This window comes from Nicotiana tabacum, chromosome 8 (genome assembly GCF_000715075.1).
Source record: "Nicotiana tabacum cultivar K326 chromosome 8, ASM71507v2, whole genome shotgun sequence".
NCBI classification, from domain to species: domain Eukaryota; kingdom Viridiplantae; phylum Streptophyta; class Magnoliopsida; order Solanales; family Solanaceae; genus Nicotiana; species Nicotiana tabacum.
Genome location: NC_134087.1, coordinates 199982655 through 200054743, shown reverse-complemented (window position 1 = coordinate 200054743; position 72089 = coordinate 199982655). Strand labels below are relative to the sequence as shown.

Below are 72089 nucleotides of genomic sequence, written 5' to 3'. Positions count from 1 at the left end.
CATTAATTTAGTCTTATGTGCATAAAGATGAGAAAGGTAAAATTTTATACTGCAATAGCAGAGTTAACCTCTCGCTCTATTAACTGTGTTGTAAGCTTTCCGGTCTTTGAAGTAAGGTTCAATGCTAGAAAAAATGTTTTTACTTTGTGGGTCTATTATTCCCACTTTTATTATCATTTCCAATACTGGCAGGGGCAATTACCATGTTATTAACCGATTGAAATTTTAATACAACCTTTTCTGATCCCGCTGGAGGGGAAGACCCCATATTATATCAGCATCTCTTTTGGTTCTTCGGTCATCCAGAGGTGTATATTCCCATTCTGCCTGGATCCGGTATATTGATCTCAAGCCAGTCTCATTTAATGATAATATTTGCTTGACCTTAGTTTGACGTATCATCTTACTCAATATGATGATGAGTGTTATATCTTGTTGCTTCAAATTCATGAAAATTAAGATTAATATTAACCCCAAAAGGATTGTATTTTGAACCGTGCAACAATGACACTTTTGCATAGACATGTGATAAATTATAAATCTAATTAGATTATTTTTAAGCATGATCATTTTTACTTAGAAACAATCCCATTCTCATTTTTAGAAATGGTGCCAGTAAACCTTAAAAGCCAACCATGCATATGTGTGATACAAAGGAGTTGCTTCTTTATGTAACACGTGGAAAAAAACATTTTTCAGTAACATATGTAAATCAGTGCCTAATTTTTAGTCAATATTACTAGTCATATACATGTGTCATTTGGTTCTCATGGCTTTTTATTTGCACGAAACACTATGTCTTGATTATAATAGCCTTTACTGTTTTTCATATATATGAACCAATAATTTGAAAATTATTTATTTGAAAAAGATTTATATCTAGCTAGTCTATTGGGACATCTTTTGTGTAAATACAGAATATGCTAGTAACAATGATTAAACTTGCTTGTTTTCTGGAATAGAATATATCTCATTACACTTTAGATTAATTTATGGTTAATGAAATGGTAGTGCATGATATATAGTACTATATCTAAATAATATATTTTTTGATAAGTTTACATATTGTATATTAGTACATGAGTATTTACTGGACCAAAATTATCATTGATAATATTTCTTATCATTTTAAATTTACTTATTTTTATGATAGTGTTTACTATGTTGAACTTACTAAAGTTTGAATTTATGGGTATGTAAAATTCCATTCCATTCCTGAAGTGTATCAGACAATTCATGATAAAACGTCATATAAGGATAAGACGGTGGGTTCAAGTCCAACGCACTACGAAAGTAAGATTTGGTTCGAGTTCTCGTGCACCATGATGATAGTAAAAATTGTACGGGGCGCCCTATTTGGTCGCCCCCATTTAACCTATACTCATTTTTTTTTTAAAAGTTTTAATTTGTACCCACTGTTTAAACAACTTCAACCCCTTTGTCCTCCTCCTTCTCCTCATTCGTCTTCTTCTTCTTCTTCTTCTTCTTCTTCTTCTTCTTCTTCTTCTTCTTCTTCTTTCTTCTGCTGCTGTTGGTGCTGCTAAAGCAACTGTACAATTGTAATTGTGAACTTTTTGGCGGATGGAAGCTTAAATTTTGATAACTTCGTGTAGCATCATTGAAAATTTATTTTTCTGCTTTAGCAATGTGTGTAGTTGTCTTTATCACAGTTCCCTTTTGGATATGACTTGGTTGAGTTTCTTAATATCTCATTGCTGGAGTGAGACAGAACAAGAACTCAGGGAATGTAAAATATGATGAAGCCTTTGTTAGAGAAAGCATTCCAATGTGGTTTGGAGGTGTAGGGTATTCAGCCTTGGAAACTATTGCCGTGATTATGATTCCATTAATTTTCCATGAGATCAAATGGTATTGGGTTATCATAGCCTATCTTTTTGCTCCATCTTTAGCTTTCTGCAACGCGTATGGTTCTGGTTTGACTGATATAAATGCAATTTATGCTTTTAAGATGGATATTGGTTCTTCAAAAAAAGCTGAAGTTTTTAGAAATGAACTAAATAAATTCAGCATCTTCTGTTGAAGTTTTTGAAAAAGCTTATCCATGTCAAAAAAAATCAGCTTATTTAGTGCTGAAGTTTTTATAAATGAACTAAATAACTCCAGCATTTTCTGCTGAAGTTTTTGAAAAAGCTTAATGACAAAACTAATGAATCCAGGCCAAAAATATTTCAGCTTATTTAGTGCAATTACAAGCAAAAACTTCAGCAAATAGAGAACAAAACTTCAGCTACTATGCTTAAGTTCAGCAATTACAAACAAAAACTTCAGCAAATAGAGAATAAAACTTCAGCTACTATGCTTAAGTTAAGCAATTACAAGCAAAAACTTCAGCACACTTGGTCCAGCTACTTCAGGCCCGTCTACTAGAATGTTGAAGTTTTGCGTGATTGTCTTTGCTACTTCAGCCCTGTATGCTGAAGTTACGCGAAAAAGTGGATATGCTTGCAATTTTTTTTGCAAAGCGGGCACAAATTAAAACGTGATCCAAAAAGCGGGTATAGATGCAAATGCCCCATGATGATAAGAGTTGAGTTCGAGTCCTACTCATTATGGCCTAACGTGCCTTTATATGGTAAAGGCGTTGGGTTTGAGTCCCAATGCACTATATTGATGATATAATGATGACTAAAGAAAAATAAAGTATTTTTCATCGAAAAGTATGAAGCTTGTCCCACTTGATTTGCTCCATTCTTGAAGTCACTGTATAGCTAGCGGTGTATAATAAGTCTAAATGAAGACAAGTGGTTGACCAATGAACGTGGGCGTTTCAAAAACCAAAATAATAATAGTCATCATTATGGTAATTATAAAAAGGAGAACAATAAGGGTTCTCAAAATAATCCTTCAAAGGTGAAGGAATTGTGTATCAATATGGTCTGTAAGTATGAGGCACGCCAAGACGATTATAGTCTATTTTTTGAAAAAATACGATTTGTGATAAGCATTGTAAATGCAGACTCATTCCTGAAAGTGAATGTGGAAATATACATGTGATAAAAATTATGCATAAGAATGTGTTTATGCATGATTGGATAAATACTACAACTCACCTCTACTGGGAGGTTTGAGAGAAATAAAGATAATGAATATTACAATGTGGTTACATGAATATGTCATTGGTCGCGTATATGTTTTACGCCAAAAAATATTTTATCGCGCCTTATAAAAAGTTATTAAAGGCAAAAGTAAAGCAAGAAATGATTTTGCTTATGATTTTGACCGTGACAATTATTATGTTTCTCTGTAAAGGGGATGTTCACTATATGGATGTTGTGACAAAAAAAATCTTGTAGTACAAAATCAATTAAGAGTTCCGAAAGAGCTAATTTGTTACTACCCGGATGAATGAAATTGTTCATGACATTGATATTGTAGTAAGTCTCAAAAGAAACTTTTTGAGTTTTAAATATATTAGCCAAAGTGGTTGGCATATTGAGATTATAAATGAAAGAATAATGAATATTTTCATATTACTATAATCATACCAGGTAAATATAAAAAGTTATCCGGCTTTTCTTCTATTTGTACTACAGATGTATAAGCATGATGATGAAATCACATGCCATAGTAAATTAAATGTTTACTGAAACAAATATTAGTTGGCATGACCGGTTGGCCATCTCGGTTCAATTATGATGCGAAAATTAATTGAGAATTACATTGGCATATATTGAAGGAATAGAAGATTCTTCAAGAATTCTCTTGTGCTGCTTTTCTCATGATATACCGGTTAAGATTGGGATTAAATCCCTTGATATCTGGAACAAATAAAAGGTGATATATATGTATGGACCCAATCACCTGCCATGTGGACCGTTTACTATTTTATGATTTTAAAAGATGCATCTATTGTATGGTCACATGTGCGTTTGTTGTCAACTTGCAATGTGGATTTTGCAAGGTTAATTGCTCAAATTATTAGAGCACAGTTCCTGAATATAAACTATGATAATGTATCTTGATAATGCTGGTTTAAATCCAACTTGGTTTAGCAGAAATTGTATGCCTCCAATTATAGCTAAACCATTGGTTATGAGATGTATTATTTAACATACAGCAGCACTTGCACACATCTAGCCAAGTTATAATAAATTCTCTCTATCACAATTGGTTCAGGGTCAGGAACCAAATAATCTCTATATGGATGTGTTATACGATTTAATTTTTCTACCACAATGCACAAAGATGGGTCCCTAAAGAAGGTTGGGGATATGTGTTGGTGATCCCAACATTAGGGGGAGAAAATGGGCAGCTGAAAAAGTAATACATGGAATGAATTATTATGAGTACACCTAGATCCTCGTACAAGAAAATGTGAACTTGAAGTTCAAGTGATAATTCATTTGCAAAATAATGCAAGCGCATTTGCTGACCCAAAGCTAAATGTCATATTTCAGCTTCTAATGTTCCAAATGGAATAAAGTTCATGATAGATAGAGTCTATGGCACGCATCAAGCGTAATAGACTAATTGGTTCCAAAGATACATCTCCTTAAATAAGGAGAATAACAAATGTTCAAGATGGTCATAATAAGGAGGCAAGTGCTTTATAAGAGCACCATGACATAACACTTTATAAGACCTCATGGGAGAGGCTTAGGTACCTGAAAATAATTGAGATCTCGATAAGTATGTCTTTATTGAGTGATGATGGAATCGATGCAAAATAATCGTCGACGATGTTGTTAATATAATGTAGCGCTCAATTTTTTTAATATTGAAGAGGATCTTGAGCTCAAATATATCATAGAATATGGACGGATAAATGATTGGTCAATGAAAAATATGCAATCAAGATTGACTTCACTTGAAAAACGTGAAGTTTTGGACTGGTAGTCCTAACACCTGAAAAACGTCAAGTTTTTGACTTCACTGGGGTGACACAAGATTTTTCGTAAATGTTATAGCATTAATTATATGGAGACAGGTTCTCCCGTGGTGGATGAAATTATTTTCAGGTTTTAATATGACAATACATGAAAAACTTGATATGCGTATAATGAAAATCCTTGAAGGATTTAAACTGTTCTGAAGCATATAGAGGTTCCCGAAAATTTTGTTAAATAAAGCTTCAGCAATCCATGTATGACATATATGATTTATTTTTGTGTCTCAGTGCACTGGGTGCACTTATGTTTCTTGCTAGAACCTTGAGTATAACATTATACTAGCAAGATTTAACTTTAATTCGATTTGGAGATACTAGAATGCAATTAGTAATATATTATAATAGAATCACTGATAGATTTTTTTATTCTAACAAATATTGTCAAAGTTCTATTGGTTATGTAAATGCAGGGCATTACATAAAGTTCGTTATTCATACCAAGATACTAACAACTTATAAATTAAGTGACTAAACACGAATGAGACGTGTGATTTTTTTCCGAAGAGAAGATTCTAATAATATTGAAGACGGTGCTGCTTGCATAGCTCAATTGAAAGAACGATATATTGAAGAAGACAAAATAAAGTACATTTAGCCAAAGTTTCTTTGCAGAGACGATCTTCAACAGAATGATGAAATAGATGTTCAAGAAATTTGTTCAAGTGATAATTTGGAAGAATAATTCACCAAGACATTGTCGATCTCAAGTTTAGAGAAGTTGTTATACAAGCTTGGAATTTATCGTCTCCGTAATGTTTTCATCAGGGGGAGGCACATACGCGACTGTACTCTTTTTCCCTTAGCTAAGGTTTTATCCCACTGGGTTTTCCTGGTAAGGTTTTTAATGAGGCAGCAAGTAATGCGTATTACAATATATGTGTACTCCTTTTCCTTTACTAGGATTTTTTTTCACTGGGTTTTTTTCCTAGTAAGGTTTTAACGAGGCACATTATCTATGGACATCCAAGGGGGAGTGTTATGAAATACATATTTATATGGATGTCCACTAATCAAATATAACTTCCACTATTTTTCTCCATTATATAGATAACCTCTACTACTTCTCACCATTATTGTTGTAACTCCCACACCTCCATAACCTACCCATGATCTTCCTCCATGATCTCAAATGCTTAATGGCATATTTATGGAATTCTTTTGGTATGCCCCTATGTTGTACTATAAATAGAGTATGAGAACTCATTTTGTAAGATACTTGAATACATGAAAGAAATAAGAATCTCTTCTCTCTTGCCTCTATGTTATAATATAAATAGAGTATGAGAACTCATTTTGTAAGTTTCTTGAATACATGAAAGAAATAAGAATCTCTTCTCTCTTGCTCCCTACATTATTGTCTATTTCCTTGTTTTATATTATTTACTTTGAGCTAAGTTTCTTAACACTTCTCAAAATAAGCTGATTTTTCCAACTTGACTAAACATGCTATTAGTTTCTACCGACCGGACAATTTTTTTTTGCCCTTTTTAAAACAATGGAGGTCCAGCTAACTTATGCGTAAATTTATTATTTATCGAACACTTTCATTCTTCAACTAATATAAATATCGATTAATTTATACTATGATCTTTATTCTAACTTTATGATCCACTAGTCTACACCCTTAAATACAGTCATTCATTCTCCCTTGATTTTTCTCCTAATTTTCTATACTAAAAATTGCTATAAAGTTGAAGTCAAAACTTGAAAAAATAATAAAGAAATAGAAAGGTATTATAAATAGAATTTTATTTATGGTGAATGTCCATATTTAGAGAGATTCTAGGGTTTATTACTTGGTGGCTAAGTCACCCTCTCCCTATAAATAAAGGATTCTATTCCATTGTAAATTATCCCAAAATCAATAAGAATTCTCTCTCCCTACCTTTCTCTGCAATACTCTTCTTCTACTTTTATTGTTTCATAACACGTTATCAGCACGAGACTCTAACCAATTGAGTAGAATCTTTGGGATTGAGCATAATGATTAAATTCTGGATTTAAGGTAAACATTTTACTTTTCTCTTTCAAATTATTGACATTCTACAATTTGATTTTAAATACAAACAAAGACGATAATTTTTTATTGTAACTCTAATGGAGTTTGAAAGAAATTATAACCATCCAAAGTGGTAAAATTTCTATGCCCTGCCATGATCAAATTCATGTATGATTGTGGGCAAAGAATTGAAAATCTGTCCCATTGAATTTGCTTCATTCTCATTCCCTTAAGAGAATGTGATAGCAGTATGTGATAAGTCTGAAAGAAGACAAAATTATTACCGTGAAGGTATCAATGGATGTGGATGTGGCAATAGACGAAATTATAATCGTCATCATTGTGATAATGAGAATAATAAGGATTCTCAAAATAATCTTTCACTTTGTGAAAGTAATATTTATCATTGATTTGACATGAGATTTTATAAAGCACATATAGATTATTATGGTCCATTCATGATGTGAATATGATAGCATCTGATTTATGAATACATATTCATTCTTCAAAGAATATGAACACGCTAGTGGAAGCGAATATACCACACTCACCTCTAGAAGGAGGTTTGAGATGACATAAGAAAATAATATCATTATTATGGCATAAATGGTCATTGGTCACGTACCTATTGTACGCCAAAATATTTTGGTAATGTGATTATTAAAGGATAACAATAATGCAAGAAACATATCTTGCATATAATTTTGACCATGACCATAATGGTATAACTTTCTCCTTGAAAGAGATATATGATCATATAAAAGTTGATGAATATGTGGTAGTACAAAATTGATTGAGAGCTCTGGAAGAGCCAATTACCACTATTTTGGAGAAATAAAATTGATTATCAATAAGATATTTTGTTGTAGTAAGTCTCAAAGAAACTTATTTAGTTTCTAAAGTATTCGCAAAAGCGGTTGGTCATACTGAGACTATAAATAAAGGAAAGATTTAATATCTTCTATTACTACAACTTGTAGCGGGGTAATATGTATGTGAAAAGTTACCCGCTTTAATCTCCAGTTTGTACTACATAAACAAAAGAATGTCATAATAAAGTAGAAGTTTATTGATATAAAAACTCATATCACAATAAATTTGGAGTTTATTGATAATTACACACGTCATGGTGTAAATTTGAAGTTTATCAATATTGATAATTTATTCAGTTGGCATTTGGGTTAGCCATATCAATTTAAGTATGATGTGCAAAAATAATAGAGAATTCACGTGGGTAAATATTAAAGAACTAGAAAGTTCTTTACGAATTCTCTTACATTGCTTGTTCTTGTTAATTAATAGACCAACTAAAATTGGGATTGAATCCCATGAATGCCGGAAATATCAAAGGTGAATATGGGCCCATTCACCTGCCATGTATACCACATAAGATGCATCTATCAGATGGTTACATGTGCAATTATTATTAACTCGCAACATGTATTAACTTGCGTGGTAACTTGCTCAATAGTTTAATTTCGATCATAATTTCCAGATTTTCTATTCAAGAAGTTCATCTTGATAAGTTGGTTTACATCACAGCTGGTTTAGCAAAATAATTTGTTGAGTGCCTCCACTTAATAGCTAAACTATTGCTTATGAGAACAAAGTTATCTATATTAGTTTGATATAGGTTATATACGAAAGTATATTACATTCTCCCCTCACAAATGGTTCAGGGTCAGGAACCAAATAATTCCATCTTATTATTATTATTGATGTGCGGTGTATATTGATTAATACCATAACGCAAAAAGATGGGTTCTCAAAATTGAGGAAACAAGTTAGTTTTTCTAACATGAGGGGGAAACATGATAAACAGTTGAGGAAAAGTTACGTGGAACGGATTATCATTTGTATATATAGATCCTCGAATACCATAATATGAACTTGAAGTTCATAAAAAGATAATTCGTTTGCAATATATTTCAAAACATGTCATACGCATTTGTTGACCCAAAGAAAGTAACTATATTCTCATTGCAAATGCTCATATTAAGTCCTAGAAAGACAAAGTCTATGTTAAGCTTAAAGCGTATAGACAAATCGGTTTCAAATAGAACTTCTTGATAAAGAAGATGAGCAAATGATCAAAGTGATCATAATAAGGAGGCAAGTGATCTAGAAGATCACATGACATAACACTTCATAAAATTTCATGAGAGATTCATGTACCTGAATATATGAATGAAGAGATTTCTATGTTATGTCTTTATGAAAAAATATTGGAATCGATATAAAATGTTCGTCGACGACATATATGATAGCGCTAAATATAGATGAGGATCTTAAGTCTGTCGCCTACAGGCACAAAAATATTGGCCAAATGGAAGAGACACAATTCGAATAGAATTGGTTTCATATAAAAGACATATAATTTTGTCTATGTTGTTCAAATACTTGAAAGTATAAAGTTAATGGTATGTGCAATCAGTTTTCGATATCTTATATGTCTAGCATGACATGAAAACTTGATATGCATCTAAAGTCTATTATATGGCTTATATGACAATCCATGAAGGATTTAAGTTGCTTGAAGCATCTACAATTCTTGATCTAGAGGTACCACTTCCTCAGTGCAATTTGTGCATAAATGTATCTTGTTATAACTATAAGCATGATAATATGATAGCAAGAGTTTTCACCTCTATGTGAAGATATTGAACTGACGATTCCAACAAGATCATATGAAGACAATACATCTATTAGGATGATAATTTCAAAGTGAAACAAATTCGTTCAAGTTAATATGGTTGATTTGTTTATCAAATCTCTACCAAAGATCTTTTGAAGATGGTGCATAAGATTGGAATACAAATTCTTAAAGATGTGAATTGGTGCTCTCATCAGGGAGAGTTAATGCGCGTTGCGCTCTTTTTCCCTTACAAGGTTTTGTCCCACTAGGTTTTCCTTGCAATGATTTTAATGAGGCAATCAAAAGGCGTATTGTTAGATATGTGTACTCTTTTTCCTTCTGTAGAATTATTTTCCACTGGATTTTATTTTAGTTAAGGTTTTAACAAGGCACATTATCTGTTGAATAGACATTCAAGGTGGAGTATTATAAATAGAATTTTATTTATGGTGAATATCCATATTTAGAGAGATTTTAGGATTTATTACTTGGTGGATAAGTCACCTTTTCCCTATAAATAAATGATTCTATTCCATTGTAAATCATCCCAATATCAATAAGAATTTTCTCTCCCTACCTTTCTCTACAATACTCTTCTTCTTCTATTATTGTTTCACAACAAAAGGAAACTACTAAACATTTTTTTTCCATTTTTTCCTGTTGCGTACGCTGAATCTGGACCAAGTGGGCCCAGAATCATATATCTAAGGGAGAAATTCAAAAATAGCCAGATTTACAACTGGTCGTTCAAAAATAGCTCAGTTTTAAAAGTAATCGAAATTTAGCCACTTTTCATGTAAAGATAAATCTGAGCGAAACCACTGTTCAAAACCCGGAAAATACGCCAGTATATTATACTGGAGTTCCAGCATAAGTATGCTTGAACTCCAGCATATTATACTGGAGTTCCAGGATAAGTATGTTGGAACTCCAGCATAATATAATGGAGTTCTAGCATAAGTACATTAGAACTCCAGCATAATATACTGGAGTTCCAGCAAGTATAATTGTCCAGTATAATATACTGGAGTTTGGAGCACCGGTGCTCCAGTGTCCAGTATATTATACTGGAGTCAGCAAAGTATATCGGTCCAGCATAATATGCTGAAGTTCAAACACAGGTGCACCGAACTCCAGTATATTATGCTGGACTGGTCTCTGTTGCAGCAAAATAGTGGCTATTTTTCATTGATTTCGTAAATGCTGGCTATTTTTGAATGACCAGTCCGAAAACTGGCTATACCGTGCTATTTTTACTATATCTAACCGACTTGCAACGTTTGGGCCGTCAAAATGACCCGGTCCTCTTATGGCCCAATTGTCAACTTTTAAAAAACTGCAAATTGACCCCCAAATTACATGTCAATTGTACAGTATTAATCCATAATATTTTCTTTCTCACTCTTTTGGTTGATCACGTAGTAGCATATTCCTTCTCTGTCCGAAAATGAAAGTGAATGTTGATGGAGGTACTGGTGGTTCTCCGCCGTCGACGACGGCGACGGTTACTGTGGCGGTAGCAGTTAAGAGTGCGGAAGGGAAAGGTACTCAACGCGCGGTAAAATGGGCAGTGGAGAAATTGTTGGCTAAAGCTCATCGATTTGTATTCATTCATGTTATGCCTACAATCACCACAATTCCAACTCCATGTAAGTTGTCTTCTTTATCAGTAGGATTTAGTTTATATACATTGATGCCGTATAGTTTTTTACACCATCAGTTTGCAGTTAAATTTAACCTGTTATAGCATATCACTTACGGAGTACGATTAAATGGAGATTGTTTACGACATCAGTGTATAAAACTTAAACTCTTATCAGTATTAGGGGAAGTGCACGGTTAGCTACTAATAACACATGTATTTACTTTTAAGCCACTGTTTAAAATGTCTTTAGTTTTTAGGCACTGCTTTATTAACTTTAACTGCCCGGACGAAATACCCTTATGCTCATGTCCTTAACTTTTGAACTTAACTTCAAGACTTCAGGACTACATGTCCTTAACTTTTGAACTTGTAACTCTAAGTTCAGGACTTCATGACTACATGTCCTTAGCTTTATAACTTTTGAACTTGTAACTCTAAGTTCAGGACTTCAGGACTACATGTCCTTAGCTTTTGAACTTAACTTCAGGACTACATGTCCTTAACTTTTGAACTTGTAACTGTAAGTTCAGGATCAAGTGTCCTTAACTTTTGAGCTTGTTGTCTAAGTTCAGGACCTATTGTCCTTAATTTTTGGGCTTCTTAGCCTAAGTTTAGGACTTATTGTCCTTAACTTTTGAGTTTGTTAGTCTAAGTTCAGGACTTCAGGACCTATTGTTCTTAACTTTTAAACTTGTAACTGTAAGTTCATGACCTATTGTCCTTAACTTTTGGGCTTCTTAGCCTAAGTTTAGGACCTATAATCCTTAACTTTTGAGTTTGTTAGTCTAAGTTCATGACTTCAGGACCTATTGTCCTTAACTTTTGAACTTGTAACTGTAAGTTCAGGACCTATTGTCCTTAACTTTTGAGCTTGTTAGTCTAACTTCAGAACCAAGTGTACTTAACTTTTGAACTTGTAATTCTAAGTTCAGGACTAAGTGTCCTTAACGTTTGAACTTGGAACTCGAAGTTCATGACCAAGTGTCCTTAACTTTTGAACTTGTAACTGTAAGTTCAGGATCCATAACGTTGCAGAAAACCAAATGTTATTTGTATCTTTTCACAAAAAAATAAAAATAATAATAATTTACATATAAGATTGATGTCAAATTACACAACAGAAAGCTAATAACAAAAAGAAAGGGGAGGGGGGTTACGTTCTTGAAAATAAAACTATAACAGCAGCTTCCGAAATTAAAGAAGATGTGGGATGACTAGCTTTGGGAGGATTTTCAGCTTTTCTGGTACGATAAGAGGTGAGAATTATTACACATATGAATAGAGGAGAAGAGAGAGAGAGAGAGAAACAAGTTAGTGTAGTTTGAAGCCTGTTAGTAGAGGTGCAATCTAAGTCTCGCGAAACACTAAAGAAGAAAATCCTTACGGCACAGTTCTTCTTCCTAACATGAAAGAGATAGAAGAAAGAGTAACACAGTCTTTTCATGTTAATTTTAATAGACTAGTAGCTACTATTGCTAAGCATTAAAAATGCTGGATAAAAAGTAAATACCACTTTAAAAAGTGGCTACCCCACACAATTTTTACTGAGTATTAAGTATAGGGCATTGGCTCGAAAAGAGCATAATAAATATACTCTCTTTCCGAATTTATGTGTCATATTTTCCTTTTTAGTTTTTCACAAAAAGAATGATACCTTTCCATATTTAGAAATAATTTAACTTTAAAATTTTGATATTTTCCTTAATGAGATAGTTTATAGTCCCACAAATGTCTACAGCTTGCTTTAGAACATAAGTTTCAAAAATAGTCTTTTTTTCTTAAACTTTGTGTCCAATCAAACACCACCACATAAATTTAGACGGAAGGAGTATATGTTATGCTTATAATTTGTTGTGAGAAGTGTATAAAATTGCAAGTTTGAAACTTAGAGCATTTTTACTATATAAGATTCCCTAATTTGCCTTAAAAAGACAAATTATTTGTCAATATTTGTATGGGGCGTTGGCCCGAAAAGAGCAGAATAAATATAGGGACTCTCCGTGACCTAATTTATGGGACACACTTTTCTTTTAGTTTGTTTTAAAAAGAATGACATTTTTATATTTAGAAATAAATTAACTCTAAAATTTCTATTTTCATTAATGAGATGATTTATAGTTACACAAATGTCTATTACTTAATTTAGACCACAAGTATCAAACATCATTTTTTTCTTCATATAGCCTACCATAACTAGTTGTGGGTTGAGGCTTAGTTGATTGATTGGCTAATTGATTAATAGTATGTCGGAAATGCTTCATTGTTCAAGGAGAAAGATGTTACATATGTCATGGAAGTGAGCTGGCTGATTGAATTTGAATGTAGTTGAGGCTGAATTCTTCTTCCCCATACTAGTTTAAGTTTGAAAGTACAATTTTAAATTTATTTAAAGGTGGTATCATAACTGTTAGCTATTATTAGCAAGCTTCTATCTTTTTCAGTTTTGAGTTTTGTCTGTTCGGTAATGTCTATGGATGATCAATATTATAGCAGGAGAGAGTACTCTTGTTGATGAGCTTGAGGACAATGTGGTGAAACTATATATGGAGGATAAGAGGGCTCAATGTGAAGAAATTTTTATCCCATTTAAGATTTTGTGCAAAAGAAAAAATGTAAGCTTCTCTTATTTTTTATGTATGAGCTTCCTGTAGGTTGAGACTTTGGTGCTGGAAGGGAATAATCCTGCGACGGTGCTACTAAAATATGTAAATGACTCTGGGATTAAAAGCTTAGTCTTGGGCTCTTACTCTCCCAATTACTTTTCCAGGTACGGCATAGGGTCAAGATGTCTTTGGTTTTGGTTTATCGCTCATTATATTTGCTGGTGGAGTTTAGCACTGGTAATAATATTAATGGGTTGTTCTTCTAATATAAAATTTCCTTCATGAATTACCCAAATTATAGTCCAGTTTACAAAAACAGCCTCTCTACCTTCGCAAGGTAGGGGTAAGGCTGCGTACACACTATCCTCCTCGGACCCTACTTGTGGGATTACACTGAGTTGTTTGTTGTTGTTGTTGTTGTATAGTCCATTTTTATCTAAATGTAGCTTAATGGTGGTTTAGCAATCTTGTTTTCTTTTGACAATACTAGCTTCTCTAATGCTGCATCATGACCGTTTCCAAGATGATTTTTAGTGGAGATGTTTGATTCCCAATTGCTGCTTGTGCTAAACCTGATCAATTTTTTCTAGGAAGCTGAAGGGATCAAGTGTGCCTTCAATTATCCTCAAGCATGCTCGAGAATGTTGTGATGTTTATGTGGTGTCCTCAAATAAGCTAATGACAAATTCATTAAATCCCTTATTGGCTACCGGTATGTGGAAATCTTTTGGCTCTCAATCTTTGTCTTGCTCTCTGAAGTTCTCTCTTTTGTGCCGTTCAAGAATAGCAGTTTCTGACTTCTAATAAAAGTGCTTGTATACTGTGAAACAGAAGCTGATCTTCCTACAATCAATAAACAAAAATCCAGTGCATCTTCTGCCTCTATAGATGGTGTTTCTCACATCAGATCATCATCCCTTGCATCTAGCCATCTGAATTTTCCAGCATTTGTCCATGGGAACTCTTCTAATTATGTCAGTCCTCAACACAGACCTAATCGAAATCTGGAAAATGTGACCACAGGTCTGGAGGCAGTGAAGGGATGTCATTCTTCCACTTACTCAGAGCAGGTAACTTTGACAGCTTTTCTCCAAGAATTCCTCTTAAAACGTGCATGCTTTTTATATTCCAAATGTCATTTTATAGTATTAATGTTATTTAGTACAATAACATCTATATAGATTGATGTGGTACTTTTATTATGACATTTCTATCTATTTACGGTTAGACATTCAAGATGAAGTGGAGAGGGTGCGCCTAGAGTTACAGACTACTTTAGCTATGTACAATCAAACATGCGAAGACCTGATCCATACCCGAAACAAAGTAAGCTCTTTATCTGTTTACTTTACCTAATCTCATTGTAAGCTTGAAGTGCTCGTCTTTCATACCAGAAACAACAATTTTTTTTTGCTGCTGATCAGAATCATGCCCTCCATAGTCTAGTTGAGTTCCATTTTAGTTCATGGCTTTACACCATTCGTGAGGTATTGGATAAGTTGGTAATCACTAAGCAAGATACTGAGCCCCCTATCATTAACTTGTCCACTTCTACAGTTCTACCAGCAAGCTGACATTAAGTTGCACACTGCCTTTCAGGTCCAGTTATTTTCTTCGGAATGCCTTGAAGAGTCTAGAAAAGTGAATGCTGCCAAGAAAAGAGAAGAAAATCTAAGGAAAATTGCTGCTGAAGAGAAGGAGAGGCATATTGAAGCTGAGAAGGAGGTTGAGACAGCAAGAAAATTGCTTTCCGAAGAGACTTATGAGAGGCAGATTGTGGAGTTGAAGGCACTGCAACATTCCTCAGAGAAAAAGAAAACTATCGATGCACTATTATCATCTGATGGCAGGTATAGAAGGTTGACTAGAGAAGAAATTGAGGTTGCAACTGATTACTTTTCCAAGTCCAAGATGATTGGTGAAGGGGCATATGGGAAAGTTTACAAAGGCGATCTTGATCATACCCCTGTTGCCATCAAAGTTATTTGTTCCGACGCAAAAGAAAGAGGAATTTCTAAGAGAGGTGTTTCTTCAAGCTTTTCTGTTTTCTCTTTCATTTCGAGTTACGCAATCTTAAACATGCCTCCTTCCACTGTAAAGTTATGCGTAACGTAGTGGAAATAACCCTCCACCTTCAAGCAAGAGGTTGGAGGCAAAGTGAAAAAAGAGCCACTATTGACTCTTGGTGGGGCTGGGGTTACCATATCAATCCCTGCTTGCATTCTTATGTGCCTTAGTTTATAGTCTTAAACACCTTTTATAGTATTATTATCAGCACAGAACAAGAGTTCCAACTTCACATCTTACATTCCTTGCCCTTTTCGTGGGAAATCACCAATCCAAGACCCTTGTTCACAATGCATGTCAACACCATCCCTCTATTTTCTTCTCTTTTTCGGGACAAAATAAAAATCAGATAAGCTCAAAATTCCATTAATATTAGACATGGTTTTCTATCTTACGTTTTGACGCCGTACCATCACAGCGCATGTTATACTATTTGTCCTGCAAATTCTCTTCACGTTCAATAATATATTTATTGACATTCATTATTAGAAACATTTCACAGCAATGCGTCATGTATTTTATCTTGTGCACAATTATTTGCGTCATGAATATATGGACAGTTTACCGGATATAGTTGGTCCCAAGTCTAATTGTAGTAATTTATAGCAGATTCTTTCAACTTCTGTTGATATAATAGTAGATCATTTGTAGGTGGAGGTTCTTAGCCAGTTACATCACCCGCACATTGTTTTACTGCTTGGAGCCTGTCCTGAAAATGGTTGCCTTGTTTATGAGTATATGGAGAACTGAAACCTGGAAGATTGCATTTTGGAACGGAACAGCAAACCATTTCCCTGGTTTTCTCGATTCAGGATACTTTTCGAAGTGGCATGCGCTCTTGCATTCCTGCACAACTCAAAGCCTGAGCCTATTGTTCATCGAGATCTGAAACCAGGAAATATATTGCTGGACAAAAATTTTGTGGGAAAAATAGGTGATGTAGGTCTAGCAAAGATTATATCAAATGTTGTCTCAGAAAGTACTACAGAATATAGAAACTCTGTTCTTGCGGGCACCCTTGGTTACATGGATCCAGAGTATCAAAGAACTGGCACTCTCAGACCGAAGTCTGATCTTTATGCTTTTGGAAAAATAACACTTCAATTACTGGCTGCTTGTCGTCCTAATTGCCTTATAATGATGTTTGAAAATACTATAAATAGTAATTCATTGGCTGATATACTCGATAAGTCAGTTCCTGATTGGCCATTAATTGAAGCAGAGGAGCTTGCTCGGATGGCGTTAAAATGCTGTAACCTTAAATGTCGAGATAGACCAGACCTCGAGACTGAAGTTCTTCCACTTTTGAAGAGACTTTCTGAATTTGCTGACATGCATACCAAAGTGGAGAAGAACCTTATACAGGCACCTAGTCCGTACTTATGCCCAATCATTCAGGTGAGAACTGGAAATTCCAGAGGATGACATAGTCATTTCTAGTGCGATTTTTGTGCATGTATCTCATTCTGCTTTTTGCTCTTGTATCGTGCAATATTTATGCAGGAAGTAATGGAAGATCCACAGATTGCAGCTGATGGTTTTACATATGAGCATAGAGCAATAAACTTATGGCTCACCAGACATAGTGTATCCCCAGTGACAAAACAGTTACTGCAGCACACGATGGTCACACCAAATCGCACATTGCGACAAGCTATACAAGAGTGGCGATCACAAGTAACTTCATTCAGACCCAGATCTTGAAATAGGGTCGCAAAGTGCATGATATCAAGCCAAAAGGAGAATTGGGAAAAAAAGAGATTATTAATAGGTCTCTCTTATTCACAAGTGACTTTAGAACAAAGTCAAGTGTGTTATGTTCATATACATCATTCTAGTGTACATTAGCAACTGTAGTCTTTTTAAGTATTGTATAGCTCCTTATGGTAGGGAAAACCTATAGAAAATGTAACATAATTCTTTGAATGAGATGATACATTCTGATTGTTTTTCTTCCAGTGGAAGAGTCTGAACTATATCCTTGCTTTCAACAAGGAGTAGCTGAAAGTTGTATGTAGCTAAACTGGTTTTTCTCAACATACTGTATTGCTCATTTGGAAGCAAGGGAAAAAATTGGTCTTGGGGACATATTGGTAATTTGACATTACCATACTTATTGATCTTGAAGCACTAGATTGTTGAAGGAAGTGAATATGAATTTGACATTAATGCAAGGAGGTTATTACTCCCTCGATTCCCTTTTACTTGTCCAGTATTGACTTTGCACAACCCTTAAGAAATAATAAATAAAGTACATAATTTACCATGATACCCATATTAATTGGTGTATAGTCTTAATAGATTTGGAAGATTTGGAATGAGTAATTAATGCTAAGAGCGGAACAGGAAAAATAAATTATTTTTCTCTTGATATGCAAAAAGTGATAAGTAAAAATAAAAATTTTGTTATAAAATAAAGACTATAAAGTAAAGACAAGTATAGAGAGAAACTGATATATTATTCGACTTCAAACTGATGTACATAATGAACTAAAATCTCTTCTATTTATAGAAGAAAGGAAGCTGTTGTGTAAGCTGCTACGCAAGCTGTTGTGTAAGCTGCTACGCAAGTTGTTGTGTAAGCTGCTACTATACCAGATATGGATAATCTTCTACTGAGAGCAATGTTTATCCATAACGGAGTACTGAATGGATAAGCTTATTATACCCGGTATGGATAATCTTCTACCTAGGGTAATGTTTATCCATAACGGGTACCGAAGTGATAAGCTTCTTCAGGAAGCTTATTTCCAATAGAGTACTAAATAGATAAACATATTTACGGTGGAGTCCCATATGGATAAGCTTCTTCAGGAAGATTATTTACAACGGAGTACTAAATGAACATCCATAATATAATATATTTATAACACTCCCTCTTGGATGTTCATTAAAAGATAATGTGTCTCATTAAAACCTTACTAGGAAAAACCACATGGGAAAAAATCCTAGAAGGAAAAAGAGTACACATATTTAGTAATACGCATTGCTAGGTACCTCATTAAAAACCTTATAAGGAAAACCCCATGGGAAAAAACCTTAGTAAGGGAAAAAGAGTGCATCGCGTATTTTACTCCCCCTGATGAAAAACCTTGTTTCAAATATTTGAGTCTCCGCATTCCATTCTTGTATACCATCTTCTCAAAAGTTGAAGTTGGCAAAGATTTAGTGAATAAATCTGCTGGATTATCACTTGAACGGATTTGTTGCACATCAATGTCACCACTTTTCTGAAGATCGTGTGTGTAGAATAATTCTGGTGAAATATTCTTCGTTCTATCTCCTTTTATAAATCCTCCCTTTAATAGTGCTATGCATGAAACATTGTCTCCGTATAATATTGTGGGTCTTTTATCACATTCCAACTCACATGTTTCTCGAATGAATCACTGAACTCAATCATATGCACTCCCTGCTTGCCAGTTTGAAATTGAGCTTTATGGGTATCGGATAAATAACCTGCATCTGCATTACCAATACGATCTGCACCACTTTTGTTAGCATTAGCAAGATAAATAAGTGCATCATCTACACCGAGATAGAGTATTTCAGGACCAAGGAGCTCCTCATCCTCTTCTAGAGGTTGGAACGGATCCTTATTCACTTCAAGTGATTGAATATTCATTGGTGTACTTAATGGGTACACTTTGTCCATGTAAAAGTATTTTTAAGACCCTCTTGGAGCTCTTCTGGAGTTCCAATAAGATTTATGTCACCAACATAAAACAGCAAGTGTAACAAATTTTGATGACATTTTCTTTATAAAAATACATGGAAAAAATAACATAATTTATGTAACTTTCTTTCAGCAAATATTTACTGAGGCTATTATACCACACGCGCACAGATTGCTTTAAACCGTACAAAGATCTTTATAATTTGATCGAGTACATTTCTCTGACTTTGAATTATATGCTTCGGGCATTTTCAATCCTTCAAGGATCTTCATATAGATTTAGCCAAATAAGTCATATAGGTTAAGACTTGTATCTAAATGGTATGACATCTTCAAGTGTCTGGACTGCTAGTCCGACCCTCACAATCTTTTACAATATTATGCACTATATTGTATTAAATATATTCACGACGATCATTTTGTGTCAGTTCCGAAGCGACATAACTTGTGGAGATCTCATCACTTTCTTTATTTTCAGGTACCTGAACTTTTTTGGGAGTTTCATGAAATGTTATGTCGTGGGCTCTTCTAGAGCTTATTTCCTCCTCATTTTGATCATTAGCTCCTACTATTTTTCAAGGATTGTTACCTTTGGAACCGATTGGCCTACCACGCTTCATGCGTATAGTAAACTCTATCCTTCAGGGACTTTAATTTTAATAGGAGCATTTGCAGCTGAAATATGATATTTAATTTTGGATCAGCAAATTCTTCTGGCATTCGACTTGAATTATCTTCTAAGTGAGGATCATGATAATTCGATTCATATAACATATTTTTCAACTGTTTATTCCATCCCCCAAATGTTAGAAAAACTAACATATATCCCCAATCATCTTTGGGAAACATATCTTTGTATATTATGGTAGAGAAATTAATCATATACCACACAACAAAAGATAGTAAAAATATTTGATTTCTGATCCTAAACCAATTGTGAAGGGAGGACTTATCATATATTGTTGATCTGATGCATACAAGTGCTGCTATATGCAATTTAGAAAATCTTAGACCAACACATAAAGCTTTGTTCTCATAAACAATGGTTTAGCCATTAATAAGAGGTATTCAATGCTAAACCAGCTTGGATATAAACCAGCATTATCAAGATGAACTGTCTTGATTTCATAATCTGAAAATTATGCTCTTAATCGAGAAAAACAATTCCAAATGCCAAACTGCAGGTTGACAATAATTACACATGTAACCATCTCATATATGCACCTATAAGTGGTTCACATGATAGGTGAACGGGCCCATATTCACCTTTTATATATTTCAGAATCAGGGGTCTTAGTCCCAACTTTAGCTGGTATAATCAATTCATTATGAGAACAAGCAACACATGAGAATTCCTGAAGAATCTTCTAGTTCTTTAGTATATGCTTATCTGAATTCTCAAATAGCTCATTTAAAAATGGCAAATGAAAACTTCAAGTTTATCATGTCATGTGCTATCTCTTAGTAAACTTCTGATTTACTATGGCATAAACTTTTGCTTTAGTAAACTTCTGGTTTACTGTGATACATGATATAGTACAAATTAAAGAATAAGGCGGGTAACTTCTCACATACATATTATTTTACCCCCTATGATTGTGGAAATATGAAGATTATCAATCTTCCAATCATTTGTAGTCTCAATATGATAGCCATTTGTATTAGTAAACTTCAGGTTTACTACAACATATGTTTTGACCATAATCATATAATATGAATGACATATTTGCATATAAGCTCTTCGAGAGCCTTCATTTATTATCCACAATCTAATATTTATCTGGCACTACTGGTGTCATGTATTCTTTAGGCAAACATTTAGCTCTTCAGGAGTTGTTGATACATTTTGTACTATCAAATATTGCTCAGACACTGCTGGTGTCATGAGAGAAAATCACAATCAAATAAACAATGTAAAACAATTGTTTAAGCACACGAAAACTCCTCTTCATAATATTTTTCCACTTCATGAGGCAATTTCAATTGTGTTACTTCTTCAGGAGCAAATTTAAAATACGAAATATTGAGTATATATTCTCTCAATTATATTAACTCTTCTGGAGGTGAATTGTAATGTATTCACATTAAGAGCGCGTTCATATTTACCCGACTTATTAGTATTGTCACATTCACTTCAGGGAATGGATTAATATTATCAAAAGTTCTCATCCTTTAGGAAATCGAACATAATTATTTGAATGCGCATTAATCACATCAAATTGTGATGCCTCAACCTTTTTTAAAATATTTACTATTTCAGGAGCAAATCGAGGCGTGCATTAAGAGAATATTTATGTAGCTTATCTTCAATTGTAACCATAGAAAGCCTAAATTATCACTTCTGGTGATCATAGGCTTATACCACTTCTGGTAGTTAACAAAATATAATTACAATGAGATATACGAAATATAACCACTTCTTGTGGTTGTATATTTCTTGCAAACTCTGCTAGAGTTTAAGTTGATCTAATAATGTTATCCATATTCTTCAAAATGACATAAACAAGATATATTATAGTAAACATCATTATCAAATCATAATTTTTCTTTATGTACAACAATTACATAACCATACTATCTATTACAAATGACAAAAATTAAAATATTTACATTTCTACAGATTCACCACCGATTACATGACTTGTTTCTCCTTCTGGGAGTGCAAGGTAATCAGTTACATCCAAATGCATGAAGTCTAAATTTTCTTCAGAAATAAAATTTGCTTCAGCATTTTTCTCTGTCTTCTTTAGGGAGGCTTGATAAATCTCAACCAGGTGTTTTGGCGTACGACAGGTACGTGACCAGTGCCCTTTTTCTCCACATCTATAGCATGCATTTTCTGCATTTGGTGCTTGCACCGCTTCATGCTTTTGTTCCTTCCTTTTCCACTGTTGGTGGTGAGAAGTGTTCTTTGGTGCATTATTATTACCATGATTAGAGTTTCTTTCCCGACCATGACCATGACCACGACAGGGGCCACGACCTTTTCCACGTTTAGCCTGGTGGAAGTTCGTCTCATTCACTTCAGGGAATGGACAAGAACCAGTAGGTCAGCTTTCATGATTTTTCATTAATAGCTTATTATGTTGCTCGGCTATAAGAAGATGTGAGATAAGTTCAGAATACTTTTTAAATCCCATCTCTCGATATTGCTACTACAGGAGCATATTCGAGGCATAAAAAGTGGTGAAAGTTTTCTCCAACATATCATGATCAGTAATATTATCACCACATAACTTCAATTGGGAAATAATTCTGAACATAGAAGAATTATACTCACTGATAGATTTAAAATCTTGTAGCCTTATATGAGTCCAATCATATCGTGCCTGTGGAAGAACGACCATCTTCAGGTGGTCATGTCTATCTTTCAAATTATTCCACAGTATGACTAGATCTTTAACAGTAATATATTCCATTTTCAGGCCCTCATCAAGGTGATGGCGTAAGAATATCATTGCTTTGGCACGGTCTTGGTTTGATGCCTGATTTTTGTCTTTGATGGTGTCTGCCAGACCCATCGCATCAAGATGAATTTCAGCATCAAACACCCAAGACATGTAGCTTTTGCCCAATATATCTAGGGCAACAAATTCAAGTTTAGAAAAATTTGACATTATTTAGGAAAAGAAAGTTCTTACCTCAGATACTTTCAAAATATTTGCTCGAGATGGCAGAGTCTCGTGCTAATAACGTGTTATAAAATAAAGACTATAAAGTAAAGACAAGTATAGAGAGAAACTGATATATTATTCGAATTCAAACTAATGTACATAATGAACTGAAATCTCTTCTATTTATAGCAGAAAGGAAGCTGCTGTGTAAGCTGCTACGCAAGCTGCTGTGTAAGCTGCTACTACAAGCTGCTGTGTAAGCTGCTACTACAAGCTGTTATGTAAGCTGCTGTGTAAGCTGCTACTGCAAGCTGCTGTGTAAGCTGCTACTATACCAGATATGGATAATCTTCTACTGAGAGCAATGTTTATCCATAACGGAGTACTGAATGGATAAGCTTATTATACCTGGTATGGATAATCTTCTACCTAGGGTAATGTTTATCCATAACCGGGTACCGAAGTGATAAGCTTTTTCAGGAAGCTTATTTCCAATAGAGTACTAAATAGATAAACATATTTACGGTGGAGTCCCATATGGATAAGCTTCTTCAGGAAGATTATTTACAACGGAGTACTAAATGAACATCCATAATATAATATATTTATAACAAATTTATGTTGGAACTCCAGCATAATATGATGGAGTTCCAACATAAGTACACTAGAACTCCAGCATAATATATTGGAGTTCCACCAAGTATAATTGTCCAGTATAGTATACTGGAGTTTGGAGCACCGGTGCTCCAGTCTCCAATATATTATACTGGAGTCAGCAAAGTATACCGGTCCAGCATAATGTGCTGGAGTTCATACACAGGTGCACCGAACTCCAGTATATTATGCTAGATCGGTCTCTGTTGCAGCAAAATAGTAGCTATTTTTCATTGACTTCGTAAACACTGACTATTTTTGAATGACCAGTCCGAAAACTGGCTATACCGTGCTATTTTTACCTCACAAAGGGTTGGGAATATTGTAGTCGTGGCTTCTTATAAATGGTGAATCACTTGGAGCAGGTGCGGAGCTAGAGTGTCGGCTAAGGATTCGGCCGAAATTGTTGTTCCGGCACTTGTAATAGGTTCTTTATGTCATTTGGGGATTGTGTGCAAAGTTTAGTTGCATTCCGGGCTGGTCTGATAGCAATCAGACAATTGATTGGAAGTTTAGAAGCTTATGAACTTAAGAGAAGTTCAATTGGAGGTTTGATCATCAATTCGTAGATGCGATGATCTAACTGTCCCCCCCCCCCCCCTCCCCCCTCAAAAGAAAAAAAAGCAGCGTTGTATTTCTCATGGTCACATTTGAAAAAGGGAAAATTTTACCACCAGAATAAACTTGAAATTTAATGTATGGTTAACACTTAACAATCCAATAACTAGATTCAACTATAACTGCAAATTAATGCATGCAGTATTTCTAAAGTGGCAACATTTGTTCGTAGGATTTTAATGTTTTGGATTCTAATATTCTTCTAAATTTGTCTAAAGATATGACTAAGTGTTGATGTCTAGCTCCTAATTTTAGCTACAACACTCACTGCTTTCATAATCCAAATTCTAAATAAAACATTTTTCTTCAACTAATTAGCTCCAGTTATTTATTAGCTAGATTATCTTGACTTTTTTGCTTGACTTTAGCAAGTTATTTGATGGATTAGTTGAAGTGTTCATATAAGCTATACGGCAATCATCTTGAAATAGGTTTGTCCTCTAGTATTGGATCAGTTAACTAAAGATAAAATAAAATATATATAAAAAAAGAAGAAATATATAACTAAAGATAAAATAAAATATATATAAAAAAAGAAGAAATATATAACTCCAACTTATCCATTATCAATTCATCTCTTCTTCTAATGTTTGACAAGGTATTACTTCAATTGTCATCATAATCCAATTAAAATGTTTATCTACAGGCAACATTAGCAAAGCTGGTGCATCCCCTGCTCTGACAAGCGAGAGCTATGTTGCTCGGATTTTTTAAAAATACTATCGGATATATCTTAAATTTTTCAAAAATAATATCCCCTCCGGTCTAAAATAAGTAATTTTTTGACCTTTTTTGTAGTCCAAAATAAGTGATTTTTTCAGATTTCAAGAACGAATTAATTATTTTTTTCCTATATTGCCCTTGGAGTAAATAGTGTTTGAGTATGTGTTAAGAGTATTTATGTAGAGATAGTAAAGATTAATATGGTCAATTTTATTGTTAATTAGTGTTAAATGGTGAATTTCTTAATCTGTATGAAAACAGCTAAAAAATTACTTATTTTTTATCAAAAAAATATATTTTTAAAGGATTCGATACCAACATAGCATTTGAAAAGTCCGAGCAATATAGGGCGGGTGGCAATATTTCAAACGGCATTGACACGGCACAAGTCAAACACTGTGCTCCATTTGAGACATTAGAAAAAGGAGAGAGATAATATCATACATTTTCCCCAAAACCCAAAGCCCCAAAGAGCTGGCCAGCATGCTTCCTACCAACCATTGTCCCCACACCTTCCCATGCCCAATTATTCTCACCCAATAGACTCTTACATTACCAATAGAAATTAGCGTAGAGTGTAGAGTGATAAGTATTTTTTTATTTTTTATTAAATATTTTGAGTTCGTGCTTAAGTATGAAGTCATTATAGTTAGAAAGCATTTTATCTCAACATAAGATTTTAAAAGAGCAGTCTGATACATAAAGCATTTTCATGTAGAGTTTGGGGAAGGGTCACACCCCAAGGAGTATGATATATGCAGTCTACCTTAATACAAGTATTAGTGGTTGATTTCACTGTAAGTAAGATCAAACTGTTGTATTTATGAATTTCTACCTTTTTTATAGTAGGTTGAACGATTGATATTTCTTCGGCATCGGTATTTTATTTCCATATTAACAAAGTAAGCATGAAAATAATTCCATGTTTGGCTTAAAGGTTTTACTATATCACTGTCTTATGAACGACAAATTATTTTTCCTTGCTGCTTTGCTATCTTGAAGTAGGTTTATAGCAAAGGACTTGTGATATTAATTTTTGCACTTTCATATATTGCTTAACACTAACAATTTATTGAGTTGAGTAAGCAAAAGTCTATAGATATAAATCAGATTCAATCGCCATAATTAAGAGTTCTACTCAAAAGGTTAGTACTTCCTTCGTATCAAACATTCTTGTTTTTTGCTACTAACAATATGATTTTTGTTCATTGGTCCTAAGGAGCCTAATTGGTTCACTTAGCAGTTCATGCCGTAAATTGTTCCTGAAGAAAAATATTATGAGAAGGGACCATGATTTATTATTTTCATCTCTATTGATGGCTAAGTATGGGAATTTTCAAGAAATATATAGTCACCAGGCATATTTCCTAAGACTTGTTATGACTTAATTTTATGGTTCACTTGAATTCTAACAGAGTATGACCACCAGAAGTGGCAATACTTTGTATATCTCATTGTAACTAAATTTTATTAACCATCAGAAGTGGTATATGCCTATGACCACCAGAAGTGACAACTTAGGCTTGTTATGGTTACAATTGAAGATAAGTTAGAGAAAATTCTCTATATTATACGCATACCTCGATTTGCTCCTGATGTAGCAAATATCTTAAAAGAGGTTCAAAGCATCATAATTTGATGTGATTATGCACGTTCAGGTAATTATGTTCCATTCCCTGAAGGATGAAAACTTTAATAAATATTGATTAATTCCCAAAAGTGAATGTGACAATGTTAATAAAGCTTGTAAATATGAACGCGCTCTTAGTTGTGAAGATATCACAACTCACCTCCAGAAGAGGTAATACGATTGAGAGAACATATCCTTAATCTTTCGTACTTTAAATTTGCCCCTGAAGTAGTAAACAATTGAAATTTCCTCCTAAATCAGGAAAATATTATAAAGCGATGTAAATACCACAACTCGCCTCATGAAGAGGCATAATAACAACAACAACAACAACAACAACCTAGTATAATCCTACTTAGTGGGGTCTGGGGAGGGTAGTGTGTACGCAGACCTTACCCTTACCTGGGGTAGAGAGGCTATTTCCAAATAGACCCCCGTCATCCTTCCATCCAAGAGCTTCCCACCTTGCTCTTGGGGAGACTCGAACTCACAACATCCTGGTTGGAAGTGGAGGCAGAATAACAAAGGATATAAAATATTCAGATATTAATGTCGTTTCTCCCTGAATAAGACATTTATCACAAAGTTGGTGGTAGAAATACTGAAATTCTTAACTTTTTACGTTTATAAATTTAGTATTGTCTTTCTATTATTTATTTGTTTTTGATTTTCTTTCATGATACCAGAAGTGTCTGAGCAATATTTGGTAGTACAAAATTTATCAAAAGCTCCTGAAGAGCTAACTGTTTGTCTAGAAGACACATGGCACAGTATTGTCTGATGAATATAAGATTGTGGATAATAAATAAAGGCTCTCGAAGAGCTTATATATAAATATGTCATTCATATTATATGATTATGGTCAAAACATATGTTGTAGTAAACCTGAAGTTTACTAATACAAGTGGTTATCATATTGATACTACAAATGATCAGAAGATTGAAAATCTTCATGTTTCCACAATCATGGGGGTAAAATAATATATATGTAAGAAGTTACCCACCTCATTCTTCAATTTGTACTACATCACGTGTAACGTAAACTAGAAGTTTACTAATGCGAAAGCAGACACAGTAAACCAGAAGTTTTACTAAGGCAAAAGTAGCCACAGTAAACCAGAAGTTTATTAATGCAAAAGTTTATGCTATAGTAAACTAGAAGTTTGCTAAAGAGATTGCACATGCCATGATAAACTTGAAGTTGTCATTTGCCATTTCTAAATGAGCTATTGAGAATTCAGATAAGCATATACTAAAGAACTAGAAGATTCTTCAAGAATTCTCTTGTGTTGCTTGTTCTCATAATAAATTGATTATACCAGCTAAAGTTGGGACTAAGACCCCTGAGTTCTGAAATATATAAAAGGTGAATATAGGCTCATTCACCTATCATGTGAACCACTTATAGATGTATATATAAGATGGTTACATGAGTGATTATTGTCAGCTTGCAGTTTGGCATTTGGAATTGTTTTTCTCAATTAAAAGCATAATTTTCACATTATGAAATCAAAATAGTTCATCTTGATAATACTGGTTTATATCCAAGCTGGTTTAGCATTGAATACCTCCTATTAATGGCTAAACCATTGCTTATGAGAACAAAGCTTCATGTGTTGGTTTAAGATTTTCGAAATTGCATATAGTTGCACTTGTATGCATCAGACCAACAATATATGATAAAGTCATCCCCTCACAATTGGTTTAGGATCAGAAATCAATTATTTTTACTATCTTTTGATGTGTGGTATATGATTAAATTCTCTACCACAATGCACAAAGATATGTTTTCCAAAGAAGGTTGAGAATATATGTTAGTTTTTGTAACATTTGGGGAAGGGAATACACAGCTGAAAAATATGTTATATGAATCGAATTATCATTAAGATGATCCTCACTTAAAAGATAATTCAAGTCAAATGCCAGAAGCATTTGCTGATCCAAAATTAAATATCATATTTCAGCTGCAAATGCTCCTATTAAAATTAAAGTCACTAAAGGATAGAGTTTACTATACGCATGAAGCGTGGTAGACCAATCGGTTCCAAAGGTAACAATCCTTGAAAAATGATAAGGATCTAATGATCAAAATGAGGAGGAAATGAGCTCTAGAAGAGCCCACGACATAACATTTCATGAAATTCCAGAAGAAGTTCAAGTACCTGAAAATAAAGAAAGTGATGGGATCTCAACAAGTTATGTCGCTTGCTAACCTATACAAAATGATAGTCGACGATATATTTGATAAATTATAGTGCATAATATTGTAAAAGATTGTGAGGATCAGACCTATAGTCCAGACACCTGAAGATGTCATGCTTTTTAAATGCAAGTCAGAACCTATATGACTCATTTGATTAAATCTCTATAAAGATCCCTGAAGGATTTAAAATGCCTGAAGCATATAGTTCAAAGTCTCGAGAAATATACTCGATCAGATTACAAAGGTCTTTGTACGGTTTAAAGGAATCTGGGCGCATGAATCGCCTCAGCGAATATTTGCTGAAAGAAGGTTACGTAAGTGATGTTATTTGTCCATGTATTTTTTATAAAGAAAATGTCATTAGAATTTGTTACACTTGCTGTTTATGTTGATGACATTAATTTTGTTGGAACTCCAGAAAAGCTTCAAAAGGCAATTGATATCTTAAGAAAGAATTTTTGATGAAAGATCTTGGAAAGACAAAACTTCGTCTTGGTCTGCAAATTGAATATTTGGCAGACAAAATCTTTATCCATCAATCTGCCTATATATAAAGGGTCTTAAAATGCTTTTACATGGACAAAGCACACCCATTAAGTACACCAATTATTTTTTTGATCACTTAAAGTGAATAAGGATCCGTTCTTACCTCCAGAAGAGGATGATGAACTCCTTGGTCTTGAAATACCCTATCTTAGTGCAATTAGTACACTTATATATCTTGCTAATGCTACAAGGCCTGGCGTAGCATTTTCTGTTAATTTACTAGCAAGATATAGCTCTTCTCCTACACAGAGACTTGGGTATTTGAAACAACGTCTTTATCAGGGGGAGTAAAGTATGCAATGTACTCTTTTTCCCTTGCTCGGATTTTCTCCCACTGAATTTTTCCTGGTAAGGTTTTTAATGAGGCAGCTTGCAATGTATATTATTAGTGTACTTTTTTCCCTTGACTAGGATTTCTTCCCACGGGGTTTTTCCTAGTAAGGTTTTAACGAGGCACGTAATAATGAACATCCAAGAGTGAGTGTTATGAAAATATTATTGTGGATGTCCATTTATTACTCTGCTGTAGATAATCTTTCTGAAGAAAATTATCCATTTAGTACTCCATTGAAGTTTATCTACAAGCAGCTGATGTAGGCAGGTTGCAAGCAACTCAATGAAATGACTTGCAGCAGGTTTGATGAGATTAATTTAAATCGATCTGAAATAGTGGTGGATAATATTCTCTATAAATTCAACTTTTGAGAAGATGGTATACAAGATTGGAATGCGGAGACTCAAATATTTGAAACAATATTTTCATCAAGGGGAGTAAAATATGTGATGCACTCTTTTTTCCTTACTAAGGTTTTTTCCCACGGGGTTTTTCTTATAAGGTTTTTAATGAGGCACCTAGCAATGCATATTACTAAATATGTGTACTCTTTTTCCTTCACTAAGATTTTTTCCCACGGGGTTTTTCCTTTTAAGGTTTTAATGAGGCACATTAACTTTTAATGATCATCCAAGGAGGAGTGTTATAAATATATATTATATTATGGATGTTCATTTAATACTTCATTGTAAATAAGCTTCCTGAAGAAGCTTATTTATATGGGACTCCGCTGTAAATATATTTATCTATTTGATACTCTATTGGAAATAAGCCTCCTAAAGAAGCTTATCATTTCGATACTCCGTTATGGATAAATATTATCTTTGGTAAAAGGTTATCTATATCTGGTACAGTAGCAGCTTACAAGCAACTTACAAGCAGCTTGCAGTCGCAGCTTACAAGTAACTTACACATCAGTTTGCATTAGCAACTTACACAACAACTTCCTTTCTTTTATAAACAAAGGAAATTTCAGTTCATTATGTATATGAAGTTCGAAAATTGAATAATACATCAGTTTCTCTCTATACTTGTCTTTACTTTACAGTCTTTATTTTATAATAACCACCAGAATAAACTTAGAAATTTCATGTATGGTTAACACTTAACAATCCAAAAACTAGATTCAACTACAACTGCAAATTAATGCATGCAGTATTTCTAAAGTGGCAACATTTGTTCGTAGGATTTTAAAGTTTTGGATTCTAATATTCTTCTAAATATGTCTAAAGGACATGATTCAGTGGTTGATGTACACAAATAACAAGCTGGATGTCTAGCTCCCAATTTCAACTACAACACTCTCTGCTTTCATAATCCAAATTTTAAATAAACATTTTTCTTGAACTCATTTGCTCCAGTTCTTTTTCTTCTTTTTAGCAAGATTATCTTGACTTTTTTGCTCGACTGTAGCAAGATATTTGACGGATTAGTTGAAGTGTTCATATAAGCTATACGGCAATCATCTTGAAATAGGTTTGTCCTCTAGTATTGGATCAGTTAACTAAAGATAAAATAAAATATATATAAAAAAAGAAGAAATATATAACTCCAACTTATCCATTATCAATTCATCTCTTCTTCTAATGTTTGACAAGGTATTACTTCAACTTTCATCATCATCCAAATAAAATGCTTAATTGTAGGTAGGATTAAGTGCGTACTAACTACACTCTTCAAACTTTACTACTCGGGAGAGTATATTGGGTTTTTGTTATTGTTATTGTAGGCAAAATTAGCTAAGCTAGTGCATCCCCTGCTCCAATGTGCGGCAACTATACTGCTGGGGCTCTTTAAAAATATCGTCAAGTGCATCTCGAATTCTAAAATAGTAATGCATATTTGGAGAATACGATACGGATGTGGAGTTTGCATTAAAGTTATTGAGTTCGGTCGACCCGCAAGTTATATACTAGCTCCTTCCCTAAACACAAGTCAAAGGCTGTGCTCCACTTGTCAAATTAGAAAAAGGAGAGAGATAATATCATTCATTTCCCCCAAAACCCAAAGCCCCAAAGAACTGGCCAGCCTGTTTCCTACCAACCATTGTCCCCACACCTTCCCATGCCCAATTATTCTCACCCAATAGACTCTTACATTACCAATAGAAATTAGCGTAGAGTGTAGAGTGATAAGTATTTTTTTATTTTTTATAATTCAAATTTAAACTTAAATATGAATTTATTTTAGTTAGACCTCAACGTAAGATTTTAAAAGGGTAGCCCGGTGCATGAAGCATCCCGCGTTCACGCAAGATCTGGAGAAGGACTGTATCCCTAAGAAGTGTGATGCAAGAATCAGTGGCTGATTCTACGGCTCAAATCCGTGACCTATAAGTCACACGGAAACAACATTACCGTTGCTCCAAGACTCCTCTTCCCTCAACATAAGACTTTCGACACTTAAATTCAAATTTAATCCGACTCTATTATGAGTATTGAACATCCACTAAGAAACCAAAAAAGACAGGCCCTACAAAACGAATTGAAAAAAAGACACTCACATGCAGCTCCTAATGGTGGACCCCAAAACATAAAACTCACCCAATTTAATTATTCTTCTCCTTGTAAGCACTTTTATGATTTATCAACCTGACCTCATTGATATTAACACTAAAGACTACTAAAAATTGACAGTCCATCGCAAAAAATAATTTTTTTTACTAATATAAAGTCCAATCCCATGTGAATTAACACCCTGGAGTTGGACCAAAACCAAATCCACCTAATCTTCTATAAATATATAAAAGAACAAATTCTTAGGATTTCAAGATGTAACAATTGCTAGTCGGCAATATTTAATTAATGGACGTTTAAATCAAGAGTTAATGAAAAGGCCAAGTGCTAAACAACTTTATACACTTCACCACTAGAATATCCAACCAAAAGAATGAGATAATTAATACAAACGGTCAATTCCAATTTCCCAAATCATTTTATGGAAATATTCAAATTTCTCAACTATCATCCTATAAAAATCATTGCACAAATTTTCTCAAAATAATTTTAAGAAAAAAATAAAATAAAGACACATAACAGGTCCCGCCCCCATCACCAACCACCTAAGTATCATTTAATACAATTTACTTACGTTTACTGAGAATTTTTGACAAATTCAATCACGCCATCCATTTTCTATGTTTGCAGTCTGGTATCTGATTATCTCGATTCTAACAATTTTATGGTGTAACACCACGAGGCGAGCCTCTAGACTCCTGAGGTGGTGTTTGGCTTTCGGAACCTTTGGATGGATCATCCGAAGATTGTCGAAGACCATCATCTCTATTCATTTCTTCAATCATCCTTACCACCTCCGCCATTGTAGGTCGTTGATCAGGCACAATAGCAACACAAGCCATTCCGATCTGAAGTAGTTGTACCATCTCTTCTTCCACATTATGGTACCGCATTAGCTCAACGTCGAACACCTCTGCGGTCCATTCTTCCCTCACGACGCTCTGAACCCATCTAGGCAAATCAATGCCCTCCTCACCGAGCGAAGCTTGGTTCGGAGCTTTCCCCGTTAAGAGCTCCAAAATCAATACTCCAAAGCTATACACATCGGATTTAAACGTGACCTTTCGTGTTTCAAGAACCTCCGGTGCACGATATCCTGCAACACGGTGGTTGTTGACCGGTGTCGCGGTGGTGGAGAAAAGAGGGTTCAATCCATAATCGGATACACAAGCATAATCTTGGTTATTTTCTTGTTTGAGGAGAACATTTGAAGCCTTGATGTTTCCATGTACAATTTTTCCTGAAATATGAAGGTATGAAATGCCTCTTGCTGCACTTAACACTATTCTCATTCGACTATCCCAATCAAGTGGTGTACGGCCTGATCCTCTACTACCTACAAAAATAACCAAAATAAATTTAATTAGATAACAGCGCCAATGTAGAAATGGTCTTTTATGCAACAACAATAACAACAACAAACTCAGTGTAAACCCACATGCTGGGGTCTGGGGAGGGTAGAGTGTAAGCATACCTTACCCTACCTTGGGAAAGTAAAGAGGTTATTTCCGATAAACCGCCCGCTCAAGAAACAAAAATAGTCTCTTATGATCACTTACAATGTAAATAAAAAATATTGACCTTTTCAGATCTCTATTGTGTTATTATCAGATATTTGTAGTATTGTTTTCAGATATCTTATCTTATGTCTAAAAAAATAAAATTCTTATAAAAAAGACATAAACTAAAAATAAATTTGCAATGCCAATGTAACTTAATTGCCTTCTTGGAGTTTTCAGTCAAACAAAGTTGGGTTCAAAGTAGTTGAGTTAATCAAGAGTACAGAGTCTATAATTAGATTTTGCTTTTCTAACTTTATTTTCACCAAAAGAAGAGAAATGGGGGACAACAAGAATCAATGAACAATAAAGAAAAGCAACGGAATAATAAAATTAATAAATCAGACAATTATAACCACCAAATAACTTAAAGCCAAAGTAATGTAAGCCTTTTAAGTTTACAAGTAAAGATTTCAATATAGCAATTACTACTAACATCATGACTTGCAAAAGTGTGGGATCTGAAAATCAAATACTTTGTGGTTGATTTTAAAGGTCTAAAGTCATGTGACCAGAAGATCACGGGTTCAAGCCGTAAAAATAGCCTCTTGCAGAAATGTAAAGCAAGACTGCGTACCCTTATGGTTCGGTCCTTCTCCGGACCCCGCGCATAACGAGAACTTAGTGCACCGGACTGTCCTATATTGCGCAGACTCTTCAGAATGTTGTTGTACCCTTATGGGATCCTTCGAAAATATACTATTTTTACAAATCCGACACATACCCGACTATATTTTCGGAAAGGCCGCGCAATATACCCGACTATATTTTCGGAAAGGCCGCGCAATATACCCGACTATATTTTCGGAAAGGCCAAGCAACGTAGGTTGAGGCAGTTACGAAAAAGTACATATTTTGGAGCATCGGTGCCAGATGTAGCAAAATAAAAGGCAAACATTTGACAAGAAAAGAGTCTTCTTTTCCAATTTTTTTATTCATTTCATCATTTTATAAGGGACGGTATGTCGGTAGGGAATCATAATGGTCTGTTGCAATGTAACGTTGGTTTCATAAAAAAATAAAAGTACAAAACGTAACAAATACGAAATGCAACTGTACAATTATTCTCAAAGAATGTAGCTTAAGTTAAGGAATATCTGAACAAAATGCTTAATTATTTATCGCTTAAAAAGGTGAATAGTTTATTCTAAAATTATTGGTTAACAACTAGCAAAAGAATAAAATAAGTAGGCACCAAACTTAAATAATTGAGAGAAACAAAAAAGAAAAGCAATTCCAGTTCAGAAGCGCTTTAAACTATGGTTATAATGTGAATGTGTACAAGATCTGCACGTGTATAGATTGAAGACACATAATGTGTTTTTTTAAAAACAAACAAATAAAAAATCTTTTTCATAGCTGTAACCCACCCAAAGTTGAGACAAACATTTTTCACGAATCAAAAAGTCCCTTAAATCTAGCAAGGATTTTGAACATAAACATTAAGTAGACGTTTGGATACAAATATTGTTTTTTTTTTGAAAAAGTAATATTTGAAATTTAAATTATGTTAGGACATGCAATATTGCAGTTTAGTGAGTTTGGAAAAAAGTTGTTCAGAACGCTATATTAAATTGGAGTGCTGAATTTTCATGGACACACCCGTTTCTTTTTTTTTGCTATAAAAATATCTGGAAAAAAGGAAAAAAATCTATGGACAAAGGGGCCTTAAAATTAATTTCTTTAAGCTATTACTTCCCAAAAATACCAGAATGATTTGTCATGAAAAATCAGAGTAAAACCAACAAAACGCTAATATTTAATTGAAGTGCTGAGTTTTCCTCTTTGGCAAAAAAATTCAGAAAACAGCAGCAAAAATGCAGAAATATATAGGAAGATTGAGCCAAGAATTGAAGCTATTGAGTTCCAAATAAAAAGCCAAGTCGGGATGCACTAAGCTTCTGTTATGCAGAGGATTCGAAAAGAATCAGACAACAAAGGTTTATTGTACGCAGTCTTATCCTACATTCATGCAAGAGACTATTTCTATAGCTCAAACCTGTGACCTGTCACAAAGGTGTATTATACGTCGTCTTACTCTATATTTCTAAAAAAAATTGAAATTATTTTTACGGCTCGAATGGTGACCTCATGATCACATGACTTGCAACTTGAGTTCGACCGAATCCATAACAGAATTAATTAAGCTAAAGAAGAGAAGCATACCGTGAAGAAGAGAAGACAAACTTCCGGCAGGAACATAATCAGACACCAACAATTTCTCATCTTTAGAGTAATAAAATGCTCTTAAAGGCAAAACATTCTCATGTTTCATCTTCCCCAAAACATCCATTTGTTGTTCAAATTCTTTTCTAGTAACCACAACATCCTTAAGCCTTTTCACAACAACTGTAGTACCTTCCTCTAAAACAGCTTTATAACTTGTACCAACACTTCCTTTACCTAACACTTCTGCTGAAGCTCTCAACAAATCTTCAAGATCAAAACTATAGCCTCCTCCTCCATTGAAAAAAACAAGTTTATTCCTCTCTCCTTCAGCTGTTAAATCGTCTTTTGACGATGATGTTCCTGCCTCTCCTGCTCCTGTGAATGCTGCTGCTGTCGTCGTTGGCGGCTTCTGTGTCTTTGTTGTTGACTCTTTCCTTGTTAATTTTCGACGCAAACATAGGAAAAGGAATAGCAATAGTAGTAGAAGTCCAAGTCCTGAACCGATAGCTATTCCAACAATGGCAGCGGTTGACAGCTTCTTCGATCTCTTGAATTTATGCTCGACGTCAGAAGGTGAAGGAGAAGATGACGGAGAAGGAAAGAATGGAGTACAGGGCGGCAATGGGCCGCCACACAAATCAATGTTACCGGCAAAAGATGAAACTGGGAATTTAGCGAGAGTCGTCGGAACCGACCCATTGAGTTGATTATTCGACACATTGAAATCCACAAGTCCCGTTGGATTTATACTAGGGAGATTCCCACTGAAGCCATTGTTTTGCAACAGAAGACCCGTCAAATGTGTGAGATTGTTAATGGAGAAGGGGATATTGCCGGAAAAGTTATTCGATGAAATGTCCAACCTGTTCAACCGGGTTAACCCGATTAGGCTCTCCGGAAACCCACCGGAAAACCTATTATTTTGGAGATAAAGACTACGAAGAAGCTTGAGATTAGAAAAATCCGAAGGGAGAGAACCAGATAACCGATTCGCGTGAAGACTAAGAACTCGGAGTTGACTCAGTCGACCTAAAGTATTAGCAGGAATTTGACCAACAAGACCCACAGCAGGAAGCCGTAGTGAATAAACAGACGAATTTGTAGAATCACATTCAACACCAAACCAGGTGCAGGCAGAAGATGAAGAGTTCCATTGAACACGATTAGCGTGTGGGATTTGAGAGAGGAAAGCAAGGAGAGCTTGCTTTTCCTCTGTAGGTTCTGATACTACTTGGTATTGATTCAAAATTGAAGCAAAAAACAAAGTACAAAACACAAACCTTGAATTTGAAAATACCGCCATTGAAATAGAAATAAGAATGTAATTCAATGGAGTATAATCAGTACTGCTCTGTAGATAGTGGTGGTTTCCGGCGAGAAGAAGCCATATAGAGAGAGAGAAAAGTAGAAGAGGAAGAGTGTTTAGAGAGAGAGTGAAAAAGGGGAAATGAAACGCTCTGTGTAAGGGAATTATTAGTAAGACATGTGAATACCTTTTAAATTTACAGTCCTTTCACTTTTCCTGTAACTCAAATATTTGGCTTTTTTTTTGTTATTTTTCTGTTAAATAATCACTCCGTTTTAATTTATGTGAACCTATTTCCTTTTTAGTACATGCCAAAAAGAATAATCTCTTTTCCTATTTGGAAACAATTTACCTTTATGCTATAATTTATAGTCACACAAAATATATGTGCTTCATTTTGCACTGCAAGTTCAAAAGTATTCTCTCTTTCCTTAAACTTCGTGCCCAATTCAGTTAAATGGGTTCACATAAATTGAAACGGAGGGAGTATGTTTTTTTTTTCCTTTCTCAATTTCTTTTTTCGACTTTTTCCTTTCTCAATTGGCTTGAGGAGGATGTTTCAAAAAAAAAAAATATGTCTTGAGGAGGACGGTTGGGTATACCAGCAAAGGACCACACATTGCACCTTTATGAGTGGGAAGATGCTTCTTGTCGTCAATTTGGCTTTTTTTTTTTTTTTTTTTGGTTTGGTTTTTTTATCCGCATTGAGTCAAATTAAATTCAGAAGGGAGTCTTCGCGTAATTAGTAAAGTTGTTGTCATATCAGGAGGTTACGGGTTCAACCCGTGAAAATAATCTCTTGCAAAAATATTGTGTAAGGCTGCACACAATAGACCATTATGGTTCGACCCTTTCCCGAATCTCACACGTAACGGGAGCTTAGTGCATCGAACTGCTATTGATCAAATTAAATTCAGATTTGTTGGAAAGTTCTATATTGGGAGTAGAGCATTTCTAATAAAGGCAACTCTATATTCAAGGCTCGAACATGAAATATATAATTATGGATGAATATGTACTTTTTACTCAACCACAAACTCTTATTAATGTCAATATAGTTTCTATATTTACACCCACAACAAACTCAAGAAATTGTAATAATCAAAGTATATTTACAAAAACCTACAACAAACTCACCTGACTGAATATTTTTACAAGAATACTCTTTCTTTCCCACAAGCAAAGCACCAAAAAGTAATCTTTGCATCTCAATTTATGTGATGGTACTTAATTTGGGGTTAAAAAAAATTAAAGTTTATGTCTAAAATAAGTTATAGATATTATGTGGAGCTATAAATTATTTCATTCATGAGTGAACTAAGTCTTTTAGAGTTAGATTTTCACTAAATATAAAAAACAATCATTCTTTTTGGGACTGATTTATCGTGATGTTTAGACTTCTTTTTTTTTTTTTTTTTTGGTGTGGGGAGAGGGGGAAGAGGAGGAGGAGGAGGAGGAGAGACGGAGCAAGAATTTTAAGCTTATGGGTTAAGAATTTTAATTCTTTTAAGTTATTGAGTTCTAAATTAATAGTCGTACATAATTAATGAATTTTTGAAAGATAAATACAAGGTTTGAATAGGCCGAACTCGTAGCTGGCATTGTGGCTCCGCTCCTGTAGAGGAGGAGGGTGAAAATTCTGCCCAATACCCGAGAGACATTTAACAGAGTGTGATATTAATGGTTAAGGGGATGGTAGTAACTCAACTGTAAGCACATAAATTCGCTATAACAATAGTTCTCTGCCTGCAACTATTTTATGTATATTTACAATAAGATGATTCCGCTTAATTTTTTGGTGCATCTAATTTTTTATATTTTAGCATCCTTTGATGAAAATTCTGACTCCATCACTAATCTCAGCTCCTACTTCAAATGATAGAACGATTCGAAAAGTAATTAAGGTGACATTGTCTACTGTCGCAGGGAATTCAAATTTGTCCTCATTTTCCCAGATACTGAGCTTAGAAGGAAAGAAATCTACAGCACTAAAATTTCTTAAGTTGAACTCCATGATAAGTAACCAACTAAATGAATTTATATATGTCAATATAGTGTCAAATACTTCTTGTTTCTCCTTTTGGTGTAGAACAGATCAGAAATTAGCTTCTTACATTTAATTAATATATTAGTCCGTGTAAAGTCACTAGCTTTTGCATATTTCATGTCTACGTTTTATAAAATTTTATTAAACATCTGTAAATATTTAACAGTAAATCAAATTATTATTGTATTTAACTTGAGATATTATAAGTTTAGTTCAAAAAGAATTGACGATAATGACATGGAAAAAGAATCCTTTTGGCACATATGCTCATCGAATATATTGACTGCTTCCACTCTCCACGAGAAGAGCCGGTTAATTTAGAGGCGGGGCTAGAGTTCTAGCTACGAGTGTTGAGTTGGGCAAAATTCGGTAACTTTGATCAAAATCTTATATTTTTATTAAAAAATTCAGTAAATATATTTAAAAATTTATCCAGGCAAACTCTCTTTTAGAATCTCAAATTCATAAACTTAAAATTCTAAATGTTTGATAATGACCCATAACTTTGATGGACCACAAATGATTGAACTACAGTTGGGGTTGCTAGCACTCAGCCTCTTTAGTCTTTACAGCAATATTTAGTATTGATTGTAATATATCATAGTAAGAAAGAGATAAGATTATTATAAACTTAGGCTCCACATTGGACTCACTTAAATAATAGTAGTCCATAGCTTGCCGGTAGCTAGTATTCTTAGCCTTTTCGGTCCTATATATTGTACCTATTTATTCAATATATAGATATTTATAATTTATCATAACAAAGAGGTATCACATAAACTAAAATCTAAATAACGTATGTATCCGGATAGTAGAAAGTCTCGATAGTTAGCTATCGGCCTTTCGGTCAAAAAACAACGTTAATGAAGTCGTGTAGGTGCACTACTCCATAAATTTTCATTTATCACTAAACAACGAAACCTTGCTTATTTCTTATTTTGAGGATCAGCGAATCGAATGATATTTTTTTTCCAATTTTTGTCTCTTCTTCTCCCTCTGAATCAAACTTTTCCTTGCCGTAATTGCTGAATACCTATTAATATCCATAATACAAGTCGAATCCTAGATGTAGAAATATAAGAAGGTGGACCCCCTCTCCGATCCGTCGAAAGAAATGAGATTATCGCGGATACACACGAGTATTCTAAGCATATTCAGTTCTAACCTAAGGAAAATCTAAGGCCTAACAAATGGCATGTCACGAAGTATGTGTCCGGATAGTCAAAAGTCTCGATAGTTAGCTCTGGGCCTTCCGGTCAAAAAACAACATCGATGAAGGCGTGTGGGTCAGGGGCGGAAGGGTGTTCACCCGAACCCTCTTCGCCAAAAAATTACACTATATATGTAAGGCAAAATCTGTTTTTTACCTCTATATATTATGTTTTGAATCCCCATGACATAGCCTAAAAGCATAGTTTAGTGGTCAAGGGGGTTCAAAACTTTTGTAAGGTCATTGGTTCTATTCTCACGGGGTACAATCTTTTTAACTTTTTCATATTTTTGAACCCCTTGGCAGTTATCTTGCCTCCGCCACTGGTGTAGCTGCACTATTCTGCGCTCGAGATTGTAACTTTCCATAAATTTTCATTTATTACTCAACGACGAAACCTTGCTTATTTAAGGATCGGCGAATCAAATGATACTTGTGTTCCAATTTTTGCCAGGGAGCAAAAGTGAAAAAGGGTTAGTAATAGTACATTAGCAACTATAGTCTTTGTAAGTATTGTATATATAGCTCCTGATAGTAGGGAAAACATATGGAAAATGTAACTGTTTAACCAAAAATAGGGATTTCGGTCAAAGCTTAATTTTAGAAGAACTCGGGTTACTGATAATCAAATAGAAATAGAAATAATTGATGTAAATAATAACTGAATATAAAGCAAAATAAATCAGTATATTTCAATAGTATTCCGTGTCTTTACAAATGTTCAGTCCTCACCTTTTATAGTTATCTCTAAGTAATACGTTTTGTTTCTCTCATAATGGAGTCATTATGGACAATTAATGGTATTTAATGTAACGTTAGAATTGGTAATCATAACTGATTCAATACAGATTCCATAATGTTTTCCGTGATTAATGCCTATTAATTACCAGTAATTAGTATATATACCCCTTTTGCTATTTAGGTTCATTCTTCTGATGCGACTTCTGAATATCAATAGGTTCGAGCACCTATCCTTTCTGACTTCTTTGAATCTCTGCCCGTGCTTGCTGAAGCTCGTGCCTCTTCAACTATTCTTTGCCAACTGCCATTCTTTTACCAGTCCACGTGTTATGACATGTCACCTCATAATTAATTCTATACATGAACTTAATTTTTTCCAATACAGATAGTCTCCCCACTTAACGTTTATTCTTCAATAGAATATTTGGGAAGTCGATCTTATTAAAGCGGGAATATTTGCCGCCATTATTTCTTCTCTGAAACTGACGTTTCATATGTCACTTCCATTTAATGTCCGTGACACGTGGCATTCCCCGATTGTTTCTGCAACTTTTCAGCTTCTTTTAGGGCTTTTTGACAGCTTCATCAATTACGAAGCGACAACTTCCATCATGACGTTTCCATCATTACACCTTTTCCTTTGAAGGTTGCTTCTAAGTATAAATATAACTTTTCATCTTTGTCTTTCTCATAAAAAGTTTTAGAATATTCAGTTCTTGTTTTCTTCTTCCTCGTACTACTATGTCTTCTTCAAACCCTAACCCTCGAAGAGTCCCCATTGTTGATAACCTTCCTCTTGCTCCTGTTAGAAGTAGGAGAGGAGGAAGATTTCGTAGTTTAGGGTCTTCATCGTTACGAAGCCCTTCTATTCCTTCAATGAGTTCTACTCCACTTTCTAGAATTAGAGGTTCTCTTTCCCAGAGGTCTTCGTCTAGAAATAAAGACTCTAATGAACCTCTTCGTGAGCCTTTGGTATACGAAATTGTCCCTGCTAAACTATCTTTTTATACTGATAGAGAATTAATCAGAAACCAAATTTCTTCTATGTCTTCTTTAGATCGTGCTGATATTTACCCATCTCAAATTACTGAAGGTCTGAACTCTGTTGTTTGCAGGGATTGTCACTGGAGACATGATTTCCCCATTATAATTCTAATGCGAACGAAAGGATTACATCTTACTTGACTGGGTTTTCTTTTGTGTATACATACCCTTTTACACTGAATTTCAAGCCCCTCATTGATCCTGTTATCATCAAATTCTGTCGTTTTTTTTATGTTTGTTTAAGACAAATTGGCCCCATCGTGTGGAGGGCTGTTGATTGCTTGAGGCATTTAGCCAATATGGCTGGTTTGCCTTTTAATTTCTTTCCTCTGATTCATCTCTACTCTCCTAAACTTTTCCGCCAAGGGGTTTTTACTTTAGTAGCGAGAAGTAAGAGAGTGCTAGTTAGCCCATAAGATGATAAAGACCGTGGCTGGTATGCCAGGTTTGTTGCTGCCCCCACTGTTGGTCTAGTGGGTCAAGAAAATGTTCCATTTCCTGAGAAGTGGAATTTTGCACGTAAATTTTCTTTTTATAACTTTTTTCTACCTTTTCTCTCAATTTTACTTGATACCATCTAACTTTTTCCTCTTTTTTAGCAACCATACTGTTGCTGAGATTTTCAATTTCCGTGGTTAGGTAGGAAAGTTATTGAATGTTGCTTCGATGGAAGGTAGATCTTGGAAAAACCTTACGCATCGGTTTGGTTGGAAAGTAAAGACTCATGGTAAATGCTTTTTCTCATATATCCTTCGTACTTTCATTCACTTTTCCTTTGGAATTGTTTTGATCCTTCTTTTTATCAGGATTTCCCATTCGAGGTATAAGTGTTAATGTTGTCATAGCTTCCAGAGTTTCTTTGGAAAGAGCTCAAGAGATAATCTTGGGTTCTTCATCGAAAAGGAAGGCTGCTGCAGTCCAAGATTCTGAAGGAGGAGGAACATGATGGGGGTTCCTTAATAAAAAGGCCGCGAGCCAGAAGACGTGTCTTTTCAGACGATGAAGCGTCTCCTCCCCGTTCTGTTTCCATTACCGAGCCTGTTGAAGCCACCATGGTAATCTCTGATGATGATACTCCCATGGCAGCTCGTGACTCTGACGATCAGCTTTTTGCTCGTGGGTTTGATATGGACAATTTGGGTTTAGTTTTTGATGAAGTACCCCTTGCCTTATTTTCCATGCTTGTTCCTGTGACATCTTCTTTACCAGTTGTAACTGCTGCCATTGTTGCTCCGCCCCAAGCTGTTTTGACTTCTTCCACAGTTCCCCCTACTACTGTCCATAATACTGAGGTTGGTTCCTCAAGTGGAAGTGGAGCTATGAAGCAAATTGTCATCGAGGTTCCTGCCGATGGTAACCTTTTGAGAAAATCAGGTCGAGCTAATGTGTGGTTGAAACCTCTGATCGGTCTAGTTGAGAAATCCAAGCTTGAGATTCACAACTCTTTGACTTAGATGAATGACATAGTGCAGTCATCATTAAATGTATTTGTTTCTTTTCTTACTTTATTACATCCTTCTTCTATTAAGGTTCTTACCCTCTTTTTTTTAGATCAATCTTGTTGGCACAGAGATGACGAAGAGGGTTTACCACATAGAGCAGTTAATGCATGATTATCAAATTGAAGCGGACAACTGGAGAGAATAATATGAAAGCCTTCAAATTGATATGGAAGTGCTAAAAGAAAACAAGTGCACCTTAGAGCAGCAATTGAAGGTTTTAACTTCAGAGTTGGCGGTTGAGAAAGCTTTCTCAAATCAAGCTGGCAAAGATAAAAATCTCCTCGAGACATCGTTTTCTAAGCAACTCTCCAAAGCCAGTGAAGAGATTAGAGAATTGAGGGCTTTGCTGAGTGAAAAAGAAGTTTACACTGGTGAACTTGTTCAATCACTCACTCAGACCCAAGAAGATCTCCGTGAGTCTTCTAATAAGGTTAGTTTTTTAGAAAGTTCACTTGCTCATCTACAAACTTCTTATGATTCGGCCTTGGCTGAGAATGAAAAGCTCAAAATGAGATTGATCAATGGGAGAACGATTATGAGATTCTTGAGGACAAGACTGCCATTGAAGTGAGTTGGGCAATTTTAAACACACGCCACGATACCCTTGTGGAGGCTAGCCAAGAGGGTTTTAACTTGGATGTTGAGTTAGCCTTTATACTCAGGGACTTGTTAATTAATTTGTGGGTTTATGTTTGAACCTTTTTGCATTTTTTTTGTTTTATAAGATGTTTTATTAACTTCATGGATGTCTAAATCACATATGAATTTTATAAAAGAGGACCCTTTTATACTCGACACTTAATGAAGAAGACATCTCAACTTTATAATGGTGTAAATATACGAACAAGAAATAGGAACATACATGTTTCTTGAAATAACATTGATAAAGTTTTCATCGGAACTTTGTCAAGTTTAAGTAACATCTTACATGTATTTAAATATCTTTTATAACTTTTCGTAACTGTTTTGATTACAACAGATTTGCAAAAGAGGAAATAAAATCCAAGGGTTTTTTCTTTTAACCCATGACTAAACATTGTCTTTAACCTAGACATCATAAGATTATTAAATCTGTATGAAGGTTTTTTAACTAGCTTGTGTTATTGGCTCGTGACTTTGCTCTGCACTTGTTATATTTGATGAGCAGACTTTTGGGCTTGACTTGAATTTAACTTGTATTCAATCTTCTTTGCCTTCTTTATACATATGTCATATGTATATTATATAGTACCCCAAGTGTTTGAGCTTTGAAGTATGAAATCTCGAGCACTTGATTACTCCTATCATGCGGTCCTTTTCCTGAAAAGGAAGAACATACGGGACTCGGAGGTTCGGTTTTAGATGAAAACTGCTTAGCCCGTTTAAATTTCTATTACAGTAATTGTAATCCTAGACCGGGAATTTATATTTTTCCACGTGTCTTGCAGCTCGTGATTCATCACTTAGTACGGGTTAGCTTTTTGCCTATCATCTAAAATCGTTAGAAAATTTTTAACAATTCAAAAATAAAATTTTAAAATGAGGGTACCTGCCCATGGATACTTCCTTTCCTTAGAAATAGTATCTCTTCAGATGAACAACATTCCAATGTGAAGGTAAAATCTTGTCATCTATTGTTTCCAACTCGTATGCTCATTTTCCTGCGATACCGTGAATCTTATAGGGTCCTTCCCAAGTTGGACTTAACTTTCCCGCATTAGCTGCTTTCGTGGATTGAAAAACCTTCTTGAGTACGAAGTCCCTAATCTTGAAGTATCTTAGACGAGCTTTCCGATTATAGTATCGTTCCATAACTTGTTTTTAAATTACCATCCTTATTAGTGCAGCTTCCCTTCTCTCTTCAAGTAAATCTAGGTTTACTCGCATTTCTTTTTGATGAATATAAAATATTCATATCTTATATACTTAAAAATATACTATTTTAAATAAAGTATTTATATAATATTTCAATTCTCTATATTTTCTAACAATGTTTTGCAGGAGATAAGAATGCTATTAATTAAGCAAGAAAATGAAAGAAACAAGAAAGTCGTAACATATTCACTCCACAATGCAAGAAGATCACGATGCATCTTCTTCATGACACATCTTCCTCAAGACATATTCTCCTCAAGATGCATCTTCCTCACTTGAGATCACAAAACTTCAAGAAGAAATGCACTTCTATAAATAGAAGGCAACTCTCTGTGTATGAGGCATCGAGGAAAAAGGAACAAAGGAGCCACTTTATTTTCTAAAGTTTTGGTCATTTATTCTTTCTTGTTCTTCTTTCATTACTTATAATTTTCAGATTTCCTAGTATTGTTGACAATATAGGCCATATTATAGAAGTTCTTTCTTTTTCAAATACTCGATAATGGAGTAGTGTCTTTTTGTTGGGATAGTTGATGAAGCTTGATATATAATTTTATAATAGTTTTCTCAATTTTATTACATACTTTGCCTGAGATTCTCTAGCTCCACTTTTATTTGTGTTGGGGTGTTAGATTTTAATTAGCCACATCTATCTATTTATTTCTCAAGTTACTTGTATTGATTTTGTAATTCTCCCGAAACAAAATCAATACATACTAACTAGTGTGAATCAATTGATAGAGGGTAATTTTCAGCAATCTAGCATTCCAAATCTTGATTTTTGCTTACTTCAATTTTAATTATCACGGAGGAATTGTTATAAGCAATATCATTGATTTTGTAGTAAAAATATTCTCACGAAGTTTTTACTACCTCTTAGCACAATTCAGGCAAGACACATATTTCGGTCTTATCGTCACTAGTCATAAGTCAGTTAATAATATAGCCTCAAGGAGTATTATTAATTGTTTACTTTCTAGTAAGTAAAACATAATTGTATTAGCAATAAGCAATTATTCATTAGTGAAATATATGTAGAAATTGAGATTTCATTATAAAAATATCGTCAAGTGAATTCAATGAGTCCCAACACTTTTTAAATATAAATTTTCCACAAGTTGTTTTTGTTTAAGTAATTTACAAATTCAAAATCCTACTCTTTTCATCAATTTGGTTCTCTCAAATAGTAGCTAAAATATTACAAGTTTGTAGCATAGATTTTCCAATCTCTGTGGGACGATATCTTAAACTATATTAGAATTTGACTAAGCACGAGCAGGAAAATCCTATACACATTGGCCTCATCAAATTTTTGGCGCCGTTGCCGGGGATTGGCATAAATCTACTTCAAATTAAATACTTTATTACTAATTTAAGAATTTATTATTATATGTATTGGTATCCTTATTTTTGTTAGTTTTATCATCACCTGCTAAATATTTCTATAACTATTACTATTATATCCATTCTAACGTTTTTTTCCGTAGTAATATAAAAGTTTTTTTTTCTTTCTTTCTCATTGTTGTAACTATTACCTACTGTTTTTATTATTAACATGTGTAGATATAATTAATGTGTATATCTATAACTCTTATGATATTGTCAGCAACTTCACGTCATAGTACTTTCATCATAATATACTATTTGTACTAATTATCTTTTCCCTTAATACTGATAATTATTATAACTAAATGTACTATTCACTACTACTACTTTTCTTTTACTACTTTCTTTTAGTGATATTGTTATTGTAGGAATTAAGTTTAATTGTCTTTAAAAAAAACTTTAATTTTCTTTACTTAAAAAAAAATCACTTAGTTTATGATCCGCTTTTCTACAAAAGAGTTGACATATTATAATCCTGAAACTGAAAGATCTCTTCGATTACGCATGAAAGAACAAACATCATCTTCTCAGAGTGTAGCTTGTGAAAGAATGGAAAACCAGGGAGTAGAAGATATCAATCCACCTGAAGTGCCACCACCAGTCCATTTAGAAGATCAATTTGATGAAGTGGCGCTAAGACCAGTAAACAGAATCCTAAGGGATTATGTTAGGCCTGGCCGCTTCAACTGTGAATCTAGTGTCAGAAAACCCCCAGTAGCAGCCAACAACTTTGAAATTAGGACCGGCCTAATTCAAACAATTCAACAATCTTGTATCTTTACAGGAGATTCAAGTGAAGATCCACACAGTCATTTAATTGATTTTCTGGAACTTGTTGAAACTGCTAAGTATAATGGAGTTCCTCCTGAAGCAATCAAGTTAAGGCTATTTCCTTTTTCTTTAAAAGGAGATGCCAAGACATGGTTGCGAAGTTTACCTTAAGGGTCAATTACCACATGAGACCAGATGACTCAGAAGTTTTTGAATAAATATTTTTCTCCTGCTAAAACAACAAAGTTAAGGCAAGAAATATCTAATTTCTTACAGACTGATACTAAGTCAGTTTATCAAGTTTGGGAAAGATTAAAAGCAATGTTAAGAAAATGTCCGCACCATGATATTCCTGAACACATGCAATTATATGTTTTTTATCACGGGTTAAAACTTTCTTCTAGAAATGTGATTGATGCAGCTGCAGGATGTTCTGTGTTGGGAAAAACCACAGAAGAAGAATTGCAGTTATTGAATGAAATTTCTGAAAATGCCATTCAATGGTCATCTGAGTGTGTAATTATTAAAAAGCCCGCTACGGTAAATCAAGTTGATGCTTTAAACACGCTAACACAACAGATTGTTTCTTTAGCACAAAAATTTGAATCTTTTCAGGTAAATACAAAACAATCAAGCTAGTCTGAGGCTTGTGATATGTGTGGAGGAATCCATCTGAATCATGAATGCCAAGCAATCAATCAAAATGATGAACAAGTCAATGCAATCGGTTACAAGCAGTACCCCTTTGGAAGTCCAATGGCACATAAACATCCAGAATTTTAATGGAGTAATCCAAATGGTACCGAGAACTCTCAGAGCTTTCAGAAGCCACAGGTACAAAGTCCACCTGGTTAAAAAAATCAAAACCATGGGCAATCAAATTTCAAACTTTATCAGCAAGCAGCTCCATATCAACAAAGGCCTTAGCAAACACATCCAAGTCTTGATGACCTTTTGTACAAATACATTAAGATCACTGATGAAAAAATGGAAAGCCAAAATTCAGCCCTTAAAATTTTGGAAATCCAGCTGAGCCAATTGGCAACTCTTGTGTCAGAAAAAATTCAAGGCCCCTTATCAAGCAATACGGAGAAAAATCCAAAGGAACACTTTAAGGCCATCACCTTACGATCAGGTAAGGAGCTTGATGAACCCAATAAAGTCAGATAAGAAAAGAACCAGTCAGAACAACAGGTAAACAAGGGTAAGAATGTTGAAACACCCTCTGAACCATTAGAAGATAAAGAAGTTAAGAAAAAAGAAGAGAAAAATATTGAAAAAATGATTCCTCTCCCTGTGACAATTCCTTTTTCACAAAAAATGAAAAGAGAAAAACTTGATGGAGAATTTGCAAAAAATTTAGAAATCTTGAAACAAATTCATATTAATGTTCCTTTCACTGATGCTTTGATGCAAATGCCTTTATATGCAAAAAATTTAAAAGAAATTTTGTCAAGTAAAAGGAAATTGGAAGAAATTTCTGTAGTAATGCTTACTGAAAAATACAGTGCTATACTTCAAAATAAGCTACCACAAAAACTTGGTGATCCTGGCAGTTTTACAATTCCATGCACGTTGGGAGGAATTTATTTTGAAAAAGCACTCTGCGATTTTGGAGCTTCAATAAATTTGATGCCACTTTCTATCTTTAGAAAATTGGATCTTGGTGAAATGAAGGACACAGGTGTTTCTCTTCATTTTGCAGATCAAAGTACTAAGAAACCTAAGGGAATAATTGAAAATGTGCTTGTAAGAGTAGATAAGTTTGTTTTCCCTGTAGATTTTATAGTACTTGAAATGAAAGAATGTCCTGATGAACCAATTATTTTGGGTAGACCATTTCTTACTACAGGTAGAGCAATTATAGATGTTCACCAAGGACAACTAATTCTAAGAGTTGATGAAGAAAAGGTCATTTTTGACATGCAAAAGATGCTAAGATTTTTAGGAGATGAATCATCATCTTCATGTTTTTCAATTGACATGATTAGTTATTTTACAGATGAATATAGAGATGATCAATTAACTCCAGACTCAATGGAAAGATGCTTGGCCAAATCAGGCACCATACAAGATGATGATCCCATCATCAGAAGAGAAGCTGAAATATTGGAAAAAGATTTTGAGGATCAGGAGATGCAACCAAAAGAAGTTCAACCAAAATTGAACTCAAAATTCTCCCATCTCATTTAAAATATGCTTATCTTGAAAAAGAACAATGTCCAGTGATTATTTCATCTTCTTTGACTGCAGAACAAGAAGAAAGATTAATTGAAGTCTTGAAAATACACAAAGGAGCCTTAGGGTGGACTATAGCAGATATCAAAGGGATTAGTCCAACTGTTTGTACTCACAGAATCCTCATGGAGGATAGTTACAAGCCAATAGTCCAACCCCAAAGGAGATTGAATCCAACAATGCAGAAAGTGGTAAAAAAAGAGATTGTAAAACTTTTGGCAGCGGGTATCATTTATCCTATTTCAGACAGTTATTGGGTAAGTCATGTTCAGGTAGTGCCAAAGAAAAGAGGTATGACAATTATTAAAAATGAAAATAATGAACTCATACCTACCAGGACTGTCACTGGATGGAGAGTCTGCATTGATTACAGACGTCTCAATGATGTTAAAGATCATTTTCCTTTGACATTTATTGATCAAATGTTGGAAAGAATTGCAGGATATGGGTTTTATTGTTTTCTTGATGGCTATTCAGGGTATAACCAGATACCAATTGCACCAGAAGATCAAGATAAGACAACATTCACATGTCCTCATGTAACATATGCTTATAGGAGAATGTCATTTGGTTTGTGCAACGCCCCTGCTACATTTCACCATTACATGTCAGCAATTTTCTCTGACATGGCCGAGAAATTTCTCGAGATTTTTATGGATGATTTTACACTCTTTGGAAAAATATTTGAGGATTGTCTTTATCACTTGACTTTAGTTCTTAAGAGATGTGAAGAGACAAACTTGGTTCTTAATTGGGAAAAATGTCATTTTATGGTTACTGAGGGAATTGTTTTAGGACATAAAATCACTGCTAAAGAGATAGAAGTTGATAATGCTAAAATTGATCTTATAACAGAATTACCCCCTCCCACAACTGTTAAAGGCATTAGAAGTTTTCTAGGCCATGCAGGTTTTTACAGACGATTCATAAAAGATTTTTCAAAAATTTCAAAACCGCTGACTAACCTCTTGATGAAAGATACTAAGTTTAACTTTTCAGGTGATTGCCTAGATGCATTTGAGACCCTTAAGAAAAAGTTATCAACTGCCCCTGTAGTTGTGTCCCCTGACTGGAATCAACCTTTTGAGGTTATGTGTGATGCTAGTGATATAGCATAGGAGCTGTTTTAGGCCAGAGAAAGGATAAGATTTTCCGTCCCATTTACTATGCTAGTAGAACAATGAATGAGGCTCAACTTAGATAGAACAATGAATGAGGCTCAACTTAGTTATGCCACAACAGAGAAAGAGTTACTAGCAATAGTATTTGCATTTGATAAATTTCGTCCATATTTGATAGGAACTAAGGTCACAATTTTCACTGATCATGCAGCTTTGAAATACCTCTTAATAAAGAAAAATGCTAGACCTAGATTGTTAAGATGATTTTTACTTATGCAAGAATTTGATCTTGAGATAAAAGATAAAAAGGGAACGGAGAATCAGGTACCTGATCATTTGTCTAGATTAGAAAATCCTCCCCTTGAGTTTAGGGAGATAAAGGAAGAATTTCCTGATGAACATATTTTTTCAATCGACTCAGTAGTGACTCAACCACCCTGGTTTGTAGATATTGCAAACCACTTGGTTGGAAAGTGGACATCCCAAGATCTTTCATACCAACAAAGGGAAAAACTCATATCCGATGCTAAATATTATCTGTGGAACGAACCTTACTTGTTTAAATTTTGTGCAGATAATATCATTAGAAGATGTGTACCTGAAGAAGAGATGACTAAAATTTTATATCACTGCCATGATGGAGCAGTTGGAGGTCATTATGCAGCAAATCGAACAGCTTTTAAGGTTTTGGAAGCTGGATTCTTCTGGCCAACACTCTTTAAAGATGCCTGAACATACGTTGCACAATGTGATAGGTGTCAGAGAACAAGTAACATCACTAAAAGAGATGAAATACCATTGCAATCGATACAGGTATGTGAAATATTTGATGTTTGGGGAATAGATTTCATGGGACCTTTTCCTTCTTCCCACTCTTTTGAATATATTCTTGTGGCTGTGGATTATGTGTCAAGATGGGTTGAAGCGATCCTCACAAGAAAGAATGATGCTCGTACATTGTGCAATTTTCTTAAGAATTTTTTTTACTTGATTTGGCACACCGCGAGTCATCATTAGTGACCAAGGAACTCATTTTATGAATAGACAATTATCTACTTTGCTATCAAAATATGGTGTGACTCACAAAACAGGAACACCATATCATGCTCAATCTCAAGGACAAGTTGAAGTTTTGAACCGCGAGTTAAAAAGAATTCTTGAGAAGACAGTTGGAATTTCTAGGAAAGACTGGTCTTTAAAATTAGATGATGCATTATGGGCTTGCCAAACAGCATTCAAAACGCCAATTGGAACATCCCCATATAGACTAGTCTTCGGAAAAGCTTGTCATTTGCCGATTGAATTAGAGCACAAAGCCTTTTGGGCACTGAAAATGCTAAACTTTGATTTGACCTTTGCGGGTAAAAATAGATTTTTTCAGGTTAATGAATTAGAAGAGCTGAGGTTGGAAGCCTATGAAAATGCCAGAATTTTCAAAGAAAAAACAAAAGTATGGCATGACAAGTTGATCCGACAAAAGAGTTTCAAAATTGGAGATAAGGTACTTCTTTACAATAGCCGACTTAGGATATTCCCTGGAAAATTAAAGTTCAGATGGATAGGTCCTTACAATGTTACAAATGTTACTTCATATGGCGCTATTGAGGTTTAGCAGATCTATGGTAGAGATAAGTTTAAAGTAAATGGTCACAGACTAAAATTATATTTTGGAGGGCAATTTGAGACACAACCATCGGTTACTCTAATTGAATAAAGAATCATGTAAAAAATAAGTCGAGCTGGCGACATTAAACTCAGAACTACATTTTCCTACCCGTAGCCATTGAGGGTGAACAATGGAGCCTTATAAATCCCGTATAAATTTGCATAATAAAATTGCTTAACCAATTGATCTGGTTAATATCCAGGTTATTGTACAACCAGAACATTTTATGAAGGCCTCTACAAAAACAGAGTCACCTATGCAGGAGTAATTCCATGGTGATTGGTATGCCTAAGTGACTGGTTGGTTAACCATTTAATTGTGCAAATTAATTATTGGCTCAGGTAATTTTTTGGTTTATATTTAAACCAAGACCAAAGACTGATAAGGTCTTAAATTAGTCAGTCTAGTACACATAAAATATGTGTGATCACAGTTTCTTTCAAGCTTTCTTCTGTGATTGTAAATTTGAAAGCCAAAAAGATTTTTTTTACATGTGAAGTATATATTTACCGCTATATGTTTTTAAATTGTACATATAAAAAATCATTAGTGGTAATAAAATAATAGAATTATTAGTATTTGGCATTAGCCTGCTGGTTATAAAACTTACCCTTGGTAAATACAAATAAACTCATCTTTTATTTTATTCTTAATTGTTGTTCTTGTATAATATTAAAATTTTCAAATAATAATTCACATGGTTTCAAATATATATTTTTCATTTATGCCATATAACTTCCAAGTTTGTATTTGCATTTTGTGAAGGCAATAATGAATCTCCTAATCTGCGAAATAGTTGGAATTGAGAAGCATTATGGTCCAAATAGGTAGAATCAATAAAGCTTTGTTAGAACTTGCCTCAAATGTCTATCAAGGCGAAATTATAGGCAATATTGAGTTTTAAATAAAATTAGGCTTTCCTTGATTCACTTTTTAGCCTCTCTATTTCTACCACTACACACACACATATATATTTTCCTTTAGCACCCAACTTTGAGCCTTATTAAAAAGAGAGAGAGAGAGAGAGAGAGAGAGAGAGAGAGAGAGAGAGAGAGAGAGAGAGAGAGAGAGAGAGGATAAACCAACTCTTCTTGATACACCATATTGATTTAACCAAAGAAAGAAGATTTCTTCCAGCTATAATTGAGCAGAAATGGCTATTTAAGCACAGGATGAAGGAATACTTTTGGTGTAAAGTTTGTATTAAGAGAAAGGTGGATTGATTTGTATATAAAGTTAAAAAAATGATGTGAGTATCCTTCTCACACAAAAAAATAAAAAATAAAAAAATAAAAAAATAATGTGAATATACTTATGGAATAAATTCTTGGTGTAAGAAGTTAGAACTTATGGAGAATGTTTCTGTTGAAAGGAATGTTGACTTAATTGGTGTTAATCATGGGACTAAAGACATCTCTAGAGTTTATCTTCTTTGTATTAAGTTGTACTATTTCCTTTGGTAAGATAATTGGCTCACATTATAAAGCTGGAAGGAACATAGTCACTATAAATATTTCATTTACCTTTACCCGCACTAAGCCTAATAATAAAAGCGTGAAAAAGTCCTAAAAAGATTTTAAAAATTAATGTTGATTCTACATTAGTGGAGACTGATATGAAGGTCAAGCTTATGGACAAAGTTTGAGAAACTCAATGATTGTGATCATAATGTTATCAATCTCAAAAAGTTCGTCAAAGGAGGAGAGAAAATTTTTGTCAAACAAAAGCAGAAGTAGAAACAAGGTAAAGATTTGGTAACTTGAAAAACTTATAGGTTTTGAATGTTATGTGAATTTTTATTTCTTACTTTTCTAGTCTACAAGAAACAATAATTACTAATAAAATAATTCTCCTCGAGAACAAACAATGATTCAAGTATGGGAGAGTTTGATGAATATAAAATATTCATATCTTATATACTTAAAAATATACTATTTTAAATAAAGTATTTATATAATATTTCGATTATCTATATTTTCTAAGAATGTTTTGCAGGAGATAAGAATGCTATTAATTAAGCAAGAAAATGAAAGAAACAAGAAGGTCGTAACATATTCACTCCACAATGCAAGAAGATCACGACACATCTTCCTCAAGACATATTCTCCTCAAGATGCATCTTCCTCACTTGAGATCACAACACTTCAAGAAGAAATGCACTTCTATAAATAGAAGGCAACTCTTTGTGTATGAGGCATCGAGGAAAAAGGAACAAAGGAGCCACTTTATTTTCTAAAGTTTTGGTCACTTATTCTTTCTTGTTTTTCTTTCATTACTTATAATTTTCAGATTTCCTAGTAGTGTTGGCAATATATGCCATATTATGGAAGTTCTTTCTTTTTCAAATACTCGATAATGGAGTAGTGTCTTTTTATTGGGATAGTTGATGAAGCTTGATATATAATTTTATAATAGTTTTCTCAATTTTATTACATACTTTGCCTGAGATTCTCTAGCTCCACTTTTATATTGTGCTGGGGTGTTAGATTTTAATTAGCCACATCTATCTATTTATTTCTCAAGTTACTTGTATTGATTTTGTAATTCTCCCGAAGCAAAATTAACACATAATGACTAGTGTGAATCAATAGATAGAGGGTAATTTTCAACAATCTAACATTCCAAATCTTGATTTTTGCTTACTTCAATTTTAATTCTCACAGAGGTATTGTTATAAGCAATATCATTGATTTTATAGTGAAAATATTCTCACGAAGTTTTTACTACCTCTTAGCACAATTCAAGCAAGACACATATTTCGGTCGTATCGCCACTAGTCGTAAGTCAGTTAATAATATAACCTCAAGGAGTATTACTAATTGTTTACTTTCTAGTAAGCAAAACATAATTGTATTAGCAATAAGTAATTATTCATTAGTGAAATATATGTAGAAATTGAGATTTCATTATAAAAATATCGTCAAGTGAATTCAATGATTCCCAGCACTTTTTAAATATAAATTTTTCACAAGTTATTTTTGTTTAAGTAATTTACAAATTCAAAATCCTACTCTTTTCATCAATTTGGTTCTCTCAAATAGTAGCTAAAATATTACAAGTTTGTAGCATAGATTTTCCAATCTCTGTGGGACGATATCTTAAACTATATTAGAATTTGACTAAGCACGAGCAAGAAAATCATATACACATTGGCCTCGTCACTTCTTCATTAGATTCCTCAGTTGCTTGTGTATATCTCGTGCTTGGCTCCCCTATCTTGACTAGGATCAAGGCTTCAGCTCCATATACAAGTGAGAATGATGTTTCTCCCGTACTTATTTTTGTTGTTGTGCGATAAGCCCACAAAACACCAGGTAACACCTCTAGCCAATTGCCTTTGGATTCCTCCAATCTTTTCTTTAAATTGTTGATAATAACTTTATCCGTTGATTCACCTTATCCATTATCCACCGGATGGTAAGGCATTGAAGTAATCCTTTTAATCTGCCAACTCTGAAAAAATTCTGTGATTTGTGCGCCTATAAATTGCGGGCCGTTATCACATATGATTTCTTTTGGTACGTCGAATCGGCATATGATATTTGCCAAATGAAATCTCTAACCTCTTTTTCTCGTACCTGTTTAAAAGCACCTGCTTTTACCCACTTAGTAAAGTAATCAGTGAGTACTAGCAAAAATCTTACCTTACCTTTTTCTTGTGGTAGTGGACCCACGATATCCATCCCCCACTTCGTAAAGGGCCACAGTGCAATGACCAGATGTAATAACTCTGCAGGTCTATGCATATTGTTACCGTATCTTTGGCACTTGTCACATTTAGCCACAAAATTTTCCGTTTCTTCTTCCATTTTGGGCCAATAATAACTTGCTCTAATCATGGTTTTCACTAAAGATCTTCATCCCGCGTGATTTCCACAATGACCCTCATGTATTTCTCTCATCATATAATCTGTTTGAGAAGGTCCGAGGAATCTTGCTAGGGGACCACCGAACATTTTACGATAAAGATTGCCTTGCTTTAAACAGTACCGAGCAGCTTTTTTGCGAAGCGCGTGAGCCTTTTTCTTATCTTCAGGGACAATTCCATACTACAAAAAAAGCGACAATCTCGTTCCTCCAATCCCAAGTTAAATTATTGTAATTTACCTTCTTTTTGTCCTGATCAAGTACTGAATGGAATAGATGAATTACAATTGCATTTTCATCATTTGTCACTTCCGCTGCAGATGCGAGATTAGCTAAGGCGTCTGCCTCGAATTTTCTTCTCTTGGTATCTGCACAACTCTCCAAGTTTGGAATTGCCTAACTAGATCACATGCCTTTTCCAAGTATTGATGCATTCTTGCTTCTCTAGCTGTGTAAGTCCCAAGCATTTGGTTAACTACGAGTTGCGAATCGCTTTTGATTATGACTTGTTCTACGCCAAGCTCTCGTGCCAGTTCTAAACCTGCAATCACAACTTCATACTCTGCCTCATTGTTAGTAACAGGGTGACATTTTATGGCTTGTCGTATGGTTTCACTTGTAGGTGGTACCAAAACAATTCCTAGACCTACTCCTTTTATATTCTATGAACCATCAGTGAATAAAGTCCAAATTCCTAGATTAGACCCGTTGAATACTTGTAGTTCTTTTTCTGCTTCTGGTTGCATCCCTTGGCTAAAATCGGCCACAAAATCTACTAACACATGTGACTTTATTTTAGTTCTAGGTTGATATGTAATGTCATATTCACTCAATTCTATGGCCCATTTGGCTAACCTACCTAATAACTCATATTTGTGTAGTATATTACGCAGGGCATAGGCAGTTACTACGGAGATGGGGTGACATTGAAAATAAGGTCTTAATTTCCTAGATGCCATAATTAGTGCAAGTGCAAGTTTTTCTAGATGAGGATACCGAGTCTCAGCATCTAATAATGACTTGCTAACATAATAAATTGGAGACTGTTTACCTTGGTCTTCACGAACCAAAACAGCACTCACCGCTACTTCTGAAACAGCAAGGTAGATAAGTAACTTTTCCCCAACTTTTGGTTTTGCGAGCAACAGTGGATTTGACAAGTATACTTTCAAGTTTTTGAGTGTTTGCTGACATTCCTCAGACCATTAGAACTGATCCTGCTTTTTTAGAGCTGAAAAGAACTTAAAGCATTTTTCTGATGATTTGGAAATAAATCTTCCCAAGGCTATAGTTCTTCCCGTCAATCTCTGTACCTCTTTTTTACTCGTAAGCATATCAGGAATTTCCCCAATAGCTTTAATCTGCGCGGGATTTACTTCAATGCCATGGTTAGAAACAAGAAATCCCAAAAACTTACCTGATGAAATGCCAAATGCACATTTCTTGGGATTTAGCTTCATGTTGAATTTACGGAGAATCAGAAATGTATCAGACAGGTGCTGAATATGATTCCCTGCTTGTTGGGATTTGACCAGCATATCATCTATGTAGACTTTCATGGTTTTCCCTAAATTTTCTTGGAACATTTTGGTCACCAACCTTTGATATGTGGCCCCAGCGTTTTTTAGGCTAAATGGCATTACTTTGTAATAATAAGCCCCCCTGTCTGTTATAAATGAAGTAGTTTCCTCATCTAAGGGATCCATTTTGATTTGATTATACCCTGAATATGCATCTAAAAAACTTAACAATTCATGTCATGCAGTAGCATCAATTAGTTGATCTATATGTGGTAAGGGAAAAGAATCTTTAGGACAAGCTTTGTTTAGGTCAGTGTAATCTACACAAACTCGCTATTTACCGTTCTTTTTTTTGTACCACTACAGTATTAGCTAACCAATTAGGATACTTTACCTCGCGGATAGACCCAATTTTTAAAAGTTTTTGCACCTCATCTTGAATCACTTGATTTTTGAAAGATCCCTGCTTTCTTTTCTTTTGTTTGACATGTGGATATGATGGATCTTCATTTAACTTGTGAGTCATTACTTTCGGAGGTATTCCTGTCATATCAGAATAGGACCAGGCAAAACAATCCACATTAGTTTTCAAAAATTCAGTCAACTTACCTTTCATTTCGTGGCTTAAGTAGGCCTCAATGTAGACTTTCCTTTCAGGCCATTGTAGGAATAGTTCTACAGCCTCAAATTCTTCAATCGTTGTTTTGATGTTTTCATTTTCTTCCGGTTTGGATGGAATCGGGCCTCGAGTCTACATCTGTCCGCCCGTGTTCAGTTGAGGCTTGTGTTGCAGCATCCTCAACTAAATTCTGTAATTGCTACTTGTCTTCATTTTTTGCGCTTGAATCTGCTACGGAATTGATGTTCCTAGATGTCTGTTGATCACCGCGGATTTGATGTATCCCCCATTATGAAGGGAATTTAATAACTTGATGTACAATAGATGGCACAACATCCATTTCGTGAATCCATGGTCTACCGAGAATCATATTATAAGCCATATCCATCTTTACCACCTGAAATTTCGTATCTTTGACAACTCCCTCTGCGAATGTTGTAAGTTCTACCTCACCTTTTGTTGCGATGCTTGATTTGTCAAAGCCAGATAAAGTATGCGCCTTGGGTACCAGCTTATCTTCAGCTTGCATTTCGTTTAATACTCTTAGCAAAATGATGTTCACGGAGCTACCTAGATTAATCAAAACTCGTTTCACATTAGTGTCATGTACAAGTAGAGATATTACTAGTGCATCGTTGTGTGGAGTTAGTACACCATTTGCATCTGCATCATCAAATGTAATGCTTTCTTCTTCCAAAACATGTCGAACCCGCATCCTATGTGTAACTGTAACCTTTGAAACTTTCTTGGTTGTCGTATATGTCACGCCATTAATTTCTTCTCCCCGCTTATAACGTTAACAATCTTTTTTGGCGAAGGAGGCTTAGGGGGCTCCTGCCTGTTCTTCATGTATGATTGCTTACCTTTTTTACTAAACAATTTGGTAAGATATCCTTGCTTTAATAAATGGTCAACTTCACCTTGCAGCAATCTACAATCTGCCGTTTTGTGACCATGATCGTTATGAAACTCGCACCAAAAATCAGTATTTCGCCTATTTGGATTTGATCTCATTTCTTTTGGCCACCGCACCTTATCACCCATGCTTCTTAATACAGCTACTAATTCGGATGTGTTGACATTAAAATTGTAACCGCCAAATTTTGCCTTCGATCTTCTATCATCATCTCGCGTTTCTCGTGTGTTTTACTCTTTCCCAAACCTTGACGATGAGCCCGACTCTCTATCTCTCGATCTATGATCATACCTTGAATTGTCCTGCTTTGAACGTGAGTCTCTTCCTACTAGTCCCATATAAGGCTCGTATCTGTTTTTACCGGACCTTTTTCAGTTTCAGCACATCTCGAACTTACCCTCTCCTCTTTTTGAGACCAAGAGATGGTGTCTTCTTATATCCTCAGCTTCGTGCTATATCTGTTGTAAACATCATTCCAAGTTATCACTGGAAATTTGCGTAGACTTTCCTTGAGTAGTCTTATGGCTTCTGAACTTTTCTCATTTAAATTACTAGCAGAAGTCATAGCTGCCCAGTTATCATGTACGCGTGGTAACATCATCCTTTCACACTGGAATCTGTCTACAAATTCTCTAAGCATCTCCGAATCTCCTTGCTTTATTTTGAAAATATCCTCCATTCTTTTTTCGACTTTTTGATCTCCCGAATGCGCTTTAATAAATGAATTTGCAAGCTCAGCAAAAGAATTTATAGAATTTTCGGGTAAAAGAGAATACTATGTTAATGCTCTCTTGGTGAGTGTTTCACCAAATTTTTTGACTAATACTGATTCAATTTCTTGTTTGGTTAAATTGTTCCCCTTCACACCAATTGTGAATGCAGTCACGTGGTCTCGTGGATTAGTTGTGCCATCGTATTTTGGAATATCAAGCATCTTGAATTTCTTCGGAATAGGTAGAGGAGCAGCACTGGGCTTCCAAGGTTGTTGTGAATATTTATCCATATCTATTCCCTTGATTACAGGTGGTAATCCAGGTATTTTCTCTATGCGATCGCTTTGCTCCTTTAGCTGTTTCTGCAAGGTTAATACTAAATTTTGTAAATCAGAATTAACTATGTTACCTGGTTCTCCATCACGAGACTCGCTGGGAGTTCCACCATTGCCTAAATTAACGAGTCCAGAACATGGGTTTTCCAAAGTATTATTATTCGGAGTTGATGTTGGCAGTACAACCGGCAACTGACTGGTAAAAGCCTGGAGAGCGTTGTTGACCTGTTGAGCAATTAATTTCTTAAGAGCGTCATCGAGTGCTTGTTCGTTCGCAATTATGTCACTTTGATTTGCTTCAGATCCGTCTGGAGTCCCCTCTCGTGATTGTCGCCGAGAATGTTGTGGCAAAGGAGGCGGGGTTCTGTCATCTGCATCGTTCACTTGATGTTGTGGATCTTGAGGTGGTAAATTGTGTTGGTTATTGTCGTTGACATTCAACATGATCGGTTTTGATGAAAGAATCAATTTGGAATGCAGACGATTATCAGATTCCCGGTAACGAAACCAATTTGTTTAACCAAAAATAGGGATTTCGGTCAAAGCTTAATTTTAGAAGAACTCAGGTTACTGATAATCAAATAGAAATAGAAATAATTGATGTAAATAATAACTGAATAGAAAGCAAAGTAAATCAGTATATTTCAATAGTATTTCGTGTCCTTACAAATGTTCAGTCCTCACCCTTTATAGCTATCTCTAAGTAATACGTTTTGTTTCTTTCATAATGGAGTCATTATGGACAATTAATGGATAATTGGTAATCATAACTGATTCAATACAGATTCCATAGCATTTTCCGTGATTAATGCCTATTAATTACCAGTAATTCGTATTTATACCCCTTTTGCTATTTATGTTCATTCTTCTTATGCGACTTCTGAATATCAATAGGTTCAAGTACCTATCCTTTCTGACTTCTTTGAATCTCTGCCCGTGCCTGCTGAAGCTCGTGCCTCTTCAACTATTCTTTGCCAACTGTCATTCTTTAACCAGTCCACGTATCATGACATGTCACCTTATAATTAATTCTATACATGAACTTAATTTTTCCAATACAATACATAATCTAAGGTCCTGTTTGGCCATGAGTTTTGTCAAAAAAAATTTAGGATTTATTTTCAAAACTCATGTTTGTCCATAAATTTTGCCCACATTTTGGCAAAATCCCAAATCCCAAACCCCAAATTCCAAAATCACCCCAATTGCTGATTTTGGGCCAAAATCTCAAAACTTGGGAATTATATACATATTTTTCCAAAATAAAGTTGGGAAATATGTTTTGAAAACGTATATCCAAGCACATTTTCATCTTCAAACCAAACTTTACCCAAATCAAATTTTTCAAAACAAATTTGAAATCTATGGCTAAACGCTAGCTAAGACTGAGATAAACATTCTGATTCGTGAAATTCTTCTGGTGCATGAGTATGAAATATCCTAGCTTTTAGTAAGGATAAGTAGAAAGTCGTAACTTGTGTACGTAGCTAAATTTGTTGATCTGAACAACTAAGGATAACTATTTAGTATTTGTTGTGGTCATGAGAAACTGAAAAGGGAATTAATCCTGAGGACACATTGACATTGCCATACTAATTGATCTTGAGCATTAGATGTACGTTATTTTTAGATAAAGTTAATAATGCGGCTATGAAGCATATCCCGGTCGAAATAATAGGTTAAGTGTGTAAGAGGCTTTCCATGTTCTGCTCGTGAGGTGTGTCAAAGGGATTTGACCTCAAGCTCCAAGTGCAAACTATGTATTTTGCCTTTCTTTATACGAAAGACCCGATGAAACTTCACTATTTCCTATGTGGGTTTTGGGCTTTTGGCCCTTCCCTGTGCAACGGATGAAGGCGAAGAAGGCCTCCTTCCAAATGGCCCAAGCCATAACTTGAGATACCACTTTGGATAGGCTAGAAAGCCCTTTTATTATAATTTTGTGTTAGGACCTACATGCCAAAGGATAGCCTCAGGTAAACAATTTCTACGGAGCATATGGAGCAACCCGTTGTTTATTCGCTAATAATTTCTTTAAATTAGTAATTTGATGAAATTAAACCACATCTTGCACTATGGACACCTCTAGTTCGATAGTATTAGTGCTGGTACGGTACCCTTTTTTCTTTGGTTTGTTATATTCGCATGTCTTGTTCCGTTATTACTTGCCATTGGTAATTCTGTAGTTTGCTAGCAGTACTTCATTCATATTTTTGTTTGTTGCCTTGGATTTAGAGGTGTCCATAGTGCAAGATGTGGTTTAATTTCATCAAAATGAAATGTCTTCCAAGAAATTCCGAAGCCATTCAGCTTCTTCACTAGCTTTATCTAAGGCTATGAATTCAGCCTTCATTGTAGAGCGGGCAATACAAGTTTGTTTGGACGACTTTCAAGATACCGCTCCTCCACTAATAGTGAATACATATCCACTTGTGGACTTAGAATTAGTTGAATCGGTGATCCAATTTGCATCACAGTATCCCTCAATCATTGCAGGATATTTACTGTAGTGCAAAGCAAAGCCCTGGGTATGTTCTAAATATCCCAAACTCGTTTCATTACTATCCAATTAGATTGACCTAGATTGCTCATGTATCGACTCAATTTACTTATAGGACAAGCTATATATGGTTGTGTACAATTCATGATGTACATTAAGCATCCCAACACACGAGCATAATTCAATTGTGATATGCTTTGGCCTTTGTTCTTTGCTAATGCAAGATTCACGTCACTTGGAGTCTTTGCAACTTTAAACCATACATGCTTGGATTTTTCAAGTACTGCCTTAATATAATGAAATTGTGACAATGCCAGACCTTGAGGAGTCTTATGGATCTTAATCCCCAGAATTAAATCAGCAACTCCCAAGCCCTTCATATCAAACTTTCTAGTTAGCATACACTTAGTAGCATTTATGTTGGCAATGTCATTACTCATTATCAGCATATTGTCCACATATAAGCAAACAATGACTATGTGATTTGGAACATTTTTAATGTACACACATATATTACATTCATTTATCTTAAAACTATTTGACAACATTGTTTGGTCAAATTTCATATGTCATTGTTTGGGTGTTTGTTTTAGTCCGTAAAGGGACTTAACAAGTCTACAGACCTTCTTTTCTAAACCTGGAAACACAAACCCTTCAGGTTGTTCCATGTAGATTTCTTCCTCCAAATCTCCATTCAAGAAGGCCGTCTTAACGTCCATTTGATAAATTTCAAGACCATACACTATAGCTAATGCTACTAATATATGTATGAACGTAATTCTTGTAACTGGAGAGTATGTATCAAAGTAGTCAAGACCTTCTCGTTGTCTATACCCTTTGACTACAAGTCTTGCCTTAAATTTATCAATAGTGCCATCATCTTTCATTTTTCTCTTAAAAATCCATTTAGAACCCAAAGGTTTATTTCCAGAAGGAAGATCAACCAATTTCCATGTATGGTTATTCAATATGGATTCTATTTCACTATTGACTATCTCTTTTCAAAATAATGATTCCGAAGAAGACATAGCTTCTTCAAATGTTCGAGGCTCATTTTCCAATAAGAAAGTCACAAAATCTGGTCCAAATGAAGTAGACGTTCTTTGCTATTTATTACGTCTTGGATCCTCCTGACTAAATGTACTTTCTTTTGTTTCTTCCCGAGGTCGTTTATATCCTTCACCAACCGACTCACATTTTTTATACGGATATATATTTTTAAAGAACTCAACATTATCTGATTCTATAACCGTATTATTATGAATGTCGGAATTTTCTGATTTATGAACCAGAAATCGATATGCTTTACTATTGGTCTCATATACTATGAAAACGCAATCAACAATTTTCAGTCCTATTTTTACCCTTTTAGTTTAGGAACTTGCACTTTTGCCAAACACCCCCACACTTTAAAATAATTCAAGTTGGGCTTCCTTCCTTTCCATTTTTCATATGGAATGGATTGTGTTTTGCTATGAGGTACTCGATTTAGTATTCAGTTAGCCATAACAACGGCTTTCCCCACAAGTTCTGTGGCAATCCAGAGCTTATCAACAATGCGTTCATCATCTCCTTTAATGAACGATTCTTTCTTTACGCAATCCCGTTGGATTGGGGGTGTGTAAGGGGCCGTTGTTTGATGAATAATTCCATATTCTAGACATATTTCTTCAAAAGGAGATTCATATTCGCCACCCCTATCACTTTTTATCATATTAATTTTCTTGCTAAGTTGCGTTTCAACTTTATTTTTGTATTGCCTGAATGTATCTATTGCTTCATCTTTACTATTAAGTAAGTAAATATAGCAATATCGAGTACTGTCGTCAATAAAAGTTATGAAATACTTCTTTCCACCGCGAGATGGTATTGACTTCATGTCGTAAATATCTGTGTGAATTAAGTCTAAAGGATTTGAATTCCTTTCAACTGACTTATAAGGATGTTTAACATACTTAGATTCCACACATATTTGACATTTTGATTTGTCGCATTCAAATTTAGGCAATACTTCCAAATTAATCATTTATCGCAAGGTTTTATAATTGACATGACCCAAACGTATATGCCATAATTCATTTGACTCAAGTAAGTAAGACGAAACTGAAAGTTTATTATTATTCTCAACAACCATTACATTCAGCTTGAAAAGGCCCTTAGTGAGGTAACCTTTTCCTACAAATATTTCGTTCTTACTTATTACAATCTTATCGGAAACAAAAACACGTTTAAAACTGTAAGCACGTGATTTTTGCCCGATGAAAGAATTACTCCCAAAAAATTCAAAATAAAATGATTTTCTTTGGTGTGCAATTTTGAGAATTTTTTTGACATTTTTGGATAATTATTTGTATTTGTCTGTGCATGTTTATTTGTTAAATTAATAAAAAATACAAAAATATGCCGCATTTTGCATGTAGGATTTAATTCTACAATTGTTAGTAATTAAGTTTGTTTTACAAAAATTGAAAATTAGAAAAATAGGCATCTTTTGCATTTTTAGCATTTAATGTCCAAATGTACAATTTTATGCTTAATTATTACTTAATTGTGCGTTAATTGTTATTGGGAGTTAATTTGCGCTTTTATAACTTAATAATAATTTAAGGAATTTAGTTTCAGTTTAAGAAAAAATAAGTAAAAAAAAAAAGAGAACAAAAAGAAGAAGAAAATCGGATTGGGCCCTTCCTCCAATTTTAAACCCCAGGCCCAAATCGAATAACCCCTTACCCAACCCAAAACACTCCGACCCGGTCCAATACTAAACCAAAAGGACCCTCCCCCTTTTAGTTACCCTTCACCCAAATAACCAAACCCCAAAACCCTAAAAAACACCCGCCCCCTCGCTTCATCTTCTCCAAGAAACACCCAACGACCCCTCATTTTTCGTCAATCAGCAGCAACAACTGTTGCTGCTTCACCGCCTCCAACTTGAACCCAGAAATCGTCGACTCCATTAGCGAGCAGCTCAAGCAGCGGCGTGAAGCAATCCCTTGACCTTCACCTCCATGTCGTGTTGTCCGTGAACGACCATCTTCTTCATCGTCCTCGAGACCCTAGCACCTCACCCTTCTGCTACGATCCAGCCAGGACTTCGAACAGCAGCACCAAACCAAAAGCCAAGCAGGTTGCTTCCTTCTTCGTCGTCGAGCTCGAGCTCGAGCTCCCATGGCTTCTTTCCTCGACGACATTCAAACAAACTTCATGGCTGCTTCTGCTACGTCCAAAGAAACCCAGTCGCTGCTGCTTCATCTTCTTCGTCTTCGTCGAGCTCGAACTCGAGCTCTCATGGCTGCCTACGCTCACCACTGCCATCTCCGAGCTCCAGCCATGGACGTGGGGTTTCGCTTCATTTGTCTCCATCCCTACGGACCCTGCTGACCCTACTGTTTCTTCTTCGCTACGTCCAAACAGACCCCATACAGAAATGGGTTCGTCGCTTTCAGTCTAGTCCCAAAAATGAGACTCAACCATCTTGTTTGTTCGAGCTTTGGTCGAGGTTTGTCGAAACAATCCATACATAGTTCGAGTTCGTCGTTAGTCAGTCGTTGTTCGTCGTTTCGATCCGGTTAGTGAGTTTTGAGTTTCACTTTTGTCCATATTTTATTTTTGATATTCTCAAATCTAAAATCGGTAAATGTTTGTTTTGTTCGTGTTCATTGTTTTGTTAATTTTTCAGTTTGTTCATGTGAAATTGTTAGTTTAATGTTTGTTAGATGCAAATTGAAGTTTAATTAATTATTTCTTCAGTTTGTTTCATGTGTTATGTATTTTTTTCAGAAATTGTTAACGCTGGTTAAATCGTTTGAATCCGTCATGTTTGTTGTTTAAAATAGATTTAATTCATGTTCATATTTGTTTGAAGTTCGTTTTTAATCCAGTGATTCAATGTGAGTTTATCCTTGGGTTTTTGATTTGTTGATTTAGTTTGAATCATGTATTGTGTTATTAATATTGTTGTTTCCTTGCTCATCCATTTTTGGTCTAAAGTTAACCAGGATTGGTTCCCAATATGGTTAATTTATTTCCATTAATTTGAAGTTGTATGATTCATCTATGTTCATATGATTTGTTGTTGAATTTGTTTAGAAATTGGTCATATTGGCTATATTTTGGTTGAGATTGATTAGGTGAATTGGTTATAGCTGATGGGGTAGTTTGGTAAATTGCAGTACGTTCAGGGTTAAAATGGTAATTGCAATAAGGTCGGAGGGGTAGTTTGGGAATTGAACATTTTGAATAATTCTTTATGTTAAGCATTAGGGATAAGATATAATGGGGTAGGGTTGATATAATTGTTTAATATAGTGGGGGACAAGACATAATGTGCTGGAGGGGAATATTGTAATTGTTTATGTTAGGCATGTGGGACAAGATGTAATGGGGTGAAGGTTGATATAATTGTTTAATATAATGGGGGACAAGACATAATGTAGTGGGGGGGGGGATATTGTAATTGTTTATGTAGGCATGGGGTACAAGGGTTTAAAATAAGGAAGACATTAAATAGTGGGGACAAAGCATGCAATTGGGGGAATATTTCGGGTTGGGGATTTAAGACAAGAGTCTTGTTATATATAGAGTCATTTGACACATTTAAGAAAAAAAAAGAGGGGGACTTTTGAAAAGAAGGACTTTTTACACTTGAGAGAAAAGACTTGAAAAAAAAAAGACTTAGATAAGAGTCAAGACTGGAGAGGAGAGAAGAGATTGGAACTTGAAAGAATTTTGAGAAATCAGAATTTGAGAGTAAAAGAGAAAAACAATTTGAACTTTCACTTGAATAATTTCCGTTTGCCTTTCCTCGAGTGTTATTCAAAATCAGTAAACTACTGCATCTTGTATCCGTCTCTCTTCTGCTTTGACTGCGATTGCACTTTGGTATTGCTGATTTTTCAATCTGTTTCTGGGTTATTCTACTGGTCGTTACTGGTTTTGCGGTGTTGCTGAATCTGATGTTGCTGTGTTATTACTGTTGCTGACTCCTACTTCTTTTCTTCTTGTACTGCCATTTCCAGGTACACATTTGTACACTCTCGGCTTGAAGCGAAATGAAATATTAATCCGGCTCTGTTCTTGTTGAATTCCTCCTGTTTAGATTTGTGTTTGAATAGAATTTTCCCTTCTTTGTATAAAAATGTAGTTGACTGATTAATGAGTAATGGGGTTGCATATGTATAACTTCTTCATCTAATAATGTTAGTTTAAATTAATCAAAGACTAGTTAATTTGTTTTGATATTATGGTGTGGCAATCTCATGTTCTAGTATTATTAAATAATAGAATATAGAATGAAAGCAGTCTTTCTTTGTACAAACTCGATCGCAATTTTCCATTCGCACTAGCCGTAAACTAATAACTAATAAGTTACGTTTTTCAGCATGTAATTAATTGGGAGATTTTCTTTTTATTTTTAGAGACAAATTTAATAGGAAAATGTAGTCGTTGTAGGTTTATCCTTTTAAATAAAAATGAGACGAGCCTCGCCAAATAAAACGCATAGATTGCGGGGCCCTCACAAAAAATGTATATGTTAATTACTTAGAACTCGGGACAGGCCGCTTAGCGAACTCCACGGCCTTACCCAAAAAAAAAGTAATAATACGCTAATCGCTTTAGGCGCGCATTTTAATAAATCTTACCTTCTTAAACTCGGGTGCACATTTATGTGACCCAAACCCAAATCTCAACGGAGTCGAAATGTGTCTCTAATCATGGGTACATTGATTGTGATGTGGTTCGAGATGCGTGTCCATGACGTTGCAAATTCCTTTTAAAAATAAGAATGAGATGAGCCTAGCCGAATAAAAATACAAAATTGCGGGGCCTTCAGTAAATATTTTCTTTAAAATTGCTTAGATTCCGGGACGGGCCGTTTAGCAAATTTCACGGCCCTACCCAAAACAATGATACTCTAGTCGCTTTAGGCGCGTATTTAATAATGTTGGCTTCTTAAACTCGAGTGCACATTTATGTGACCCAAATCCAAATCTCAACAGAGTTGAAATATGCCAACAACCACGGGTGCATTGATGTGACGTGGTTCGTGATGTGTTTCCACGATGTTGCAATTCTTGATAAAAATAATAATAATGACAAAAGCGGTTAAAAGTTAAAATTCGCACATAGGTTCAATATGTATTAAATCAGATAATCAAGCCGAATATGACAGTTGAGCGACCGTGCTAGAACCACGGAACTCGGGAATGCCTAACACCTTCTCCCGGGTTAACAGAATTCCTTATCCAGATTTCTGGTTCGCGGACTGTAATACAGAGTCATTCTTTTCCTCGATTCGGGATTAAATTGGTGACTTGGGACACCCTAAATCTCCCAAGTGGCGACTCTGAAATAAATAAACAAATCCCGTTTCGATTGTCCTTTAATTGGAAAAAAACTCATACGCCCCTCGCGGGGGCGGAAAAAGGAGGTGTGACAGCTCTGGCGACTCTGCTGGGAACTAGACCCAGAACCACTGGTTCAGGGTTAGAAATTCGAGCTTAGATAAATTGTTATATTTGGTTCTATCTGATTTTGTTACATGGTTGGGCTCAATGTGCTAAATGATGCTTTTACCGCTTTGATATTATCTGAAATGTATATAAACTGTGCCGAAACCCTTCTCTTCTTACCTCCGGGGAGAAGCTCGCTGGTCGAGACTCCCTATTCTGTTAGTGTCAATACCCGAAATAAGAAAGAGGCCGGATAAGTTACAAAGCCGGACGATCCCGCGGGTCCCCGGTACGTAGCCCCCTCCTCGACTCGAGTTGTCCGCTCGGGTACACAGTCTAGAACAAATACCCAAGTTATGAACTTAGAATAACTCAGCTTCATGCCGGATCCCTAGTAGGAACGTTTGTTTGCATCACATGCATTTGACTTTGGAGGCTCAACACAGGGGTTGGGTCTGTCTAGGATAGGTGTACCAAAAAATAAAAATGACCATCCTGATACATCTTACCTGCTGCTACTTGTGCATTTATTTGATTCAGACTTGTGTGTTGACCGATTTTTGAATATCAGGAATATTGTGAAATTGCAAAAAAAAAAATAGCGGTTAGGGAATTGATTGTTTATTTTTGAAAAAACTCAATACCCAAATACTGTCAAAACTCTGCCGAAATTTTGAGAAAATGAAAAAAAATATCTTATTAGTTTGTTTTATTAAAAGCAAAGGAAAAATAGAAGGAAAAAAAAGTCGTTGTTCTGTCTTGTTTTTCTCAAAAAAAAAATAGAAAAAAAAAAGTTTGTCTTGCCATGAAAATGAAAATGAAAAAGAGTCTTGTTTTTAAAATGGTTTTTTTTATTTATTTATTTGTTTATGAAAATGCCAAAAATAAAAAAATAAAAAGAGTCGGGCGTTGAAAGTGGTTTCATTATTTGTTGCAAATATATATATATATATATATATATATATATATATATATATAAATCCAAAAAGTTTTTCTTTATTTCCAAAAAATATATATATATCTTTATTTGTTGCAAAAAATATTTGTCTTGCCAAAAAGTCTAGAAAAGTTTTTTAGACCCCCAAAATTGAAAGTTCAAAATTCAAAAAATTGAAAAATTCCTTCTTCTTTCAAAATTGAAAAGAAAATTTAAAATTCAAAAAAATACTCTTAGAAACATTTCTTTCATTGAAAGTAAAATTCCAAAAATATTTTCTTAGAATTCCTTCTTTGCAAAAATGCTCCATTTCTTCTTTATAAGTCTTTCCTTCAAAAAATAAAATAAAATAAAATAAAAAAAGTTAGTTCATTTACTCATGATCTGCCCGAACTACGCGGGTTTGATTCTCACCGGATGTGAGATACGTAGGCAACACTCATCGGGTCCAACCCCCCTTTTGCTAAAATAGCCAAAAATAAATAATAAACAAAAAAAAGATGTCAAAATTTTAATTTTGTCATAAATAAGTCGGGTGATGTCCAACCTCCCCTTTTGCAAAAAAAAATTGCAAAATATATATATCAATTTTTAATTTCATCATAAAGAAATCGGGTGACGCTGTTTTGTCAAGACATAGCCGAATGTTCCCGAAAGGGACGCCGGAAGGCTGACTTTGCATAAACAACCACCTTTTGGGTCATGTTTAAGATTTGGTCCAGTTGACCCACACAGCCTTAAAAATCTTCCTCCCCGAGGCGTTGAAAGGCCGTGTTTGCAATATTGAGTTTTCTAATTTGAAAAACGATAAAAAGAGTCATAAATAAGTCGGGTGATGCTGTTTTGTCATAAATAGCCGAATGTTCCCGAAAGGGACATCGGAGGGCTAACTTTGCATAAACAGCCACCTTTGGGTCATTATTTTAGATTTGGTCCAATTGACCCACACAACCTTAAAAATCTTCGTCCCCGAGGCGCTGAAGGGCCGTTTTTGCAACACCAAGTTTTATTGTAATTTGAAAAAAAAAACAAAGAGTCAGCGGTCAGGTGAATACCGTTTGGGCTTTTGGTCAGTGTCTTAAACCGTTCTTGCCGAAATAGCCTTAGAGTATCTTTCAGTTGTCGAAAGGCTACTTTCGTAAAAGAACGGACAAGTTTGTAAAGTGTCATAAAATAATCCTCCTCGGCCTCAAAATTCATGTGAAATTAGGAAGGGGCCACATTTGCAAAAATAACTGTTTGGT

The 72089-nt window shown here is 34.7% G+C and overlaps 2 protein-coding genes, 1 non-coding gene and 1 pseudogene across 3 annotated transcripts; 2 read left to right on the top strand and 2 right to left on the bottom strand.

Annotated features, from left to right (window-relative positions):
• Positions 1-13396: 13396 nt before the first annotated feature.
• LOC107783410 (U-box domain-containing protein 34-like) lies at positions 13397-17816 on the top strand (annotated as a pseudogene).
• Positions 17817-32777: 14961 nt separating this feature from the next.
• On the bottom strand, positions 32778-37663 carry LOC107821089 (putative inactive receptor kinase At2g26730). The gene is made up of 2 exons (XM_016647488.2): positions 36098-37663; positions 32778-33708 (listed from the first exon to the last, which is right to left on the bottom strand). The coding sequence occupies exons 1-2, from the start codon at positions 37401-37403 to the stop codon at positions 33035-33037; spliced, it is 1980 nt and encodes a 659-aa protein (XP_016502974.2). The 5' UTR covers positions 37404-37663; the 3' UTR covers positions 32778-33034.
• Positions 37664-48204: 10541 nt separating this feature from the next.
• On the bottom strand, positions 48205-48311 carry LOC142163636 (small nucleolar RNA R71). The gene has a single exon (XR_012694582.1). It is a non-coding gene; the product is annotated as a small nucleolar RNA R71 (small nucleolar RNA).
• A 931-nt stretch (positions 48312-49242) lies between these two features.
• Positions 49243-50154, top strand: LOC142163491 (uncharacterized). The gene has a single exon (XM_075220781.1). It carries the CDS (start codon positions 49243-49245, stop codon positions 50152-50154), a length of 912 nt encoding a protein of 303 aa, XP_075076882.1.
• Positions 50155-72089: the final 21935 nt, after the last annotated feature.

Coding starts and splice junctions, on each gene's coding strand:
- LOC107821089 (XM_016647488.2), bottom strand. CDS start 37,403: ATGGCGGTATTTTCAAATTCAAGGTTTGTGTTTTGTACTTTGTTTTTT. Junction 33,709..36,097: donor TTTGTCTTCTCTTCTTCACG/GTATGCTTCTCT, acceptor TTATTTTTGTAG/GTAGTAGAGGATCAGGCCGT.
- LOC142163491 (XM_075220781.1), top strand. CDS start 49,243: ATGATTCCTCTCCCTGTGACAATTCCTTTTTCACAAAAAATGAAAAGA.